Here is a 68,100-nt window from a genome sequence, read left to right as displayed (position 1 = left end):
GCTCTGGGTCCTAAGGGCCCTCCTCCTGGCCTGGGCGAAAGCAGGCCGGCTAAAGGGGGCCATCTTGGCCAGCACTTTTTTTGGCTGGTTTTTTGTGGAGGCCCAGCATTTTGAACTCTCTCCTCTGGCCATGGAATGAGCAGACACATACACGCACACACAGAGAAAACATACACACAATGCACACTTATGCAGCCGCACACACACGTATACACACACCCGTGCACGTGTGTGTACACACATGCATGTCCATCCACACCTCCCAGGAGAGACCGTGAGCTCCCTTAAGCCCCTCAGGAGAGGAGGGAAGGAAGCTGGGTGTCGTATATCATTTCTCTCCAAACAGGCAGTGGCCTCGCCGAAAGCGGGCTTGGGGGTGTTCGGCAGCCTTGAACTGGTCTCGGGAAGGAGCCCCTCTGGCCCATATTTCACAGACACCCCAGACAGAGCCCGCTGTCAGGAGTGCTGTCTGATTTCCTCCCCTGCCTGCCGGCTCAGATCCCCCCACAAAGAGGGCCATTGTGTCCGCCTCCACACCCCTGGCACCTGCTCCACAGAGATCCGACAGGGGGCACGCTCAGAGGGGGTCTGGGGGACGAAGGCGCCGCGTCCTGAGCTGCAGCCCACAGAAGGGCCACAGATTCTTGAGCAGAAAGAACCTGGACCTGGCTGAAGGGTCCCCCAGCCTCGCAGGCCTCAGCGTCCGCAGCACTCCCACCCTCCCGCCAGTCCTCCCAGGCGCCCCAGGGCTCTGGAGAAGCTTCTCCTCAGGTCTTTCAGGGACAAGATGGGTGAGGAAACCATTGAAGAGGTGGTGACTGAGGATGAAAAGGCATTTTAAGGGGACAGGAGCCCTCCCACCCTCTCCCACAAGAGAAGCCCTTAGCCCTTGGTCTCCTTTATGGAGGGGAGAAGGCTAGGCAGGCTGCTGGGAAGAGGCAGTTGTGTCTGGTTTTTCCTGCTCTAGAGTTTCCATGGGTTGGACATTCTGGGGAGGGAAAGTGGGGTCCTGGGGGCCAGTGCCAAGGAAGACAGAAGGAAGGGAGAGTGGACTGGCGAGAGAGGACTTATGGGGCCGAGAGCCATCACAAAACTTCCCAGGAGAACACCGTTCAGCAGGGGCCTGGGCATCCACTTTCTAATTCCCTCCAGGGACACCTCTGAAGAGGCTGCTCCACCCCAGGTGCCAGGTCACTGGGTCAAGGTCTGAGAGATGCCTCCCGTGGAGGGTATGTGTTGGGGGCGGTATAGGGGTAAGGAAGCTTTCATAACCGAATCGCTATCATAGGGGGTTCTCTTGGGGGCTGTGGTGTGAGGCCATAGTGTGGCAGTGGGCAGGGGTTCTGTTCTGGGCTAACGTATCAGAAGCAGATCTAGCCCCAGCATCCTGAAAACACTTGACCTTGATCACTATCCCCTACTGCCCCACAGCAGTGCTTCTTATCTGGACAGCTTGGTGCTTTGAAAACATCCTGCCCAGGGTGTCTGCGTATCTTTTATACTCAAAGCAGAGCAAGGTATAAGGTTGCTTTTTTTTTTTCACACCTGGAAATTGGCCCAGAGAGTGTAAGTGGCTTGCTTAAAGTCACACAGCAAATGAGTAGGACAGCAGATCCTAAAACCCAGCCCTCCTTCTTGCTCTGTGCTTTTGTTGTTGCTACACTGCAGCCTCCCTGTAGAAGGAGAAGAAAACTGTGTCTAGAACATGGTGTGTGTGTGTGTGTGTGTGTGTGTGTGTGTGTGTTGGGGGGGGAGGTGGAGCTGGGGGAAGGAAGGTTATAAGGAATAAGGGATTTCTCCTCTTGCAATGCAGAGCATATTAGAAGAAAACAACCCGAAGAAAGCCTGGTCCCACCATGCAGGCGGCCGACCAGCTCAGACACAGGCCTGCAGCTCCCTAGTCAGGTGTGCTGGGTGCCTTAGAAAGGATTTGTGTTCCTGGAAAACTGGTTTTAAATCCTTTTAAAAAAACACAAACAAAACTGTCCTTTACACGTGCTGGGAAAGGCTGCAGCCATTTTTCTTTGGTACCATCAAGAATTCTTTAGAGATTTAAAATTGTCCTACTGGATTTTCTCAAAGTATGGTAAATCTGCTGGATCAGAGAGAAAACCAAGCATCGGGCTCTGGCCAAGATGAGCACAGGCTGGATAGTAGACGCCCTTCACAGGGGCTCTCAGACCTGGCTAAGCCTGTGCCCTTCCCAGTAACGCCGGAGTTCAGCCCAGCCGTGGGCCCTAGCCCTGGGGACAGGGTGGAGTCCTGAGCCAGCAGCTCCAATTAGGATATTAATAAAGAAAGAGAAACTCTCGCAGCCAGGCCCATGGTGAGAGACGAGTTAGGTCATGTCTCTTTCTGTTCAGTCGCATATTAGTACTGACCCTGATGTCACCTTCAAGCTATTAAGCATCACCCTCAGAGGCTTGAATGAGGATCTCACAAAGCTTTTATCAGGTATACCTCTGAGTCTTGCTGCTGTCAGTGGTCGACCCTGGACACTAATTTTTTGTCCACTGCAGGTCAAAGGAAGTGGCTCTTTTAGACCTCAGGGCTCAGGGCTGTGAGGTGGGGAGTGACAGAGAATCTTGGTTTGGTCCTGTGGCTAGAATCAGAGACAGTTTCCCTGAGCCACAGAAACAGGGTGGGTGTCCAATGCCCTCTTTTTTGGCAAGGGCATGGCCTGCCAAACTTGGTGGGCAGTAAAGGCCTGGACTGCATCAAGCCAGCCAGTTTAACCAGCATCTTGGCCAGAGATTCCCCTATGTGGTCTGTGTGGCCAGCAATGGGCAATTGTGAGCTGAGAAGCCAGTTGACACCACTAATTTAACAATTCCCCCATCCATCCATCCATCTGGCCATCCATCTATCTCTCCATCCATCATCCAACCATCTATCCATCTGTCCATCCATCCATCTATCCATCCATCCATCATCCATCCATCTAACCATCTGTCCATCCATCCATCCATCTGTCCATCCACCCATCTATCCATCCATCCGTACATACATACATACATCTATCCATCTGTCCATCCATCCATCTATCCATCCATCCCTGCAATAACTATCTATTGAACATTTATTATATTCCAGGCATCATGCTAGTAGCTGGGCATAAAACGGTCAGAGAACCATAATTCATTTTCTTCCCTCCAGCTTGGAACACAGACCACAAATGAATAAGCAAACAACAAATAAAAGAACTATAAATTGTGGTAACAGCCATAAAGGAACACACATAAGGTGAGAAGACAAAGATCAAAGGAGAGTAGTGGCCAGGGTTGATGGTGGCATCAGAGAAGAGCATGGATATGAGATACTTTTTGAAGGTTTATTCATGGTTTGTAGCAAATGGGACTGAGAAGGCACAACCAGTGAGAGAAGGAACGTGGTGAGAGTCTAATGCTATGGTGGCTAAGAGAGGACACCACTTGCAATTGCTATGTTGGTAGTTGTACGGGATTACCTGGCACAGGCCCTTCTACTTGGCTGAAGAATATATAGCTCTCAGTGGAAAACATTTCTACTCAATGGAAGGAAAGAAAGCCATCCACCGTGGGTTTTCTTGGTTATTGGAGCTGTGGCACTTTGGGGGTCCAGACAGGAAAGAGTGGATTCCTCCTGCCTGACACTGGTTCTCCTTTTTTTTTTTTGGATCTCCTTTTTGAATAGAAGAGCTGTTAGAAATGCATCCGTCACAGGGTTTGGCCCAGGCAGGGGGGTAGACTTCTGAAGCCCTGAGTCCTTCCAGGCCCTTTCATTTGGAAATGGGTTCTCTGCATACTTCGTCTTACTTTCCTCTCTCTCCCTCTCTCCAAAGGGCAGCCGCATACTTGCTTGTCCTCAGTGCTCTCTGAAGGATGGAGAAACCCGTGACTGAAGAGTTACTGTCGGAGAATCCTTGGCTGTTTGGATTCCTACCGAGCCTCCGTCTCTGGTCACGATCACTGGTTCCCATCAGGGAGTCGCCAGTGGGTGGGCTTGCTTCCCTCGCACAGCTTTGCGCCCGAGAAAAAGCAGAAGATTTTTACCAGCTTGAGGAGCAGTTGGTCCCAGCTACTGTTCACCTAGCGCCGTTCAGTCAAATGCCAACACTGAAGAGTGGGAAGAGTCAGGGAGTCTTCAAAGGAAACCAGAGAACGTGACTGATGTGTGCGTGCACCTTTAATTTCATTATCAGACCCTCCTCCATGGATTTATTAACTATCATTGGAGAAATTAAAATTCTCATATCGAAAGAGATTTTCTTCTATTGACTTTAGAAAGTGGATAATGTTGCTGCCTGATGTCAGGCGTGGGCCTCCTGTTGAAAACTGGGCCATACTGACCCATTAAATCTTCCTCTGTGTGCCTTTCAAGTTGTCCCTTTAAGTGCCAGTGGAATGCCTAAGTCTTTGGGGGGCGGGTCCAGGTCTGGGAGATCTTTCCAAACAGAAGGGAATGAGCAAGGGAATGTAGGTAAGAAATCACATGGTGTCTGTATATGGAAGGGCCAGTGGCTTGGTATTGCTGGCTTTCGTGGCAGGGGGTGGTGTAACGAGGTTGTAGAGTTAGGCAAGGGCCAGAGCATGGGGAACCTGGAGGCATATAAAGGGTTTTGAACTTTATGTTGTAGGTGATGGGAAGCCATTGATAGGTTTTAAATCAGGTGACAAGGTTGAATTTGTGTGTGTGTGATTGCTGTAGGGGATGGACTTTGAGAGCTGTTAGAGGTTCTAATTCAACTGTGAGATGTTGACAGCCTGAGCAAGGGCAATGGTGGTTGGAAGACAAAGCATGCATGGGTGTGAGAGATACCTACGAGTTAAGTGAAATGAACAGGACCAGGTAACCGATTGGTTCTGCAAAGCAGCTAGGTAGTATCAAGGATGTGTCCCAGGTTTCTAGTATGAGTGAATGAGGTTTCTAGCATGAGTGAATGAGGTTTCTAGTATGAGTGAACGGGTAGGTTGTGGTGTCGCCAACTAAAATAGATGATTCAGAATGCAGGTGGAGGAGCTAGCCTAAGCTGGGGAATGGAGGTTTCCCCTTCAGATATTTTGAGTTTGACGTGCCTGTAGCCATTTAGGTGGCAAAGGGCAGTAGGCAGCAGAGTATGAAACTTTAAGCTCCCACATCAGGGGTAGGGGAATGTTGGTCTGGTACCAGAATGCTGGGATGCAAATCCCAGTGTCATCACTGGAGTGGTCAGTTTCCACAAAGTGGTGCAGCAGTGACAAATGACCCCCAAATCCCAGTGGCTTACAACAGTGAACTGTTATATCCTCACTGGCATAGATGAAAATTGGGAGCTAGCTTTGGCTTTTCTCCACATCTTTCTCATTCTGGAACCCAGGGTAATGGTGGAACCCCCGTCTCAGCCCAGCCTCGTGCAGAAGGAAGAGAGCAATGGCAGAGCCATGAGATGACTCTGAAACTTCTGCATAGACAGGGCACTCGGTGCATTTGCTCACATTCTATTGGCCGAAGCAGGTCACATGGACAAGTCTGAAGTCAGCCAGGTGGGGACATACACTCCTCCCACTGGAGGTGCAACATATGACAACGATCAGGGAGCAGTATTCATCTAGTGGGGAGAAAAGAAAATCGTTGGGCCCAACCATATGACTTATGACAACCACTAATGGGCTATGAAACCTTGGGGATTTACTCAACTTCTCTCTGCTTTGCTTACCTTATCTGTAAGACAGGAATAGCAGTACTGCCTCTTAGGATTGTCAAGAGAAGTTACACAGTTCGTCCACGTAAAGCGCTTAGAACAGTGTCCGACACAGAGGAAACACTTTATACATGTAGGTGGACGGAAGGAAGAGGGAAGGTGGGGATATTATCTAAGGGGGACTGCGGGTCAGTTTGGGAAGATGAAAAAGTTCTGCAGACGGAAAGTGGCAGTGGTTGCACAACAATGTGAAAGTACTTAACGCCACAGAACTGTACACCTAACAATGGTTAAAATTTTATGTTGGGTATACTTTACTACAATAAAAAAAAATGTAGGTAGATGGGATTGTCTGGGGAGGGCAAGAAGAGGAGAAGAGGGTGGTGGGCAGAAAGTGGAAAACTTGGGAACCAGCAGTGGGGGCGAAAGCATTGCGAAAGGGAGATTGTCTGCTTGGGAGACAGAGAAGGAACATTCTAGACACACAAGAAAACCAAGAGAGGTTGATGTCCTCCGAAGCCACAGGAATCGAGTTAGGAGGGAGTGTTGGAGTGCCTGAGGATGTCTGCTCTGCTTGGCTTTGAACCTGAACCTTCCCTTTGGCACCTTGATTTTGGTAGGTCTGCTTTCCTCTGCCAGCTCCTGATGATATCATTTCTGGTCACCGCCAACACCAGGCCCAGACTGCCTCAATGCCAAATCCTGGCCAGGTCTCTTCTCCGAGGTCCCTCCCTCCCCTCCCCTCTAGCCAGTCCTCTTTCGTCCATTGCTGACATCTTGGTGAGACAAATCTCTTTTCATTAAAAAGACACAGAATCGAGGACATCTTTTCTTGTGTCATTTTTTTATTACCGTTGGTGTATATGGTTGTACCCTGAAAAACAAAAATCTTCAAACTTTGAATTTAAAAATTAGGGTTGGTTAGTTTATGGTCAAGATTCCTTTATTAACAAAAGAGTTCATCTTTTGTTTACGGAACATTGTCTATTGGATAAGCCATGGGTTAGAGAAACTGAAAGCTAAAATTTTTCAATGGGAAATGCAGACTGTACAGTTGCAAGGAAGACAAGATTCTTTTTTCTTTTACATCAGTTGCATTTGCACCGCCACCTTTGGAGGAACCAAGGGATACCTTGGTCCAGAGGATTTCTTCCATTTCTTCGTTGCTTCTAGACCTTGTCTGGCCAATCATCACATGAGCATCAGAGGACTGTGCACAGAGCTGTGGTTCTTAGCTCTGCCAGGAAAAAGCTCTGCGAGGAGCCTGGCTTTTTCTTATTGATTCTATTTCTCGAAGAGTTTTCTTACTAAGTGAATTGACCTTACACAGTTAACTTGATGTAATCTAAAGAAAATAGATGAAGTATGCTTTAGAAAAAATTACACACGCTCTAACCAGCCATTTGGCAATCATTTTCCACAGCGTCTGTCCTTTCGGGGATGGGGAGGTGGGTTTTTTTTTTTTTACACGTGAATGATTACATCTACATACAAGAGCTCCAAACTCTTACTGACCTCCCTCTGCAACACCAGGTGGTGTTGGGGGACAGAGCACTGAGGCAGGCAGGGGGTCTCTCTCAAGGCGTCAGTCACCCCGGGTTGTTTGGCCAACAGTCCCAGGGCATCTGGGCAGTCCACACACATAAACGTGGCAGCTCTTCCAGTCATAACAACATTTGTGGAACACATTGGATGGCCTCAGATGCATCCCATGGACATAGGGGGACTGTTTTTGGTCCTTATTTGCGGTCAGAGTTCTTTGAAAGCACAGGACATTGCAGCTGGAGAAACTTTCTTAACAGGGTTCCACATTTCTAGGTCCTCACCCAGCAGCCTTTACCTCAATCGCTTCATGATCGCTTCATGAAGCGATCACTTCATTCGTAGAATATAGGGGACCCTCTCCAGCCCTCACCCCAATAATGTGAGCATCTGGATAGGTTTTCAATCCAGAAATTATAGATTTAAAAGGAATAGCTGCTCCGGTGTTCTGGGGGTCCTGCTCAACAGTCCTGCGTGTATCCCTGAATTGATTTGGAAGAAGCAGGTGCTGTCCTGGGTCCATTCTCCTAACCCAGTCAAGCCAGCGTGAAAGACCTGTGTGGGGACCACCGAGACCTACACCAGGCTGTTCTGCTGACTGTCTGCTTCTAGCTAGTGATCATGAACTTGCCCATTTCACCAGCAAATTTGGACCCAGGGATGGCTTCTGATTTGTAGCAGCTAAGTTTCTGACCTCAACTTCCTCACTTTGATTTCCCCTCGGGTTTTGGGACCTTTGAGGTCCCCCAAAGCCTCAGATATAGAGCCCAGAAAGGAAGGGTGGTCTAGGGGGTGTGTGCCTCCTTTCCTTTCTTTGGGGGCATCTGTGTTCATGAGTGGCAGCTGAGAATCCGAGAAACAGTGTCCCTGGAGCTCTTCCCGGGATTCACTAGGGTCCATTCTGGCTGCTGCATGACTGACTCCATGAGAAATGTGAGAAGCAAAGGCCCTGGGGAAGGGGCTGCTAAGACAGAGCAACGCTGGACAGAGCTTTCTGGGAAACTTCAAGGCTCCCGGGAGCCCTGGGCAGCTTCCTATCCAAGAGTCACTGCGCGATGTGGAGAGGCTGCCCTGGGTGGGTGGGAGAAGGTGAGGGTAGGATTGGGGTGGGGGCAGCTGGTACGGGGCTCAGTCCTCAGTCTTTTTTTTCTCCCTGGAGAATTTCACTCTGAACTTGGAGAGGCGGCAGAGTCCCCATCCTCGGGGTCCTGCCCATGTGGGGAGATGGGCTGACCCCCCTTCACGCGCTTCCACTTCATCCTTCGGTTCTGGAACCACACTTTGACCTGAGGAAGGAAGCAGAGGAGCCTGGTCACTTCACGGCAGGTGTGGCCGTCTCCTCATATGGATGCTGAAGCTACCTGGGGTGCAGCTCTGGGGACCCCCCAGCTCTGCGTGCCCCTCCCCATGCCTCCAAAGGCTCCAGGAATTGAAAGGGAAGACCCACCAATCAGCCCAGAGGCTTGTCTTATGTCTCCAGATAAAGAAAGCCTGACAGAAGAACCAGTTCTAAAAGTCACACTGGCCCCACCCCCTTTCACAAGCCCCTCCCCTCCTGTGCCAACACCCTCTCCCTGTAGCTTCTATTACCCAAGCCTCTGGGAACACAGGATCACCAGCCTCACCCTCAGGCACATTTATAAAGCACTTTTCAGCGTAGATAGCTCTGGTCTGGACATTTTCTCATCTGAGTTTCAGCATTTACCTGCAGGTAAACCTGCAGGGTGGGGTTATGACACTGCCTTACAGGTGGAGACCAAGAGAGGTTAGGAGAAGACATGTCCCAGAGGTCTCAGGGCTACGAAAGGGTAGAGGCGGGATCTGAATCTAAGTCCTCTGATTCTAAATCCAGCATTTTGGCAGACGCTTTCTCAACTGAAAGCTGCAATCAATAATAATAATAATAATATTTTATTCCACGTCAGAGCACGGGGATGGATGGAATGCTCTGAGAGAAAGCCCAAAACAGAGGGCTAGGAAGCTTTTCTCAGAGTGTGTCCAGGAACCAGCTGCAAATCCAAATCACCTGGAGAACTTACTCGAAATGCAGATTCCTGGTCCCACTCATTATTACTGGAAAATCGCTCTGTGGAGCTCCGGAAGCTGCATTTTAAACAGGGCCTGAATGATTCCACTGCACACTCAAGTCTAGGGATAACCAGATCAGAGGTTTCAACCCTGGTTGCATGTGAGAATCACCTCGGGGACCTTCGATGAATTCTGATGCCTGGACTTCACCTCAGACCAATGAAAACAATCTCTAGGGGGTGGAGCCCAGGCACTGGTGTTATTAGAATCTCCGCAGGTGATTGTCAGGTACAGCCAGAGTTGAGGACCACTGGACTGGGGCAGAGGGAGAAGACGAAGAAGGTTCTGGGAGAAGCGGGGGAAGAGAGGGGTATGACAGAGCACAGGAAAGGAGGGATGGCCAGAAGACGAGGGGCACCTGCCGCTCGGAGAGGTCCAGATTTACGGCTATCTCGTATCTCCGGAGCCGGGTCAGGTAGTTGTGATGAGCAAACTCGGCCTCGAGCTCCCGCAGCTGCTCCTTGGTGAAGGCCGTCCGCTCCTTGCGGGCCTTGCTGCTGCCCTCCGGCTTCCCTCGGTTCTCCTGGTTGTCTGGGGAGAGAGGGCCCCAAACAGGAAGAAGTGAGCCGCAAGGGCCTTGGTTCCCTTTCTTTCTGTCCTCAAGCAGCGGGGCAGCCTTTCCCTGTTGCTCTTATTTTGAAAGGATGCTGAGAAAGAACCCACGGTGTCCCTTTATCATTCATTCTAGCGTCTTCACCCCCAGAGAACTGGAAAGGGTTTTGGATATCAACCTCAGGCACACCTCCCCCACAACTGTTTTTAATTCCCAAAGCACAAGAAGCTGCCTTTGGCTGTTTAATGATCTCCACCCCACCTCTGTCCCCACCTACCCACAGCTTGACATTAGCAGTGGCTGTAAGTTTGTGGGGCAGGATGCTCTAAAACTGAGGTTCTCTGTCCTCAACGACAGAAACATCACCTAGGAACTTGTTAGAGATACAGATCCTTGGGCCTCCCCGCACACCTGCTGAATCAGAAACTACGGGAGCGGGGCCCAGCGATCTGTTTTTTGTTTTTCCCAGTGATCTGTTTTAACAAGCCTTCGATGAGTCTGACACATGGTCATGGTTACAAACCTCTGCTCTAAGACCTGGCTACTCAGAGGGTGCCTGGTGGCAGCAGTAGTGTGGCCAGGGAGCTGTCAGACTTGCAGGATCTCCACCTCACTCCATCCTCAGACCTACTGAATCAGAGTCCGCATTTCAGCCAGATTCCCAGGGGAGGTGTGTACACGTGTAAATTGAGAAGCGCTGCCTTAAGTTTCTCCCGCTCCCCCCCAATGCTCTGACACCAGGAGGGGCCAGGTCTGGAAAGTTCATTTACGAAGGAGGCTCTGAGTTCGACAGGGCAGGGGCTCAACCGTAGCTGGTAACGGGTACAGGAATCAAGCACCTTACAGGCACCAGCCACTTAATCCTCACAGTAATTCAGCCTGGCGAGCTGTAGGATGAGACCCATTTTATAGACCAGAAAACTAAGCACAGAGAAGTGAAGCAAGTTGTCCAAGTTCATCCAGTTCATCTGGCCAGTGAGTGGTGGGGACAGGAATCCAACTCAGGCAGTTTGACTCACACAGTGTTCCAATGAAATATATGTAGGAAGGCTTTACAAACTGTAAAGTACTGTGCACCCAGAAAGGACTGTATCGTGATCTGAACAGGGGAAGGGGCGGTGGTGGATGGAGAAGCACACAGGAAGGAGACCGACACACCTACACAATGAGCTACCAACGCGTGCCACGTGGCCCGGGAAGGGCTCCAGGAAGCACGTTTTACTGCAGCGCTCTTAAAAGTTAGAAGTCTTTCACTTCGTTGCCCTCGTACATACAGGGAGCCCGGCCAAGGGGCCAGATTGCCCAGCGGGACGGGGATGTGGAGCCCCCTCGTCCACCCCACGTTCCCGATGGGAACGTCAGCCCGCCGGTTCTTTCTAGCTCTTTCCACTCAGTCCCCCTTGCATTTCTGTCTGCGCGTCCTCCGCCCCCGCGCCACGCCTCCGGGAGCCGGATAGAAGGGGGAGCCGCCCGTCCCCTCCCGACGTCCCCCGGGAAGCAGAGGAGGCGGAGTAGGGGCCGCCGCCCGGGTGCCGCCACCGGGGGTCCCCGCAACCCCGATGCTCGGCTGCCCGTGCCGGATCCGGGTGGGCCGCCTGCCGGGCGCGCCCGGGGGCGGGAAGGAAGGGGGCGAGTTCTCCTGCCGGGCTGTCTGCCCAGACCCCTCCGGAAGCGGAGCCGGGGCTGGCGGGGAAGGACGCGCCGCCTGGCTGGGGTCCCCCAGGAGTCTTCAGCCTTGGCTGGCGCGAGCCCGGGAGGGAGGGGCGGTCACGGTCACGCCGGGGAGGGACGCCGATTCCGGAGCACATCCTCGCCTGCGCGCCCAGAGCGAGGCTGGGAAACCTGGATTGTTTCCCATCCGCTCCTGTCCTGGAGCTCAGTATTTCCCAGCTCTAACCTTTCGCAGCAGCGGGGGTGTTAAACCCAGAGGACTTGCCCCGACGTTTGAATCCTGGATCTTCTTGCTGGAGCCTCTGGGGAAGTCGCTTAACCTCTCTGGGCTTCTCATCCAGAAATCTACCTCCCAGAGGTTTTGGGAAGCTTGGACAAGCTGCTGTGTGTGGAAAATGCTTTTAAAACTCTAAAGCTCTGGACAAATATAAAGTATTCTTCCGATTTTTCAATTCCTTGAGACGCCATCTGAGGGGCTGGGGTAATAGCTACCGTTTCTTAAAGGCTTCCATGTGCTAAGATGCAGTCACTGCTTTAATCCTCCCCATACACCACACGTAGGAGTAGGTAGTATTATTATCCCTTTAGCTTTGTCGTGTGGATTTGTGTGATAATTTGATTAATAGCGCTCTCTCCCCAGGGATGTAACTGCTTTTTCTCACTTGCTACTGTACCTGGCACTTAGGAGGTTCTTGCTAAATGTTTGCTAAATCCTTCTCAGTAGATAGAGGCAGAAGCAGCCTCAGAGAGGCCCGGGAACTTGCCCAGTGTGCCAGGCAGCTTGTGGGCGGCAGAACCGAGATTCGAATCCAGATCCACCTGACTAGAGCCTTGGCCATCAACCCTGGTGTCAGGTTCTCCATCCTGCGTCGGCTGGCTGGCAGCTGGACCTGGACCATCGCAGCTCTGCTCGTCTCCGCCTCCAGGGCTCCTGTGGGCCCTGGGTTGATGCCCACACCCACCCTCCCCTTCTCTCAGGCCTGCTGAGGTGTGCACAGGTCCCCTATGGAACCCCCCCAAATACCTCCCCCCCACACACAGAGTTCTGCACATAATCCTTCCTAGAGGGAAGAAGGGAGATAAAGGGAGGAGACCTTTGGAACTGGTCTTGGACTGGTTATGGGGGCAGCTGACCATTGTCAACCAGGCCAAACCCCTCCCTATCCACTGTCCTCTCTCACCTCTTAGTATCCTGATTTAGGCACTGGGGCCTCAGGATGGGAAAGAAGAAATAGGACAAAGGAGCCTGGGCTGGGAACTGAGTGTCTGAGCCCCTGTGTGAACCTCGGGGCAACACCCGCTAAAGGGGGTGGCAACTGGCACTGGAAGAACCTTTGTCCCTCATCAGCTTCCCAGAGGGGTAAGAACTTTGATCACTGTTAGAAATGACAGGGCTTCCCTGGTGGCACAGTGGTTGAGAGTCCGCCTGCCGATGCAGGGGACATGGGTTCGTGCCCTGGTCCGGGAAGATCCCACATGCCGTGGAGCGGCTGGGACCGTGAGCCATGGCTACTGAGCCTGCGCGTCCGGAGCCTGTGCTCCGCAACAGGAGAGGCCACAACAGTGAGAGGCCCGCGTACCGCAAAAAAAAAAAAAAAAAAAAAAAAGAAATGACAAAGGGGTCAGAAGTATGGCAAGTTAGCTATGAAAACGAAAGTGGAAGTTATGGTTCTCTTTGTTCTGCAATAGTATAAAAATAGTATATCTTTTCATCAAGATAGGAAAAGACAAAGAAAAATGGTAAGTACTTTTATACCGTTTCTGGCCGGGGGTGTCCATTCTGCTGGATCACATGCACAGTTCCTGTGCATGCTACCCCCAAGATGGTTTGATCCCTTTGTTGGGGAGCCTCCCTCCCCTCTCTGGCCTCAGCTTCACCACGGGTAGAAGTATGGGATTGGGCTGGGCCTTCTTTCCCTGGGCGAGCTGTTGTCAGAGTTCTTTTCCAATACGCCACCCTGGCACTCTCTTCTCTCCCTACTCCCTCTTCTGTTGAGAAACCCCGGCCTGGAATCTGAGGTCCCTTCCAGTTTCCAAGATTCTTGTCTTGGCCCCAGGTTACACCCTTCAGTCAGCAGGAAGGAACAGTGTGTTGTGTGTTCTGTCCCAAGGCCCTCCGCAGCCTTCCCAAGGCCCTCAGCCCAAAGATCAGGGCTATGCTGGGGAATTTCTCTCTCCCTCTGACATGCACAGCGCCCCAAGCCTGGAGCTGCGTGGAAGGGAGCTGTGTTTGCAGAGATTTCTGAGGACCTGTTGGAGAGCCTGAGCCTTAGCTGGCTCGAAGAAAGGGCTCTCTGACCTCGGGCAAGTCCCTTAAGTTCTCTGAGCTTCAGTTTCCTCATTTGTAAAACAGAATAGCCTCACCCCCTGTGATCAGAAGGCTTCTGAGAAGGTAAAACGAGATGGGTAATGTGTGTTAACACCTAGCACAGTGCCTGGCACACAGCTGAGGCTCCTTTTGGAGAACCACCGGAAGTGGTTCTACTGGAGATGATGCTGGAGAGATGACACAGGCGGAGATAAAACACAGTGCATCTCAAGGTACCACGTCTCCAGAGCTGTGTGAAAGGGATGCCTTTTCAACGTCTGGCCTTTTAACTGTTTTCCCTTCTCCACTACTTTTGCACATTTGTACTTGAATCCGTGTCTCTATTGCTTCCAGGCGCAGTAACTAGAACGGAGCAGCGTGACCGTCCACGTCAGTCCTCCTGGTCCTGATTCTTCCTCAGGGCCAGCGGGTGCCTCTTCCAGGACCGCAGAGGGAGGAGGCCGGTGCTCAGCTGGCTGCTTCTGTGGTTAAGGAGGAGACCCCCGGCCCCGCCCCGCCCTCTGCACACCCTCAGAGGGAACGGGGCCGTGATGGAATGGTCCGGAGCACCCAGAGAAATGCAAACAGGATGTGTGTGTGATTGCGGTTTCCACCAGGAGCTTTGACACCATCCGAGGTAAATTATTTCATAAGTAGCTGTCACGTTTGGCAGACCTTCTTAAAGTTAGCAGACAGCTTTATCGGAACTACGGGGAGGTTCTGATAGACCTTGGGGAACGTGCCTTTCTGGAGTCCTGTATTCCTACTCCCCAACTCTCACAGCCAGTTAACATAAATTTCTATCCAGGACCAGATAGACAGCCACAAGCCCCATATTCGGGTAGCACTTTGCAGTTGACAATTGACAATGGATTTCTTTCCCCCAGAGATAAACTTCTTTGGGGCTTTCCTCTGTACTACAGAATCATAGAATAGTAGACCTGGAAGGGGACTTAGAGATGATCTGATGTGGCCTTTACATCTTACAGGTGAGCCTAGAGAAGGTAAGAAACTTGCCTAAAGACACACAGCAAGTTAGCAGCAGAATTGGGCTGAGAACCCAGATTTCCTTTGTAGGAAGCTATTTCCTGACTGTTAGGCTGCTTCCTACTGGGTCCTCTTAATTATCCTGTGAGGTAGGTAAGGTACACATTAGCCCATGGAACAGATGAGGAAATTAAGACCCAGAGACTAAATGGCGTGCCAGAAGTCCCCTGGGACCAGTTCAGGCTACGTCACACTGCACTGCAGGGGTGATGAGTATGGAGCTGTGCTCGCTCCAGGGATGGCGTCTGGGTCTGGGTCCAGGTCTGCCTCCCTGGGACTCCCCTTGGCAGATCCTCTGAAAATGGGGTCTACAGCTTCCTGGGCTACAGACCAGACCTTTAATGTGCTCGTTAGTTTTGATACTTTCAACTTCAGAGGGAAGAGTCAAAGCCCTGAAAATAGACAAGATCTGGATGGAGCCAGTCCCAAGACCAGATGGGCCTTTGCATCCACACCTCCCTGGCTTCCTGGGACTGGCTTGACTTTCTCTGTGGGCCCCGACCCACCTCAATGTCCAGGCCCTTTCTGTCTCCCATGGGGGCCTGAAGAGACCTGGTGAGGCTCCCAGCCTCTTTGAGGAGCCCAGCAGTGGGGCTGGGGGATTCAGGGAGGGGAATACCTGGGGCTAGAGTCGTCTTTGCTGAGAGTCCCAGGTGGCGGGGGGTGGGTGAGGGTGGGCAGTGATGAGGGATAGTGGAATGGACTGGGTGAGGAGATGGGGTGTGGGGACCATGAAAGAGGGGAGCAGAGAAGTGGAGGGGGTACGGGGGCGGTGGAAATGAGAGGCTGGAACAGCAGCAAGTTTCTGAGACGGTTGGGGCAGGCGAGAGCAGCGCTGGGCTTTGTTTGTGTTTATCAGTTCCAGATGTCACGCTCAGCTGTCACCGAAGGAAGCATGGGCTTCAAGACCCAGGGCCCACTGCTCACACTGCTTCTCCACCACCGAGTTCAAGGAAAACATGAGATAGAAGAGTCTGGAATGGGGGTGGGGACTGCGAGAGGAATCCTGGCCAGAGGCCAGGGCACCCTGATTCCGTGAGTGGAGTGGGCACTGGGGAAGCTGGCCCCAGGGGTCTGCAGGGACCTCAAGTCCTGCCCCTCAGAAAGGGGTGAGTGTGGATTTGAGATCACTCAGCCTGATACTCGGTGTCACGTTTGTGACCCAGGAGACACTCAACTGAGGTTGTCCATTTATTTTGTTATTACCTCCTTTCCTTCTTCCTCTGTCCAACAGCCTGCTTTTTTAGAGATTCATTCGTAAAACAGTCTCCACTTTTTTTCTTCTCTCTTGATGGGAGTAAGATAAGAATGCGGGGATCTGCTTGTGGCCAGAAGCAACGCTCTGTCTGAATGGACAGACACTAGTGGCCAGCGGACCCGGGACTAGAGCATTTGTCCCGCTGCTAGAACTTTGTCCCTGTACCCTCTGTTTATGGGCTGAACTGTGTCCCCCCCACCAATTAATATGTTGAAATTCTAACCCCCAGTACTTCTGAATGTGACTGTATTTTGAGATAGGGTCTTTCAAGAGGGGATTAAATTAAAATGAGGCAGTTAGGGTGAGCCCTAATCCAATCTGACTAGTGTCTTCATAAGAAGAGATTAGGACACACAGAGAGCCACCAGGGATGTGCACGCACAGAGGAAAGGCCGTGTGAAGACGTGACAAAAAGGCGGCTGTCTGCCAGCCAAAGGGAAACGCCTCGGCAGAAACCAAACCTGCCATCATCTTGATCTTTGACTCCCAGCTTCCAGAACTGTGGGAAAATAAATGTCTGTTGTTTAAGCTACCCAGTCTGTGGTATTTGTTATGGCGGTCCAAGCAAACTAAGATGCCCCCAACTCCCCATATCCGTGCTTATCACTGAGGAGAGAGAGGGAGCAAGGCCACTGGGGGGTGCTTGGCAAGGCTGACTCAAGGCCATAGGGACGGCTCTGCAATTCCTCTAGACTGGAGAGCACAGTCACTTGTCCATGTGGCAGCTGGGCCCTCTCGTTGCCCAGCCGTGAGCCCCCCAATGGCCTGGCCGTGGTGGGTCCCCTTTGTTGCTCAGCCACAGCGGCTCCAGCCATGGGAGTACTTGGGAGGCAAGCCCAGCACCCTGTAGCGGATTCCTGCAAGTCCAACCTGCACGTGGATACGTCTTTCTGACCCAGCACTCACCCTGACCCTGGGCTGGTTTTATGACTGAAGTCTGGCTCTCTGCACACTTTTTTGTGAGTGAGACTGTAAAAATCCTGATGCATTTTCCAGAAGCATATCACGCATGGTGAAAACCCTCATGCCAGGCGGTGGAGCCACTCTCAGAGAGAAAGTGAGAAAATGAATGAGTGAATGCCAGGCTGCTCTAGAGGCTATTGGCCAGACATTGAATGAGCTTCTCCTGTGTACACATGTTTTAGTAGGTGCTAGGGAGACTGCACAGGTGAATCAGATAGCATCCCAGCCCTCTAGACACTTCAATTTTAAGGAAAAAGGCAGCTATATGCATCTAGAACTCTGGATACGGGCCAACTGTGGTTTGATTCTAAGATGGAGATGTCAGCAAGGTATGCTCCATGTGTGAGGGGAGAGAGGTCATGAAAGGATTCTTGGACACTCAACAAACTAAGAGTAGAAGGAAATTATCTCAATATAATAAAGGCCATATATGAAAAGCCCATAGCTAACATCATACTCAGTGGTGAAAAAGGGAAATAGTTTCCTCTAATATCAGAAACTAGGGAAAGGAGGCCCACTCGCACCATTTCTATTCAATATAATACTGGAAGTCCTAGCCAGAGCACTCAGGCAAGAAAAAGAAATAAAAGGCACCTAAATCAGAAAGGAAGAAGTAAAGTAATCTCTCTTTATAGATGAAATAATCTTGTATGTGGAAAACCCTGAAGATTCCACAAAAGCCTCTTAGAACGAATAACTAAATTCAGCAAGGTTGCAGGTTACAGAATCAGCATGCACAAATCATTTGTGTTTCTATACTGAACAATCCAAAAGGGAAATTAAGAAAACAATCCCATTTATAACAGCATCAAAAAGGATAAGATACGTAGGAATAAACTGAACTACGGAGGCAAAAGACTCGCACAATGAAAATTACAAAACATTGCTGAAAGAAATTGAAGGCACAAATAAATGGAAAGACATCCTGTGTTCATGGATTGAAAGACTTAATATTGTTAAAATGTCCATACTACTCAAAGTGATCTTCAGATTCAATGCTGTCCCTATCAAAATCCCAATGGCATTTCTTTGCAAGAATAGAAAAAAAAATCATCCAAAAATTCACATGGGATCTCAAAGAACCCTGAATAGCCAAAACAATCTTGAGAAAGAAAAACAAAGCTGGAGGCCTCAGGCTTCCTGATTTCAAAACATATTACAAAGATACAGTAATCAAATCATTATGGTACTGGCACAAAAACAGACACTTAGATCAATGGAACAGAATAGAGAGCCCAGAAGTAAGTCCTCACATAGATGGTCAAATGATCTTCAACAATGGTGCCAAGGCTACACAGTGGGGAAGACACAGTCTTCAACAAACGGTGCTGGGAAAACTGGATCTCCACAGGCAAACGAATAAAGTTGGATCCTTACCTTACACCGTATGTAAAAATTAACTCCAAATGCATTAAAGACCTAAAAATGTAAGACCTAAAACTAGAAAACTCCTAGAAGAAAACATGGAGGGAAATCTTCATGACATTGGATTTGGTGATGATTTCTTGGATATGGCACCAAAAGCATAGTCAACAAAAGCAAAAATAGACAAAACTACGTCAAACTTAAAAATTTCTGTGTAGCAAAGGAAACAATCAACAGAATAAAAAGGCAGCCTAAGGAATGGGCAAAATATTTGTGGACCATACGTCTGATAAGGGATTAATATCCAGAATATACAAAGAACTCCTGCAAGTCAACAACAAAAATCAAACAGTCCAATTTAAACCTGGACAGAGGACTTGAATAGACATTTCTCCAAAGAAGATATACAAATGGCCAATAAGTATATGAAAAGATGCTCAACATCACCAGTCATTAGGGAAATACAAATCAAAACCACAATGAAGTATCACCTCATACCTACTAGCATGACTACTATCAAAAAAACCCCAGAAAATAACAAGTGTTGGCAAGGATGTGGAGAAAGGAGAAATTGGAACTCTGTGCACTGTTGGTGGGATTGTAAAATAGTACAGCTGCTATGGAAAACAGTATGGAGGTTCCTCAAAAAATTACGAATGGAATTACCACCTGATCCAGCAGTCCTACTTCTGGGTATATATCCAAAAGAATTCAAAGCAGGATCTCGAAGAGATATTTGCACACCCATGTTCATTGCAGAATTATTCATAATAGCCAAGAGGTGGAAGCAACCCAAGTGTCCAATGACAGATGAATGGATGAAGAAAATGTGCACACACATACAATAGAATATTATTCAGCCTTAAAAAAATAAAGAAATCCTATCATGTGCTACAACATGGATGAGCCTTGAGGACATTGTGCTGAGCTAAACCAGTCACAAAAAGACAGATACTGCTTGATTCCACTTACATGAGGTATCTACAGTAATCAAATTTTTAGAAACCGGAGGGTAGAATGCTGGTTACCAGGGCCCGTGGGGAGAGGGTAAAGGGGAGTTGTTTTTCAACGGATATAGAGTTTTCCTTTTATAAGATGAAAAAGTTCTAGAGATCTGTTGCACAACAATATGCATATAGTTAATGCTTCCGAACTGCACAGTCAAAAATGGTTACGATGGTAAATCTTACATTATGTGTTCTTGACCACAATTTTTAAAAAAGCAGATTTCAAATGCAAGATGTTCAAAGGTAAGAAATCTCAGGGGAGCTCCTTTATGAAGTTACAAGCTGTATTTATAAAATCAGCACAGGTTCTAGCGATACTATAGTTTGAAACTTCTAAACTGTAACTTTCACTGAAATGATGCTAGGTACAAGTGGAGTCATAAAGGAAAGAAGGATGGAAGGAAGGAAGGGAGGAAGGAAGGAAGGAAGGAAGGAAGGAAAGAAAGAAAGGGAGGGTCCTTGGAGTAGGTGGCTTTCAAGCTGGATGTTAAAATAAGTAGGCAGAAGAGCCCGGGAAGAGAAGGGTCTTTGAGGCAAGGCGAAGAACTGAGCAAATGCGGGGGGTGGGGGCATGGGGAGAAAAAGTGGGGTGTCTTTGCAAGACAAGTAAACTGGCATGGTTTCGTGGCAAGGTGAGTGGAGATGGAGGTGGGAGGGGTGGCCTGTAGCGGGAAATAAGCAGGGAAAGAGGTCAATCTGTGGAGGGTTTTTCAACCTCAGGGGAAATTGAGAGTGCGCGTAAGCTGGGCACGGGGAGGTGGACATCAGATCTTGCAGGGGAGAAATCGGGGAAGGAGGAGCCCTGGGAGGCACGCGTGTTGGAGCTGCAGGAGGGTGGGGCAAAGCGAGTCTGGTGAAGGCAGAGTGAGTGTCGGCGAGCGGCGCTGAGCTGATCCGGGGCACCGCGACTCTCCCAGGCGGGCGATCAGATTCACCTGTAGCTGGGCTGATCACACGCGACCTTCCCTTGAACCCCGTCAGGAAATCACCGAGAAATCCTTCATTCCCATAAATTAAAGACGACCACGGTAGCAACGACAGATTGGGGGCAAACAAGAGTGGCCTTGCAGCTGTCCTTGCCAGCAGGGGTCTTTAACACCCCCTGGCCCCAGGGTGGGAGTCGTTGGGATGAGTTAATATCACAGCTGTCTCCTAAATCAGTTTTGTGCTGTGAACCAACAGAAAGTCTCAGGATAGGAGCCGAGGACCCCTGCTTTCCTGACCATTTCCCTGAGCAAATCAGCTCCACTTCCAGTAATGGGGAGTGATGGGGGAGCAGCTGGGACTGGCAGAGGAAGAAGAGGAGAGAGCAGAGAACGTTCCTTTTGAAACAAACTTTCAGTAACTTTCTGTTACCGGACCACCCCTGGCCAGGCCAGCCAGTACGGGACACATTTACCAGGCGTGACTCACCCCCTACCCCAGCCTCTCTGGCAGATCTCTGAGCTCCAGGCTCCTAATGAATGGCAACTGGATTTCAGGACCAACAATGATTGCGAGAAATTCCCACATCTTATACCCCAGACTCAGGAATTTCTGAGACAGTGTATTTGAAATATTCAATTCCACTGTCGCCCATAACATAGGACTATTTATCAGATTCTATGTTCTGAAGACTGGTTCTGGAAATATGGGCCTAAGACCATTCATAGCTGCTAGTTATCGAGCTCATGTGCCAGACACAGTGTTAATCTCACAGATCACAGAATTTAACCTTCACAGGGACTCCACATGGAGAGTGATACTGTTATAGTCCCATTTTACAGCTGGGGAAACAGAGGCTCCAAGAATTTAAGACCTTTCCCAGAGTCAAGCAGCCAAAAGCGGCAGTGCCGACCCTGCAACCTGACTGCCTGACTGTGAAGCACGATGGAAAACACACCCCTGAGCCATGCTGCTTAACCTTCCAGAGACGGGTGAGGTGCGTGAGACACGATGAATGCAGAATGCAAGGGGTGCCCAAAACCTCAGTAATCAAGAGAGAGACTATTTTAACGCAAAGTTTTAAAAAATCAAAATGAATACAAAAATCCACAATGAACAGAATGTCAAAATTGAAAAGAGAGAATGCAACCAGTGGTTCAGGACTGGTAGGGTGGGGCGGGGGGTCTTCGTGGGTTTGTCTCTTGTGAACTGAACTCCAGGCTCCTGGAGTTGGTTGTGAGCCTTGTCCGTCGCTTTCCCTTTTCTTTAGGCTCTTACAACACTGATCTTTCCCGCCTCCTTCCCCTTCGGTTAAATTCTGAAGGAAGATGCAAGCAGCCGTGCAATAAAGGTTTCCATGCTGACCAGAGAGGGTCTGGGACCCCAGAGAACGAATGAGAGTCAGCTGGCTGTGCCCTGTCCTGTGCGACTGCTACTCCTGCTGCTGCTTCTGAGGGGACCCCGAGGGAGAGCCCAGGCTCCCTCCTGGGTGGGAAGCTCCCCCGACCAGAGGCTGACCCTATGAAGAGGGTGCTCTGGGGTGGCCAGCTGCCCGGCAAGCGAGCAGCGCCATCCATGGGTCCCTCGCCAGCAGGAAAGATGGTGCATTTGGGTCTTGCTGAAACATGGAACGAGCTTTTGCCTGAGCCCAGCCCTTGGCTTTGCCCACGCCTTCCCAGTGCTCTTGGCTCACAGTCCCCTGGAAAGTGGCTGGATGCGGCCAAGGTGGATGTGGGCAGAGATGGAGGACACAGTGGCAGGCGCCAAGGAGGGGAGAGCTCTTCAACTAGGCGCGGAGCCAAGTGGCTGACAGCTCATTGGAGAGGAGAAGCAGAAAGCGCCCCATTCTCTGCAAATCTCCATCCGGGCTTAGGAATAGTTCAGGGTTTGACTGGCTGGGGATTTAAAGGGCCCTTCTATTTAGTAGCCAGGAGGGCTGTGGTTTTTATCATCCACTGTGAGCACAATGAGGGGCTTCTTCAAGCATGGAGACCAGATATTTCAAAATGAGGATTCTGCTTGAAATCTACTGAAGGGTGTGGGATTCGGGGTCTGAAGTCTGGGGTTTGAGCTTTCTTCTAGGGTGACCAGCTGTCCCGGGGACACTGGACTTTCAATGCTAAAACCAGAAAAGTCCTGGGAACGTCGAGATGAGTGGGTCACTCTGTTTTGACCCCATGCTAGCAGAGATCCCCACAGACTTTTCAGTCTTTCCTTTTCCACGTGTAAAGAATCAAGTCACTGACAAGACCTGCTGTACGAAACTCGAAAACTTGTGGGACTCAAAAGACTTATCGTATGTTTCCTGCAGCACCTCGAACCCCCTAGATCACAGCACATCCACTGCCGGAAAGGTATCTGCTGGCTTCTCCTCCCTCTCAGTCTGAACTCTTTGCGGGTGAGACCACCTTATTCATCCCTGCAGTCCCAGGACCTCTGCCAATGCTTGGCAAAAAAAAAAGATGCTCGGGAAATCTGCTACTTTGAAAGTGCTTCGTAAAGCAAAGCAGAGAGTGTTCTCGTTGGTTAGTCGGTCCTCTCATTTGCTGCCTGCCCCTTGTTATCCCCATGAAAGGTCTTCTGTAGGTTCAGACAGACAGATGTGCCCCAAGGGTGGCCGTCAGGAGGACGTAGTGGGGCAGTGGGGGCAGGAGGCAAGGGCACTGTATTGTTCCAGGCAAGGTGGGGACAGGAAACCAGACAAAAGGTGAATGCGCAGTGAGAGAGGCTGGGGGGTGGGGGCGGGGCAGTCCCACGGGGAAATGAGGAAACAACAGGTCCTCCCAACCAGGAGGAGATGGACTTTAGCTGGGACCTGAACAAGCAGGTCAGCTCCATCATCTGGCCTCTGCTGCTCCAGCGCCGAGCAGGGCTTTACCTGCACTCTGGGGTCCAGAGCTTACCCTTTGCTGCCTGCCTCCTCGACTTTCTCCAAGTCTGGCGATCCCTCAGGAGGGCTCCTCAGAGGAGTGGCCTTTTGGGGGGGTCACCCAGACCTTAGCACGCTGAGCTGCCCCTTGGCCTGGGCACAGCCCAGCTGCAGAGGGCGATACCTCATGGGCAGTCTGCCCCAATTCTTACTGCCTGCCTCTTGCGTCCCTGCGCTATGTCTGCTTCTCTCCCTCTAGACTCCTGGAGACACAGAGTCCTGGTTCTACTTGACTGCCGGGGGTCCCAGCCTTGGTCCTAGCCCTCCGAGCCTTGGTCTCAGCTGACTCCTCTGCGGAGCAAGCCCTGGGGCTCTGGGACCTGGAGCTGGCTGGGGCATGGTGGGGAGGAGCGTGACCCAGAGGCAGCCTGGTTCAGGAAAGCCCCTCTCCAGCCCTTGCCAGCCTGTACCCAGAGGCTCCGTCCCACATGTCCTTCAAATCTTTGCGGATCCTGTTTCGTTCTCTTGCCGGCGCATCCTTCCCAAGGCCCAGGAGAGCTGAGGACACAGACATAGCCCCCGTCACCAGAGAATCTTAGAACTCTGAGTAGAAGCAACCCCAAAGGTAACTGTTCTAAGTCTCCTGCCTTTGGGTAGATTAGATCATATTGTTCTGCATTCATGGTCAGGATACCTAGGCTCAGAGAGGGCAAGCAACCTCCTCAAGGTCACACAGCAAAGGAACGGTCAGCTGTTCCTCAGGCACTTACCTGAACTCTCCTTTTTCCGCCTGGTTGACTTCTTCTCCGTCCCATTGGCAGTGCTCCCAAGGACCTCGTAGTCCTCGCCTGGGCCTCCCGTGGTGTCCACCAGGCCTGGGCTGCTGGCCCCCATCTCCTTGGAGCCCCCTGCTGGGCCCGGGTTGAGCCTATGCCGGGCCTCTGAGACAGGAAAGTGCCAGTCGGGAGGTTGTGGGAAGGCGGGGTGCTGCTCAGTGAAGCCGCGCTCCTCCCGGGGCAGGCTGTGTGGGGTGGCTGCTAGGCAGGAGGCTGAGAAGTCAGGGTACGCTGCCGTTGCCGTCCCTGGGAAGTCTGGTTTCTGGTGGAAGGAGAACGGGGTTGGCGGGTAGTGGGGGAGGCCTGAGGCCCCACTGCCTTCTGAGTGAGGGTTTCGAAGGCAGCCCCAGATCGGGGCCGGGGGATGGGGGCCCCTCATGCAGCTGCTGGCCACTGGATCCATCTGCTGTCTGGTGCACGCCTCAGTCCTTTCAAAGGCTGGAGTCTTACACTTTTTATATTCAAAGTGTTAAAAATGCAAAAAAAAAAAATTTTTTTTAACAGGAGGGAAAAATGTTCAACAGAAAATTCACCCCAGGAACCAAAACAAAAACCAAAGCTAAGTTGTTCCTTACAGCTACGCACACATGTGTCTGGCCACACATACGTGTGCCCGCACCTATGTTGGACTTCGTTCCTGGCTTCCTGGTCCCCCCCTCCGACACACCAACCTGCCTAGTGGGGTCCCCTGTACGTGTATTTGTCGCCGATGACACTAAACATTTTCACTGTCCCAGCCCAGACGCACCAGCTGATGAGTGCTCGTCTTGGAGCCCGCAGCAAATGCCTGCAAAGAGCTGGTCCAGGGCTGCTGAGACACACTTTTAAATCCTTCGGTAGGGGAGAGAGTGACAGATTTCTGAAGTGAAATGTGAGAGAGGAGAGGGAGGGGTTAACCAGCACACACACGATCCCCTCCAACCAAAACCCGAGCAGGCAACTATTAATCATCAGAAACCTTATATGCACATCTAATGGGATTTGCAGATGGAGTCTTTTAAAGAAACATTGTCTGTATTTTTTTTTTTTTAAGGAAAGAGAGCAGCACACACACAATTTCTTTAATGTTTCTCCTGTAACACTATGAAGTTATTTTATTGCACTGTTAACAAAATTCCCCAAGTCTTGGATTTGGAAAAAGACTTAAGTCATATCCAGAATCCATCAAGTGCCAAGTTCCAGGGAGTGAAGCGGGGAATGAGCGCAAGAGACAAGTTTGCTGATTGCATTTGATTTAAAGGCCCTTCTACTGCTGCTTGCAAAAAGGAAGGTGGATTAAAAGAAATCTTTTTTTGCAAGTCTCAGCGGCCCTCTATGGTCTGTAGTAGAAAGACACACCCCAGAAAAAAATGATTTCTCTCGGCCCAAAGTGACATTCTCACTTTCTCAGTAACTTAAAAAAACAATCAGATTCTTCCTTCCGCTCTTTAACCCCCAACTTACATGCCAATTAGCCACACTCTTCTCCAGAGGCGTTTCAAGTCATTTCTCTCCATGGGAAAGGAAAGACACTTAGATAAGTTCCTTGAAGTTTCTCCAGGCCTCCCCCACCTGCTCTCTGATCCCCTAAACTTCACCCACCTGCTTCCCCTTCCCCACCCCCAGAGGCCAAGGTTTCCATGGAATCTGGGCACGGAAATAGGAATTAGGGGATTCTCATTCCCAAAGGAGTGCTCTTCGGCAAACGGTTGCATGGTCTTCCGGGCTGGTGCCCATCACAGGAGGACCCATTGCCATTTCAACTGGGCAATCAGTCTACTCAATCCCCATGACCTTGCTGGCCTCTCTGGAGGGTTAATATAATTTCTTGGAGGAAAACTTTCTAAGCACATGGGGCCAGAGCTCCTCTCCCACTGAATATTTCCATGGCCCAGTGCAGCAGGATTGGGATTGAAATGGGAATGGACCAGAAAAACAATGTCCCCGCTGGCTTGTTGCAAAGATGCCCAGGGTTCCCCCAGAAGGGGCCACAGGTCTCAGTTCTGCAGACTGGAGGCTGCACACATGTTCTTCATGAAATAGGCATCCTGTCTTCCAGAACAGGTGGCCAGGGTGTTGCCAGCTGGTAGAGGAGATGGGGTCATAGCCACAAACCACACTCACCTCTCCGCTTTGTCCAGGACTTACCTGTTGCACACACATCTCTCCTCTGAACCTCACAACTCTCCTATTGTGGGTAAAGTAAGAATTATGCTCCACATTTTACTGAGGCTCAGAAAGATGATGCGAGCTGCTCAGAATCACACAGTTAAGAAATCGCAGGGCTTCTCTGATGGCAGAGTGGTTGAGAGTCCGCCTGCCGATGCAGGGGACGCGGGTTCATGCCCCAGTCTGGGAAGATCCCACATGCCGCGGAGTGGCTGGGTCCGTGAGCCATGGCTGCTGAGCCTGCGCGTCCGGAGCCTGTGCTCCGCAATGGGAGAGGCCACAACAGTGAGAGGCCCGCATACCACAAAAAGAAAAAAAAAAAGAAAGAAATGGCAGAAGCAGGAATTGCCCTTAGGTGTCTGGCTGTCCAGTCTGGAGCAGTTTGATGCAGAGGAAGAAGGAGCGCGGACTTTGGGGTTAGACAGGTCTGAGTTCAAATCTGAAGTTTGCCACTTCGCAACTGTGTGCCCTGGGGCAAGTCACCTCACCTCTCTGAGCTTCCATTTCCTCACCTGGGATGGTAGTTAAAGCTGCCATTCATCCCCTGATCTTAGCACCTCACACACATTCCCCAGTGGACACTCACAGAAGCCCTCGGAGGCAAGAGCTTTTCTCACCTTCTCCATCTTTCAGAAGAGGATTCTGAAGCACAGAGAGACTATGTAACCTGCACAAGGTCACACAGCTGGGAAGTGGAGGATCCAGGATTCAAACACAGGCAGCCTGACCCCACGGCATCAGAATGCCCACCCCACAGACGCTGGAGAATTTGAAATGAAATCGTTTATGTGAAGTGCGAAGTAGGTAATAGATACATGTGGCTCCCTTCCTAGTACATCTAGTTCTCAACCTCAGTGATTCCAAAGGGAGAGTGTGGGACTGCGGGAGGCACTGAGGAAATTCTACAGAAACAGCCTCGGGAGGTCCCTCGAGGGGCTGCAGGCTGTGAGGGCTCTGGAAGGAATCCACAGGGGGCTGGGAGGGAGGAAAGCCTTCCCGGGGGCCTGGCCCGCATGCTGTAATCGGATTCCTGTTCTGGCCTCCGCATCTGGCCAGGGACCCCATCCCAGGGAGGCCCAGAGTCTGGCCCTTTGCCCCTGGAAGGGTGGGCCCTGGGTCGTGGCGGGGGTGGGGGGGCGCTGAGAGGTCAGGAGGGGCACAGGGGGCCCTCTGTGCTGAGAAGGCAGGGCCCTGGCACCCCGGCGCCCGCACAGCTGCTGGCGTCTGTCAGCCACCCTGCGGGGCGCAGCGGGGGGCCTGCCGGCCTCTACATCTTCCTGACAGGCCCCTCTTCTGAGGCCAGGAAAGAACAACAATGGTCCTCCCCTCACGGCGACCCGTTTGTTAGATGAAGGCCGAGCACCGGCACCTTTAACCTCCTCCAAGTCAGCGTGTCCCCGCCGAGGCCCCGAGGCCTGCGAGACAGAGGTGGACGGACGTGGCAGAAAGGACCCCTGCGCAGCCGAGGGGAGCAGGGCTTGCAGGAAGGGAGGGGACCCCATTTCGGCTTGTTGCTGGGGGAGGCGGGGGAGGAAGAGGAAAAGGCTGCATCAGGAGGAGGGTCCCCGAGGAGGACGCTGGGCCTGGCCAGACCCGACCCAACCCAGGGAGCTTTCGGAATGTCCCCCATTGTGCTTGGCAGGCAGGCGTGCCCTTGGCGCCTGCAGACCTGCTTCCGCACTTGCCCCCCTCCCACCTGTGCCTGGACTTGAAGGGGTGTCAGGGGAGAACCCGGGCCAGATTCAAGGTGTGGCCTTGCCCTTCTGCTGCTGTGTGGCCTCAGGCAAGTCACACCCCTTTTCTGAGCCTCAGTTTTCTCGCTGGCCAAGTAGAGATGACAGGACCGGCCTCCTGTGGCTGTTATGAGGATAAATGACCCGATGTCTGTGAAAAGAGCTGGCTGACTGTACAGGGCGATGTACCTGGGGAATTATTATGTCTTCCCCTTCCTTACTCAGCTGGACTACGGGGCAGGGCACGGCTCCATGGAGGGTGAAGACAGCCCATCCTAGTGGCCTCCTCACCCCATACTTTCTTCTATGGTAACATAACAGAGGGTCAAGATCATAGCCTTGGGAATCAGGAGAGCATGGGTTCAAATCCTACCTCTGCCACTAATAAACTGAATGGTTTTGGGCAACTCTATCACTTGAACCTCAGTTTCCTTTTTTCTTTTTTTTTTTTTTGGCCGTGCCGAGTGGCTTGTGTGATCTTTGTTCCCTGACCAGGGACTGAACCCGGGCCCCGGCAGTGAAAGGACCGAGTCCTAACCACTGGACCGCCAGGGAATTCCTGAGCCTCAGTTTCTTCATCTGTACAGTGGGAATAAATTTTTTCTTCTTTCCCCGTTGGGTTGCTGAGAAGAGAGTGAGGTGATGTAGGAAATCTTGTGCCATAGCCTGGTGTACAGTGTTTAGTGGTAACGTCTGGAGGATGATGATGAAAATACCTGAGGTTTTTGCCTTGAGGACAACTCCAGAAGGCCACCTGAGAGCGACAAGGTGAGGTCATTAGCATTCACTCATGTAGCAGAACATGTGAATCAGATAAGACACCTGATCCCTAGGAAGACCACGAGGGATGGGAGGGGAGACAGACAAGCTTTAAATATGATGGAAATCATTTTGGACCAGAATGTTTATTGCTGGTCCTGGGAATTATTTGGAATGTATATATCCTTTTTGTCTCAGAAAACTTTGAGGCAGAAGGGTTACTACTCACCTATAGGACTTCTGTGAGGCTCAGCCAATGAGATGGACAGGTCGGAGTTGAGGAAACCACGGAATACAGTCCTCACAACGGTCACAGATGCTCCCAGGAAGCTTCCGAGACATTTCAGGGGAATGTCCCAGGGGGACCTGATGACAGGGTCTTCCCCTAAATCCCAGAAAATACTGCGTTAATAATAGAGACAGTTCCCTCAGATGAAACTTCTCTCTTGTGTACATATTTTTTAAACCTTTGGTGCAACCGTCACTTGTCTGCTACCAAGATTGTGGGCAGATGACTGGAAGGCACAGTAACGCACACAGTGGCCTGCATCTGGACCCCAGCTCCCGGAGGTCACATGATCTCTGTTTCCTCAACTGAAAAGTGGAAGGTGGCTGTATAGACGATGTGCAGTAGGTGCTCAGTAAATGCACCCCTTCCAGAGCTTCTGTGCCTGAAGGAGTTAAAGGCACGTTGATCTCAAGGGAAGGCTCTAAGTTAGGGCAGCCAGAAAAAATACAGGGAGCCCAGTTAAATACGTTCTATGCAATACTGGGGACACACTTAAGCTGAAAAAGTATTTGTTGTTTATATGAAATTCAAATTTAACTGGGTGTCTTTTTCTCCCCCCTAGGTCTGGAAACCCTAATCTAAGGCAAAACTAATCTTCAAGATGGAGAAGGCTCTGACCTTACTTTCTGAGTCGGGATATTTGCACTTTGACAGAAGGCTCTGGAAGGAAACTCTCAAGGGGGCATTCCAGGGGGAGGGGTGGTGGTCCGGTAGGTTTAACTTTGGCTGTGGGCTTTCTGGTTGCAAGAGGGGCCCAGGGTCCCCCAGGAAGGTCTCCCATGGAGGCCTTTGGAGTGAGACAAAGCAGACAGGAGGAGGGGGAGGAGGAAGGGCATGCAGGTGAAGGGAGTGAGGACAAAGGTGAGTGCCCTGGGCAGGAAGTGCTGAAAGAGAGAAGGAGGGAGGCCTGGGCCGGGCGCCAGCCTGGGAGACTCCCAGGCCCACTTCCCCGGGCGCACTTTTCCAGCCCTTGATGCAAGGCAGCAGTGCTATTATTTGGGGGAAAACCAGCTAACCAGATAGGACAGCAAACCGGGGATTTATGTGGTGTGGGAACAGCTCGGGTTTCCCTCACTGTTTATCCAGCAGTATTTTTTAAAACAGAAATCAGCGCGCGGGTAACCACAGCTGTGAGTTACTGGCTCTGGCTGCGAGGTCTGTGAGGGCTGGGGGGGGTGGGGGGTGGGGGTTTCCTCAAAGGTGCTTTGCTCTGCATCGGCTTGGAAGGTGCAAAAGGAATGTGCCCTTCCAGAGCTCGGGGCCAGGTGAGAAGAGTGGCCCTGGGCAGCTCCTGTGTCACTCTTTCTCCTTAGGACAAAGGGCAGCATCCCTGAGGGAACTGTGACTGTCAAGGCCTAAAGGCTTTGAGACCTCTAGGTCTAGGGGTCGTGAACCCACAGGGGCCGGGGAGGGGTGGGTGGGCAAGTAAACACAAGCTAGGAGAGCCAGCTGGGAGCCAAAGGGGTAGAGTGAGAGATAGGGGGGCCCAACAGCTGCTTGACACTGGCCAGTTTTGCCTTGCAAGATCTTGGCTTGCTTTAACCAGACCTTTTCTTTTCTTTCTTTCTTTTTTTTTTCTTTTTTCAAAACCATGATTCTAGATTTTTAATGCAATCTCTCAATTTTTATTCATTTATTTATATTTATTTATTTTAAAGGGGAAATCTAGTTGATCTACAATATTATGTTAGTTTCAGGTGTACTACATAGTGATTTGACATTTGCATACATTCTGAGATGATCACCACGATAAGTCTAGTAACCATCTGTCTCCATACAAAGTTATTACAATATCATTGAATATATTCCTTATGCTTATTTATTTTATAACTGGAGATTTGTACCTCTTAATCTCCTGTACCTATTTCTGGCAACCACCCATTTGTTCTCTGTATCTATGAGTCTCTCTCTCTCTCTTTTTTTTTTTGATACATTTATTTATTTATTTATGGCTGCGTTGGGTCTTCGTTGCTGTGCATGGACTTTCACTAGTTGCAGTGAGCAGGGACTACTTTTCATTGCGGTGCGTGGGTTTCTCATTGCAGTGGCTTCTCTTGTTGTGGAGCACAGGCTCTAGGCATGTGGGCTTCAGTACTCGTGGCACACGGGCTCAGTAGTTGTGGCTCGTGAGCTCGAGTGCAGGTTCAGTAGTTGTGGCACATGGGCTTAGTTGCTCCACAGCACGTGGGATCTTCCCGGACCAGGGCTTGAACCTGTGTCCCCTGCATTGGCAGGTGGATTCTTAACCACTGCGCCACCGGGGAAGTCCTATGAGTCTCTTTTCATTTTGTTTTGTTTGTTTTGATTTTTAGATTCTACATATAAGTGAGATTGTACAGATTTTGTTTTGTCTTTGTCTGACTTAATTTCACTTGGCATAATACCCTTTAGATCCATCTATGTCGTCACAAACAGCAAGATTTCATTTTTTTATGACATATATATATATATTTCACATCTTTATCCATTCATCTGTCAATCGACACTTTGGTTGCTTCCATAGCTTGGCTATTGTAAATAATTCTGTAATGAACATTGGGTGCATATATCTTTTTGAATTTGTGTTTTCATTTTCTTTGTGTGAATACCCAGAAGTAAAGTTCCTGGATTGTATGGCAATTCTGTTTTTAATTTTTTGAGGACCCTCCATACTGTTTTCCATAGTGGCTGCTCCCATTTACAATCCCACCAACAGTGCACGAGTGTTCCCTTTTCTCCATATCCTCCCCAGCACTTGTTATTTTTTGTCTTTTTGTTGATAGTCATTCTGACAGGTGTGAGGTGGTATCTCATTGTGGTTTTGATTTGCATTTCCCTGATGATTAATGATGTTGAGTATCTTTTCATGTGTCTGTTGGCCATCTGTATGTCTTCTTTGGGAAAATGTCTATTCAGATCTTCTGCTGATTATTATTATTATTTTTTTTTGGCGGTACGCAGGCCTCTCACTGCTGTGGCCTCTCCCATTGCGGAGCACAGGCTCCGGACGTGCAGGCTCAACGGCCATGGCTCATGGGCCCAGCTGCTCCGCGGCATGTGGGATCCTCCCGGACCGGGGCACAAACCCGTGTCCCCTGCATCAGCAGGCGGACTCTCAACCACTGCGCCACCAGGGAAGCCCCTCTGCCGATTTTTTAATCAGGTTTTTTCCTTGTGTTTGTGTTTGTTTTTTCTGATGTGGTAATTGTATGATCTCTCAGTTTTTAAATATTGGTAATGAATTTAAAACACTGCTAGTCCGAGAATTCCCTGGAGGTTCAGTGGTTAGGACTCAGGGTTTTCACTGCTGAGGGCCTGGGTTCAATCCCTGGTCAGGGAACTAAGATCCCGTAAGCTGTGCAGTGCGGCAGAAAAAAAAAAAATGCCCGTGGGCACAATTTGGTTCTTTTTTTTTTTTTAACATCTTTATTGGAGTATAATTGCTTTACAATGGTGTGTTAGTTTCTGCTTTATAACAAAGTGAATCAGATATACATATACATATATCCCCATATCTCTTCCCTCCGGCGTCTCCCTCCCTTCCACCCTCTCTATCCCACCCGTTTAGGTGGTCACAGAGCACTGAGCTGATCTCCCTGTGCTATGCGGCTGCTTCCCACTAGCTATCGATTTTACATTTGGCAGTGTATATATGTCCATGCCACTCTCTCACTTTGTCCCTCAGAATTTGGTTCTTGAACTGCCACTTTGCAATTTCTGGTCTCCTCCAAGTCTGCCTGCTCCCATTTTACAGATGACGAAACTGAGGCCCAGGGAGGCCTAGTGACTTGCCCAGAGCTGCACAGGTTGCTGTTGGGAAAACCATGGGTCCAGGAAGCCTGTGCAGTGTTCCTTGCCCAAGCTAGCAGTTTTGTTGGCTGAGCCCGAGGTCTTATCAAGCAATTCTCAAGTGCTTCCCATGTATCTCTCATTTGCACAGACGTGACATTCACACACACACCCGTAACCTACTCGATTCTAGCAATGACCCTGAGGGAGCCGGGCTGGCATTAATCCATTTTTGTACAGGTGGGGAAACCGAGGCTGGGAGAGGCTAGGTGACTTGCAGGGTCAACAGTCTTAGAAAGGGCTGGAGCTAGGGCCTCCAATGACCGATCCATGATTTTTCCAGCCCCCAAATACTGTCATCTTTGGGGGATTCAGCCTGAGATGCACAGTAAACCCCTCCTAAAAGGGAACAGAAAATGGATGGGATACTTGGGTAAACTGAATGTTCTTCGTAACTTAAAGTTAATTGAAAATCCATAGGTTATCAATTTTCCAAGCAAGAGAATAAAATAGAAGATATTTCAAAAAGCAATTATACTAGGCATGGTTTAATCTTTCTTTGATGATTCCGAAGGCATTTCAGGGGAATGTAATGCCTTGGGGTATCATTACGAACACTAATAATTACTGTGTAGGGCTGTGAGACAAGTTCTCATCAATTTCCTCCTGGCTATTTGGGGGTGTTCTAAAAGATCGCAGCCCACAGTGGTGAGCGTGTGTCTGTGTTCCTGATGCTCTTTCCATCTTTGCCTGTTTCAGGGTGGCCTTGTGGAAAGACCAGTGTCCCAGGAGAGATCTTGCTGCATTTCATCTGTAAAATGGGGATAGTGCTGACTCCTTCTATACTCACTGTATGAGGTTCTACTTAAAGGATCTCAGATCTCACAGCATCAGAGCAGGAAGGAGTTTCCAATCATAGGGTACATCAGCTTCATTTTACCAGGGAGGAGTCTGAGGCCCAGAGAAGTTAGGGGCCTTGTCCAAGGTCACACAGCCAGGGAAGGGGTGTTGGAATCTGGTTTTTCTGCTTTCTAGACTTTCCTGAATACCACTTTGAGGCAGAAAAGACCTGTAGGAGCTGAAAGATTAACACACAATTACACGTGCAATCAGAGACACACGGGGTCTCTCTGGCCACAGAGAGGAAAAGCTCAGATCTCCCCAGCCAATTCTGGGGAGGCTGTGAACCCCTTAGTTCAGGGCAGGGAGGAACCCAGGTTAGGGGGTAGGGTAGCTGAGACACCCCTGTGAGATTTATGGTTTCATGAAGGTCAGAGCATTTTAAAATGTGGTAATTTTGAGTGTGCAGCCTCCCAGGGCCCTTCTTCTTTTAACTGAAGAAATAAACAATCTCCCCTAAGGTATCCTTGGCCAAGGGGAAAGGCAGGGGCAATGTTGACTGAGGAGGGGGCAGCCTGGGAGGACACTGGGTCATGGAGAAGTACAATAGCCAAAGAGCTAGCTGGCCTGGCCTGAGCCCCAGGGGAGGCAGGTCACAAGGGGTATGCCACACATATCAACATGCGGACACACCTGCACACCTCCTGCCTGGGCCCTGAGAGTCCCTACGTAGAGCACACACATACGCACAATCAAATACAGAGCGGCTCAGCGCACCAGAAGCTGTATGTGTGTCTGTGGCGGATGCTCTCAGAGCAGCTACTGGGTGACCTACTCACGCTTAGGGCAGAGCGCTCGTCATCTGGGCAGAAATACCGGAGCAGAGGCAGACACACACGGCACAACCACAAATGCTTGATTTAGGTACTCCCACCTGCACACACACACCACTAGACACACTAGAAGGCACGTCAGGACGGAAGTGTCCCCACATGCCTCTCCCTATACACATACGAATGTTCACCCTCCCCAACCATCTAAGGAACGGTTTTATCAGTCCAAGTTCTCAGACAGCTGAACACAAGAGATGAGCTCTGAAACCCCGATGTACATGGGCGCTCTGGTCTCACACACACGTGCACGCACACTCGCATGCGCACACTGACGCGTGTCCTCAGCCTTTGGGTTAGTTTTGCTGGTTCCATTTTCAAACAGTAACAGCATTCATCTCTGTCAGCTTAACCCACAACCCAACTCCCACGTTCGGCACACAAACAGTTAATGTCCCAGTTCTTGGATCTTCAAAGCATCTCACACCCTGGTCAAAGGGTCCTGCTTTATAATCTCTGGAGGAGCTTCCACCTATTATACAAGGAAAGGAAGAGTAAGAAAAACGGGTTCAGGGTTTAAGGTTGAAACATTTTGGAGCTAGGGACTGGCCCTGGGCCCTGCGGCGCCATCTGGTGGTGTGAATAAGAACTGCAGCACATTCTACAATGAACCCAGGTCTAAGCTTCGACCTCTTCCAGAGTGTGAGGACCTGCTTTTGACCCTAGAATGGTGGACGAAGGATGGGGTATCAAGCCCCTGTGGCGTCTGTGGCCCCACAGCTGCATGCAGACACAGAGGGTGGGAAGAGAGCTACCTGCTGTTTACTGAACCCCTCCCCTCCAAAGCACCCCAGGCTTATGTCGGCCCCAGCTTCTGTTTTCTGGATTTTAAATGGAAGATAAAGTCAGGGGGGGTGGACAGCTGTCCCCACTACAGGCCTGAAGTGTCCCCTTCCAGTGAGACCCAGTGGCAGAACTGGAAGGCAGATGCTATCAGGGCCTGCATCTGCCTTGTTCACCTGCCCGGGCCCAAAAAATCACCTGGCACAGTACCTGCCACAGACAGAATCTCTAATATGGAGAAAAGAATTCCTGTCTTACTAAGTTCAGGCATGGCCTCTCCGAAAAGGTGACATTTGAGCAGAGACCTGATGGAAATGAGGGATGGAGGGAGCATGCTGATATCCAGAAAACAGTCTGGACCAAGAGAGCAGCACGTGCAAATGCCCTGAGGCACGGGGGCACTTGGAGACCCCAAGGAATGGCAAGGAGGCTGGAAAAGAGTGAGCGAGATGGAGAGTGGTCAGAAATGTAGTCAGAGACATAGCTGGGGGGGAGGAGGGGCGCACTACTACGCATTGCTACCCATCTTGTTCCAAAATGGAAATGAAGGCAGCTCTGGGCATTCTCCGTGAAGAAACTGCCAGGGACTCAGTACCACCCTGAACACCTGGTGATACAAAATGATAAGTCCCTTCCTCCACCTGTCATACAGTCCGATTTCAGAGATGAGACATATTCATATGAATAATAACAAAGGATATAAGAGACCCAAGCATATAAGAAACACAGCAAACAGTGTGGCATCCGTAGGCGCTGGAGGCCTGGAAGGTCATTTGGGCTCCGAGTAGTCCCAGAAGTCATCATGGAGGACACGAAGGTGTGAGCCTGGCATGGCAGCATGTAGGAGAGGGGAGAGGGCAGTCAGGAGGGGGCACGGTTTGGGCAAAAGATGGCAGGGGATGGGGAGTGTCACTTTGAGAATAAAATCTGCCACGTTTCAGGAACAATAGAAAGTGTCTCGATCATTTATTGAACATGTATTTACTGAGCCAGGCACTGTTCCCCAGTTGAGCCCCTTCCCGGCGGGGTGACCCATGCTGAGTCCACAAACCTCTCTGAACCTTAAGGCAGCATGGTAACTACACCACGAGCAAAGGCGGTGCACCCACGGGGCCTACAGTGACAGGCCGGGTGCTGTGGTGGCGATAGGAGGCTTGCCCAGGAGCTCGCAGTCCAGAGAAGGGAAGATGGCAGATCCATTAACCCCAGAGACAGACTGGGACTTGAGGCTGAGAATGGGTGAGCAGAGTGGGGTTTGTGGAAGGACAAATGGCCCAGCAGGACAGGGCTGGGGTCCACACTCAGGATGAAGCGGCCTGACCTGCCTCCCCCGCAATGCACTTTCCAAGCAGGCTTGTCCCTCCAAAACGCAGGAGTGGAAATTTCAGAGAACCCATCGCATTCTCCCTGCGCTGCTCGGAGAAGACGACTGTAAATGTAAGAACACTTGTCAACCCACAGACAGGCACTGAGCACCTCCCTAGGAGATCAGAGAAGAGGCCCTGGCCTGGGAGCTCCTGCAGGTGGTCCTTGGGGGCCCCACGGGGCATCCTAACGTCAGGGCAGTGGGGAACAGGAACAAGCCAGAAGGAGCGGTTCTGGTGGAAAGCAAGGAGAGAGGACGTTGGAAGGGTCGCTGAGAGGCAGAATGCAGAATGGAGAACGTGGGGTGATGAGTCAGAGGGCACTGGAAGGTGCTGAAGTCGTTTGTGTGTGGGGGGGGGGTGGGGGGGGGAGATGAGTGTTTGCACAGGGCATGGAGCTGCCCCAAGGGTGGGCTAGGGGCAGGACCTGGAGGGGGAAGGAGGCTGTAGGAGGGGGAGGGGAAGACAGCAGGGAGGCCAGGGCCACCGAGGACTCTGCAGGAGGCATCTGTGCCCATTAATGGTCCCTGGGGAAGCAGCTCTGGATTCAACAGGTCTCTGGAATGCTCCTCGGGCTGCAGACGGCTCCTTGAATTACTGCCACAAGCCCCCGGGGTCTGGGGGTCGCATAAATTCAGGGGCGGGGCACACCTGTATTTGTCGGGAGCAGTCCAGCCCACCTTGCCTGTTGTCGCTGAACAGGTCACTGAACTTGCAGAGCAATCAGATCCCAGGCGGGAGGGGCCCGAGGGCAGAGCCGGCCCTCCCCCCACTGCCACCCCGAGGATGGGCACGGCCTGGTGCTCCTCTGGCTGCGACCACGTCTGCTTTTCTTTCTTCACTTGGGAATCAGAAAAGAAGGTTCGAGGCCTGGCTTTGCCCCTCACCGGCTCTGGGACCAGGGTCATGCCTGATGACTTCTTGGAGCCTCCTAACTCCTGTAAGCCCGCGAATCCCGGAGGCGGCTGCTAACACTGTCTTCAGTGCTCCAACTTCTCTGGTTTAAAAGCCCTTTCTCCTCTGACATGGACACCCCCCCACCTTGTGACCCTGCACTCACTCCCACCTCAGAGGGGTCAGGCTGTGGTGAAAGGTCAAGGTGAAAGGTCATGAGTCCTGCTGCTGCTGCCGCTGCCCTGGGGTGAGCAAGATTCCCAGGCAGCTCCACTTCCAGAGACTCTGAGGCCCCAGGCAGGCCACGCAGACACCGCCCCAGGGTCGGGTGGAGGACGTTTGTGCCTCTTTCCTTGCCAAAGCAAGGCATGGCGGTGGTTGCTCCCAGACCCCAGGCCACAACAAAGTCCTGCCGGCTCCCACCGCTGTGCACTCGGTTGGCTTCTTCCAGGCCTGGGTCACCTGTCCCTGCCCTGGAGAAGAGTTTGCACCGTGAATCCCTCCTCGACCAGAGGAGGCTGGGCAAAGTCACCGCCACGGGGGCCCTCGCCACCGTGTCCCAAGCACTCCGACTTTTTTTTTCCAGAGGAAACAGAGCCTGTGGGGACTCAGCTTCCAGCCCCACTTTATTCCTCTTAGAATAAAGCCCTGTTTCCAGTAATGAGGTTTGATGACTTTGGCAAGGGGGAGTGGGGAGGACACAGAACATCCAGGCTAAGGAGATCTGTGACAATTTCTCCATAGGGAGAGAGGAGAAATCATGAAAGACTGGCAGGGTTGGGAGAGCTGGAAGGGAAGGCTGGCCACCAACACCAACCCGCAATTCCTATGGGCTCTGTGAGTTCGTATTCTTATTTACCAAAGAAGCTGCATGTACTTGCATTTATTTTCATCTCTCATATCGATCATCAGGGACATTTCCTAGTTCAGGATGACAGAAAGCACCAGTGCCTGCAGGGCGGTCAGCCCTTGGCACCTGGGTTTGTCTGGGCAACTCTGGGCAGCTGTCTAGAAGGTAGATATGCGCCCTCCATTGGGTTTCTGAAATAGCTGGACAAGCGCCCTCCCCTCCACACACACTGCCTTCGGGGTTTCAGGGATCTTTGGTGCGCTAACCCTGAGATTTCACAGATGGGGCAAGAGAGGCACCGAGAAATCCTCAGCCTTTCCATCACGGACTGGAACCAGAACCCAGGAGGCAACACTGGGAAGGCATGTCCCGTTTTCCGCAGCTGGCCGGAACGCGGCGGCACTGTCCAGGGACTCCCAGTTTCCCGATGCAAGAGAAACGCCCTGGCAGTGTTTGGCCCCTACCTGCCCACAGATTTTGGCTCCAGGGAGCCTTGGAGAGAGGAGCCACGGGTGCCATTTGTCCCTGCTCTGGGCGCTGAAAGCGGACTCCTGGTCCCACGGCAGCCCAGCCGGCCGCCCACAGCCTCCCATCTCCCCCTGCTGGCCGATCCCAGAACTACACCCCCGCCTTGCCTGGTGCAACCCCCCAGAAATCAGCAGGGATGTGCCCACCGGTCCCAGGAGAGTCATCCTGTGTCTCATTATGGACACGGGTCTGTTTTCATTTTCTTCCTTTTATTTACTGCTTATTCTGGGGGTTGAGGGTGTAGGAAGGGCATGACTCCAACAGGGTAAGATACAAATGAATCTCACCTCCCAGGGAGGGTTTGAAGACCAGCCCTGCCTGCTTTTAGAGAAGGGCAACTGTCTGTCGCTAATGATTTGGCTTTGGCTTTTAATGGGCCATCAAGATATATCGTGAAAGAAAAGCGAAGGAGCTTTTTTTCCATGGAGGTCCAAGAGGGTGTGGAGTGGGACCCCAGGGGAGGATGAGGGGAGGGGGAGTAAGCAAGGGGGTGGACTTAGGGACAGATCTGGGGAAGTGGCTCACTAGGACCCTCCTGAGTCAGGAAGTGCTTGTGAGTGGACAGTGAAAAGGATCAGCAAGGACACTGTTTACTAGAGTCATCACCAGCCAATGCCCACGGCCGAGATGGCCCCACTGTCTGTGCCCAGGGACCTGCCGTTGGATCCCCAAGTCTGCACCCAGGATGGGAAGTTCTCTCTCTCTCTATCCATTACCTGGACCTCTAGAGCCCTAAGCAAGTCCCTGGACTCCTAGGCAGGTGGGGAGAGGAGCTGTACCTGGGAGGGGGGCTCAGGGGAACACAGGGAACCCCCTTACACATAGGGTCTTCTGGAGGGTCTTATTCAAGGACTGAGTCCTCTGGGAGGAAGGGGTCATGTCTTCATTTGAACTGCTCAGCAAGTGGTCCCACCCCAGGGAGGTCCTGGAGGGCGGGAGCGGGGTTGGCGGGGCAGCTTGGTGAGGCTGGGGGAGGGGGGAGAGGGAAGAAGAGAGGGAGGGAAGCGGCGGAGGGGATTTATATTAATCCTCAGAGAGAGAGATTGGGGGAGGCCAAGCCAATTTGCTGCTCCTCAAAGGTTTGCCTGGGTCTGTATGTGTGTTGGGGGCAGATGGCCCAAGGATGAGTCACACCAGAGTGGCCTTCCTGCCCCTCCTCTGTGTTCCTCAGCATTGCTGGTCCAGAGAGACTTTCCTTCAGAGAAGAATATGGCTGGTGGAAGGCGAAAGATACTGCAGAGGGAAGGAAGCACAGGCCTGCTGCCTTGAGCATTAATATGATTTAGGAGAGACACAGGTCACCCTCTCATGACTGAAAGCCATCCCGGAATGCAGGTTTGCAGCTATTTCTAGGCAAAACTGTGTGATGAGATGAAATAGCTCAACTCCTGACCATTAAGTCATGAAGGCCACGACCATCATAAATCTCAATGTGTGCAGCCTTCTCTGTCCTGCATGGAAGCCGAGCCCAGCCAGTGCCAGCTGCCTTGGTGGGATCCTCATCGTCCTGGCAGTGCCTCTGAGGACCGGGCAGGCTTCAGAACCAAGGACTATGAAGGTGCTTGAAAGCCACCCTGAATGTTAATTATTTTTCCTGGGTGATCTAGAGTTCTTCCTGATCTGTACCAGCTCAAATCCTCCACAACTCACATCAGACAATCTGGTCCTGCCACTTAGATATCTGATTACTTTGTGCAGGTAAGTTTATCTCTCTGAATCTTAATTTCCTCTATTAAAGGGTGAGCAAGGTTGTTTGTGAGGGTGAAATGAAATAATAACCATAGCATGCACCTTGGTACAAAACATGCCTTATATCCTTTTGTTACAAAGCCTGGCTCAGTTCTGTCCTCTCTTCCAGGAGTGTCCTTCCCCTGTTGTCTTCCTGGTTAATTCTTACCCATCCTTAAGGGCCTCATGCCCAGGGGGTCTTCCTGACTCACCCAAGCGCAGCTGATACACTGTTCCCTTCTGTGACTGCACTGACTACCCTTTGGCATGGTGGTTTTAAGATTTAGAGACAAGGTGACTCTGAAGAGTGGAAACAGCTGGATTTTCTTTCTATTTGAGGAACTAGGAAAGGGGAATGGGGTTAGAGAAGGTAGTGGTTGGGGACAATTTCAGACTGAGGGATTTGGGATTAAGGGAGATGGGGTTATTGAGTTGGGAATATAGATCCTCTCCCTGGCTAGCAGACGGATGACAAACCTGCCCTGTCTTGCCCAGACACTAGGCCTGCAATTCCACTGGTGGCCACCAGGTGTCAGTGGTGTCCCTAGGGCAGCTGTGTTGAGAGAGGCCCTCTCAGCACTCCTCCAATCCTGCATTAATGAGGTTAGAGCTGCAGTTCTTGCTTCTCCTGCCCTGCCACACCTTGTGATGATATTGGCTGGTGCCCTACTCCCCTGAGAATCTACCTCAAGGACCATGCAGGGCAAGTTCAGTTCTTCTCAGACTTTGGTACTTTAAAACTAGGAATATGACACCTATGACATACTTCAAGATGGTGTGTGGTAACATTGTAGTTGAGAAGCACTGAGCTAGAAATGCTGAGAAGGTGGCCCTCCGAAGACAAGCAAAAACTCCAGCCAGGGGGCTGTCACCTTCGGGCTTTTCCTGGCTATCTTTTCAGAGAGGCAGCAGAGGGGAGTGATTAAAAGCAAGACTCTGGAGCCAGACTGTCAGCCTGTCTCTACCACTTATCAGCTCTGAGACCTGTGGCAAGACTTATCCTCTCTGTGCCTCAGTTTCCTTATCTGTGAAATGGGAGTCATAATAGTCCAATCTCATCTGTTGTTGGGAGGATTAAATGAGTTAATACAATGTCAAGTGCTGAAACAGTGCCTGGCACACGGCAAGGCCTGCATAAGTATTAGCTCTTATTATTATTAGAAGAGGCCCCAACCTACCCACTTTCATCAGATGCTAGGTTCAGAGTACTGATCTTTTAAGATCAGACATAGAGAGATGCGTGGGAAGGAGTTGGTCAAAACAGACTTTCATCCAAGCAGACAGGGCTTCATTGGTGTGCCCTGCCTTAAACGGGCCTCACGCTTATAGCTTCATGCTCTGCTATTGCCGTCTCGATATTCTTAGTCATGTATGAAGAAGGGACCCTGCATTTTCATTTTGCATTGGGCCTGCAAATAATGCAGCAGTTCCTGCAAGCAGATTCCTCTGGACGCAGAAGGCCCTTGCCCTCCTCTTCCTCTGCTCAAACCAGTTCCCTTCTCCCATCACAGGCAGGCCCTCCACCTGGGGGAGATTTGCCCCAGACTGGGCCCTTTTTCCTCTGCAACATTTTAATGCAAAAGTGTCAAGCATCTAGCAATGTTGAAAGAATTTTAGAACACCTGCCACCAAGAACATTTCCTATATTTGCTTCATCATCTCTTGCTAACCTCTCTAAAGCCTCCAGCCCTGCTGTCTGGACCAAGAAAGGCCTCCTGTGTTCTGGGTCACACAGTGGCCTGCAGGAAAGGGCATTGTGGAAGAGGGGGAAGGCAGTTGGGGGTTCTGGAGAACATGCTGGGGAAAGGCCCTGTGGAATGGAAGTGAAGAACCAATTAGGATGAGTTCTAGAAAAGCAAGGAAGGTGTCATTCTGGAGTTTGTGGACTGAGATTTCTACCCTTGGCCATAGTTCTGGTTAGTTCCGTGTATAGTTTCTTCCATCTTCCATGCTCTTCCAAGCGTTTCTCACAATGTGGTCTGGCAGGCAGACCCCAGCAGCCCTGGGAGGGGGCAGGGAGGAGAGTCTTCTCCCCACTTCGAAGCTGGGGAAACTGAGCCTTCCTTTCCTTCAATGACCTGCCCAAGGCTCAAAGAGGCAGCCCTGGGAAACACGCCCAGCTCCACAGACCCCAAGAACAGGCCTTCTTCTTTTGATCCCACAGGGGGAGGGCAGCAGTGTCACATTCCCCTGGGTAATTTGAGAAAAAAAATCCCCAAACTTTCTCTCTTGGAAAAAGAGGGTGTCTGGCCTGTGATTTACCTCTGAGAGTATAGTTGGGCCGGGAGTGATCACATTTCAAAGGGTTTCTCTGGACACTGTGGGCTTCTCCCTGCCCCTCCCAGCATCCCTGCTCCCTCTCAAGTGCCACAGGCAGGTGACACCTGTATTATTGCTAAGGGTTAAAAAGCCCCCGAATCAATAAAACCCATTAATGAGTGTTGGTACCTCGAAAGCTACAGATAAACCCCTTCTACTCGGTGAGTTCAATCCCATAAAACAGCTCTCGCCTTTCGATCCTGGCATTCATTTGATAGAAAATGTGGAGAAATTTTTAAAAGGTGACTTACTAATTGCCTGTAAAAGAAAAGGCAGATGGAAGCTTTATTGCAGTTGAAGGAAGTCAGGAATATTAAGGTAAAATGTCAAATAACAATTGATTTTCCTCAGACATAAAGGGGCGATTTATGGCTTCCTAGTTACTACAAATGAGAAATTATTTGAAGTTCTAAAAAGTATGAGGCGAAATAAAGATTAAATAGAAGATGAAATCATAGGGATTTCTCGGGGAGGTGACTTCAATGCCCCTAGGGACTAGAATTCATGTGGCTGGGGGTCCAGGCAGCTGGGGCTTCACACGGCGCTTTCAAGATTTAGAGGCAAGGTGTCTCTGAAGAGTGTTTGCTTTGTTGGAGGAACTGGGAAAAGAGATGGGGTAAGAGACGGTGGTGGTTAGGGGTGAATCCAGTTGGAGGGGTTTGGGATCAGGGGAGATGGGCTTGTGGGAGTTGGGAATAGAGCTCAGCTCTCTGGCTAGCAGAAACTGGGGATCTAAGAAAGGAAAGGGTAAGTGACTTCCCTGGGACCACAATGGCTTTCTTCCATTTGGCCCATCCTTGCGGATTCCTGGACAGCAGTGATTGCACACCCCTCTCCAGGCCACAGCACTACCTAAGACCCTGCAGTGACTTCCCCTGATCTGGACTAACCTGATCTCCACACTGAGAGCCAAACAGAATTCACTTCCTGGCTTCCAGACACTGTGCTAGGGCTCATCTCAGCCTGGAGTTCCCCAGACACCAACCTGAGACAAGGAATCAAGGGCAAGTTGTTTATCCGAGAGGTGCTCACAGCCAGCTCCAGCAGGAGCATGGGGAGGTGAGGCAGGGGAGGGAAGGCAGCTTACAAGGGGTGTGTTACCAGGCAGGTTACCCCTGTGAGTGATTGGGGCTTAATCTTGCTGGGGGACTTAGGGAGCCAGTGTGGGAGCCATACCTCAGAGTGATCTGCCCGAGGGAAGAGGGAGCTGGGGTATTTATACGCCAAGTCCATTCTGTCCTGTGTGAGTGGGCCGGGGCCGGGGGCTGAGTGGGCCGGGGGCATTCATTCTGTGGTACTTCCAGGCCCGCAGACAGTCAGAAGTTAGGTCCCTTGGGCTCAAAGATGATGGGGCCCTGGGGGATATAGGCAGGGTAACCACAGCCTCTGCCTCTGTGCTTTACGTATTTATGTTAATCCTCATAATTCTGGTCATGTGCAAATCAGAACCCCCACTTTATGGAAGAGACACTGGGACTTGGAGAGCTTGCCCAACTTTCCCACACTGGGAGGGCTCAGCCCGGAGTGGCTGACTTCACACCCTTTCCATAATTAATAAAAAAGAGTGGTGTCCAGGAATATGCACTCTAATAGGCAGGCCACCGGCCAGACTTCGAGAACGACTGCCACAGCCACTGCCAACCTCTTTTTCACAAATTTCCACTTTCCCTCTTCCCCTCCATTTGGGTCTGTTCCCCAGGTGCTTCCCCTGGGGGCCCTGAGCCATAACTCTGTCCCTGAGGACCCAGGGTTGGAGAGAGCAATCGCCAGACTGGAGCAGGTCCCCAAAGAGGCATCGAGAAGGGGCCTCCTGGCTCTGTGGCTCCCGAGGCCGTGAGGGGTGGCAGGGCTGGTAGCTGAGAACAGGAGAGGCTGCAGGGGTTGGGGGGAAGGAGGCCCTGGACAATCTTGCTGTTTCCTTAGCTTCTCAGAGGTAAGAAAAGGAGGGGAGTGTAGTGATAACCCTTGGAGGGGAGTGACTTCCTCTCCCAAGATTGGGGTGGGTCATGCTGCAGAAAAGTTGCAGACAAGGGACCAAGCAAATGGGAAAAGAGCCCATTGCAACCCAGTGCGGAAGGGTGAGAATGTCACAGAGAGCAGGTGGGAGGCAGTGGCCCGTGGCCTCTGGACAGGAGGAGCCACCTGCTGCCGGGGATCACGTGGGGTGACCCTCAGGGATGGGGTTCCCTGTCTAGCACTGTCTGCAGACACTGCCCAGTGCAGTTTCCTGGGACAGAGTTTCTCTTTAACACCATGTTAATTTCTTCTTGCTGCTGTAACAGATGATCACAAGTTTAGCGGCTTAAAACAATACAGGTTTAATATCTTACAGTTCTGGAGGTCAGCAGTCCTAAAACCAAGGTGTCAGCTGGGCTGCATTCCTTCTGGCGGCTCTAAGAAAGATTCTACTTCCTTGCCCTTTCCGGCTTCTAGAAGCCACCACATTATTCTGGCCTCTATTCTGTTCTCACTTCTTCTCTGACTCTCCTGCTTCCCTCTTTCCTTTACAAGGACCCTTTTGATTATATTAGACCCATCGAGGATAATCTCCCCATCCTTGGTTTAATCACACCTGGAAAGTCTATCTTCCCTTGTAGTAACATATTCACACTAGGGCAATGGAGAGGATTCAGATGTGGACATCTTTTCAACTTTTTTTTTTTTGGCCATGCCACATGGCTTGTGGGATCTCAGTTCCCCGACCAGGGATGGAGCCCACGTCCTTGGCAGTGAAAGCTCAGAGTCCTAACCACTGGAACGCCAGGAATTCCCTAGGATGTGGACATCTTTTGGGGGTGGGAATAAGGAACAGGGTTTCTCATCTCACATCAGCCGTAGCCAAGTTGGTGACCATGACCATGAGTAAGGCATGTCCCCTGTCTGGGCCTTGGTTTCCCCACCTCTGCAGTGAGGATGGGCCCTTCCAGCTCCTTCAACCTGATTTTTTTGCTGGGGGAGCCTCTTGGGGCCAGGCGTATAGTCGTTCTATTTCCAGGCCTGCCAAAATCTTACAGTGCTGTGTGTCGTGCCGTGTGTGTATATTTAATTTTCTACATTTGGATGTGGTCTTCATCCAATAAATGCTTAGGAGATTTCTATAGAATAGATTAATTTTTACTAGAAAAAAAATACAATTGGTGGATGTTAAGGCTACTGCCCTGACAAATCTGCCTTGGCTATATATCTGAGAAAGTAAATAGACCTGATACCCTTGCACATAAATATGCCATCCTCCCTGCAGGCCCTGGCAAAGTCCTCTGGGGAGGTTTCCCTCGGTGATTTATTCTTCATTAATAAGCTCTATGCTATATTAGGATAGATTTACAGCTCTGCCTTTCCAATATTTCTGACATTTCATCTACAAAGAATTACAAATGAAATCTTGAAACTTTGTCGCTCCTCCCAGGTGGTGCCCAGAAAGGAGGGGCCTGAGGAGCAGGGCACAGAGGCCAGTTTCTAGGGGAAGGGACAGTCAGCTTGACTTTGGGCGGCGTTAGGGTTGCGCACAGCTCGGGAGGTGAGCAGTTCAGGCTGGAAGGTTGTGGCCACGACCATGGCAGCAGCAGTGATGCCAGTGACATTTATTAGAGGCCGGCTGTGGTGCCAGGCACAGTGATTCATTCATTCATTCATTCAACAAATATTTATTGAGCCCTTACCATGTGCTGAGTGCTGTGTGAGCTGCTTGGTGATTGGAATCCAGCAAAAGATAAAATGAAGTGAAGACGAAGATCCCGGCCCTGACGTGGACCGTGTCCTAGCAGAGGTAGAGGCGTGTCCATCTTGAATGTGTGAACATGATGACTCCGGAAAATATAAAGTACAGTATGATTGCATGTGATAAGGGCTTTGGCAAGAGGAGCGGGGTAAAGGGAGCCAAGCGTGCAGGTCGTGATGTTAACTAAGGAAGCACTTCAACTCGTCAGCTCAGGGGACTGCAATTATCCCCATTTCACAGGCCAGGGAAGAGGCTCAGGTGGACGAGGGGCCACGCAGTGACCCGAAGGGACAGTTTGCAAAGTGCTGTCTCAGCCCTTAGTGTCCATCCTCCCCTTGGCTGCACACGGAATCCCCTGGGAACCTGAAAAATATTGTCACCTGGGTCCCACCCACAGAGGGTCTGGGTGCAGACCGGGACTTGGGGTGTTTAAAGGGCGTCCGATGATTCTATCGCACCGCAAGGGCTGAGAAGCTCTGGCCTCAGGGCCAAGCTCAGGCGTTAAAGGCAGAAAGGGCTGCCCGTGAATTTCAGTGCTGCCTCACCGGCCTCTGTTTTCTCACCTGTACTGGGTAAAAATATTTGCCTCTGTGCCCCCAAGGATGGCATGAGAGTGGCACGTGGCAAGTACTCCACGCCCCTCGGCCCCCTCCCCCATGCCAGCCCCCCACTCCCAGTTGGCCCTCCTGACCCCAGACTGGCTCTGATTATTTCACAACCAGAGTCAGAGAGCAGACCGCTGGGTCACTCTGTAGTGCTGACCAGTGCCCTAGAGGGCACAGTAGCCAGCAGTGATTTCTGCCGATGCCCGCATGCGGGGTGGCAGGAGGGAGCCTGTCAGTCACCCCCATTGTGTTCATGAACCCACCCACAGCGGGTTCCAGCATGGACGGTGGCACTCTCGTATCCACCCGCCCCCTCAGGTGACAGAGGGGACGAAGAGAAGTAACTCAAAAAAATTAAGGTGCTGGGCAGAAAGGGCAAATGGCAGGTGTATGTGTGACATACGTGTGGGGGAGAGCAGATAGGAGGCCATGAGCAGCTGTGATGCCCTGCTGGGCAGTGGTTATTCAACCAAGGCCAGGAAGGCTTCCTGGAGGAGGAGGGACTGGTAGGGGCTGGAGAAGTGATGCATGGGGATTTGGAGAGTGTTGTGAAGGGGACCCACTGCCAGCATCCCCCACCCCCACCCCGCAGAGCACTCCCTCTATTCCTCTCCGTGTCATCTTTTCCCTCCAAGGGGTGCTCTGCAAGGAAACAGCTTGAATACCAGCAGTGGGTGGGAGGGGGGAGGGGAGGGGGAGGGGAGGGGGAGGGGAGGGGAGGGGGAGGGGAGGGGAGGGGAGGGGAGGGGGAGGGGAGGGGGAGGGGGAGGGGAGGGGGAGGGGAGGGGGAGGGGAGGGGGAGGGGGAGGAGCCCAGCTGGGAAAAGTCAGGAAATACAGGTGGAGAGAAGGTCGTTCCAGGCTGTGTGGGCCTCGAAACCAGGCCTATGCACTAGGACTTGATTGCTGGGGAGCCAGAGCAGCTTCCTGAGCAGGGGAAGGGCGGGATGACAATCCAACTAGGGGCTGAGGGAGGAACTGAGAGGCAGCAGGTCACATGAGAAAACAGATGCTCCTGTTAACTTACTCTGTGGCTTGAGGTGGTCATAACTGCCCAAGCCTCAGACTCAGGCTTATTCGTTTAACGGGAAGTCATGACGATTGGGAAGAATCAATTAGGTAAAGTACATGAAAGTGCTTTGAAAAGTATAAATCACAGGGCTTCCCTGGTGGCGCAGTGGTCGAGAGTCCGCCTGCCGATGCAGGGGACACGGGTTCGTGCCCCGGTCCGGGAAGATCCCACATGCCGCGGAGCGGCTGGGCCCGTGAGCCATGGCCACTGAGCCTGTGCGTCGGGAGCCTGTGCTCCGCAACGGGAGAGGCCACAACAGTGAGAGGCCCGTGTACCGCAAAAAAAAAAAAAAAAAAAAAAAGTATAAACCACAATGTGAGTTCTGTTGTTGCTAGTGTTTGAAGGACTCATCGAGCCACCCTTTGCCAGTTGAGAACCACTACATTAAAAAAGAAAGAAAGAAAGAAAGACTTCTGTATCTGCTGCCTATGGACTAAATTCATTGAAATTGATCTAAAATGACCGATTCCATTTCCATATGAACATTTTCTTTATTAGCTGCCATTTTATTTCCTAGTAAAGCACAAGTCACATTTAAGGTGCAGCTAGACTTCCTTTTGTAAATAATACCTAATGGATTTAGTTTTGTCAGCAGCCTAGAAAATTCCAGTGGCTCAGAAAGGAGTGAAATACTGGTTGGACCACTGCAACTGAGAAGGTCTTCTGACCAGCACTCTGGTACCCCCTTAACTGCTCTGTACTTGGGGTTCTCAGCTAGGCTGCAGCAGAATCACCTGAGCCGAAAAACCAGACTCCCCCCTCCCTTATCTTGAGGTTCTGGTTCTCTAGGTCTGGGGTGGGGCCCTGAAGCCTGTGTTTTAAAAACTCTGCAAAGAATTTAGATGACCATCCTAGTCTATAATATTGATAATATACTATTTCCCCCCCTTCTTCATTGTCCTCTAGACCCGCCCTGGAAATTAAGAAGGGAGTTCTGCTGGGGTGCAGTTCTAAAACTGGCCACGAGATGTAGCTTTTCAGCCACAATTCCCCACTATGCGACCCTGCAGAGACATGGCCTTTGCTGAAGGTCCAAGGCCTCGGTAATCCTGGTTCCTTCGCTATGTATAGCCTCTCCAAGATGTGAACTGTCCCAGCTCCTGGCCTGCCCCTGCCCAAAGCCTCTCACAGACAAGAGCTGGGAGCTACCAGCTGAGCTATTACTAGTTCCCATTTTGTTTAGAGCCACCAAAAGCAGAACTATGAGGGTCGAAAGGGACCTCAGAACATCTAGTGCAGTGGGTTTCAAACTTTGAAATCAATGGTGTGGTCTTGGACAAGTTATATACTCTCTCGGCCTCAATCTCTTCATCTGTAAAATGGGATAAGAATATATCTTGTGTGTATGGTTGTTATGAGGAGAAAGAGAATGAATGCATGTAAAGCGCATGGTTATGGCCTCCATCAACGGAAGCTTTCGTTGTCATTATAATTTTACATATGGTTTCACTGAGGCTCTGTGAAACGAAGTGACTTGCGCAAGGGGATACAGTGAGACAGTGCTGGATCTGGGGCTCCAGCTCAGAGTTCCTGCTTCTTGTTCTACCACTATTTTCAATGCTCTGATTCTTCCTTCAGGGGAAAATCAAAACCCCAGAAGATAGCACAAAGAACAATAAAAGATGGCTTTTGAGTCAGTGAGTTCTATGCAGAGTTGGGAAAAACCCTGATCCTGGCTTGAGGACAGATGGGTGAGTTCCCCTTTGACCTTTCTCTGGCTTGTGGATGAGGATGAATCTCCACCCCTGGGACCATGAGAAGAACAGGGGCTGTGCCTTCCAGGAGTGCAGTGAGGGTCCGACCGGAACATCAGAAAGACTCGTCAATGTTCAGTGTGATCAGAGAGCCACGGACCCTTCCCCTGCACCCCTCCCCCTTCCCTAAGAGAGGTGGCCCCTCACAGGAGGCCATGGGTCCGAGACTTTGCACCAAACCAGAATCCCAGAGACCTCGGCCTAAATCTGGTTCTGCTCCAATTTGCTGTTTGGCTTTTGTCCAATCATTTCTTCATTTGCGAACTGGGGGAGCTGGATAAAATTATTTGGGGGGTTTCCTTCTGGCTCCCATAATCCTTACGTGCTCACCACATCCCCTTTGATTTAGCACGCACAGTCCAAGAAAGGGTTAAGCCATGGCAACCCCCTTCCAGTGATGGCAGCCCCTCTGCCTCTTCAGACAGGAAGGTCAGGGGTGAGGCCAATACAGGAGGTGGCCGCTGTCGGTGGAAACGATAATACTTGCTTCCTAGACTCACATTCGTCCCCCGTCCCTGAAGCCTTGCCTTCGGTGTCCTCACAAAGACGTCGGCGAGGGGCAGGAGAGGAGCTCAGCGCTTCTCTGAAATGGATACGCTGGCTGCACCCCCTCAAGGCTGGTCTCATTTGCCTTCTTCATTTTTAGACACATTCCAAACTTTTCAGCAAATTACAGTGTTTGCCAACTGGCCGTCTGGGGCCCAGGAGAGATGCTATTTATAGCAGTGCTGGGACGCTGCCATCCCAGAGCAGCCTGTAAGAAATTGGGCCAGGGTGGCCGGGGGTGGTGTCCTGCGCCCTAGGGAGAGGCTGGAGCTCCTGGAGCAGGGTGACAAAGCTGGGCAGCCCACGGCAAGGCCCACTGACGCAAGTCCACACCCGGGAGAGACAGCGGTAGCGCTATGGTCACTGAGCAAAGGCAAGGTTAAGACTCACCATGGATCCACTCTTGTTCGTGCTCCATTCACTCCCTCCCTCCCCCATTCCTCAGGGCCTGAGTGCCAGCTCCGTCCCTACCTGGGAGTGTGGAGTCACCTCTGTGAGCCTTGATTTCCCCTTCTGTGCAGAGGGTGGATTTGAGCCCCAAGGTTCCTTCTACCCATCCATGTGAGACCCCTGCAGGGTGTCTAGTACACGGCAGGTGCATAATAAACGTTTGTGTTCCCATCCTCCCCGGTGCTGGGCATGAAGGCACACAGAGGAGAAATATGAATAAATGTGGTTTTTGTCCTTGAAATATGGGACACAGACCAGCTGGACATGCACAGGACAGCAGCACACCCTCCCATTTGTGCTGGACATTACAGTTTACAAAGGGATTTTGTGGCACGTGCCGTTCCCTATGAAGTGTGGTGATGCCCATTCTCAAGGGAAACACTGCATCTCAGAGAGGCTGAGGGTCAGTTAAGTGGGGCAGGAGCCAGGTCCTCCCGGTGTTTTTCGGGGCTCTGTTCTCCATTTTAACATGCTCTCTCTCTCTTTTTTTTTTTTTTTGCGGTACGCGGGCCTCTCACTGCTGTGGCCTCTCCCGTTGCGGAGCACAGGCTCCGGACGCGCAGGCTCAGCGTTCATGGCTCACGGGCGCAGCCGCTCCGCGGCATGTGGGATCCTCCCGGACCGGGGCACGAACCCGCGTCCCCTGCATCGGCAGGCGGACTCTCAACCACTGCGCCCCCAGGGAAGCCCCTACCATGCTCTCTTGGACTTCCCGGACTCTGGGTCTCGCCTCTGTGGAGCCCCCCAACTTTCCAATAAGAACTCAATTTTCTTAACGTTCTTTCTTTTCTCTTTCCACCCCCGCGAAACTCTTCCCGTTCCCAGAGAAGGATTTGATTTGGTCGCTTGCACCGTACCGTAGCTCACGCCCAAATTACCGTGGGGTCCCCAGTGCCGGCCCCATCTCCTGCTGGGGAAGTCCACGCTGCCCTTCTCCGCTAGGAAGGGGTGCGGAAGACCAGCAGCTGAAGACACCTTTTTATAAGGGAAGACTTAACTGTTCTTAGATTATGCGATTTTTTTCTTCTATCTTTTCTGTATCTTCCATATTTCCACAATAAATATACATTACTTCTACAATTTTTTAACATTTTTATTGGAGTATAATTGCTTTACAATGGCATGTTAGTTTCTGCTTATAACAAAGTGAATCAACTATACATATATCCCCATATCCCCTCCCTCTTGCGTCTCCCTCCCACCCTCCCTATCCCACCCCTCTAGGGGGTCACAAAGCACAGAGCTGATCGCCCTGTGCTATGCGGCTGCTTCCCACTAGCTATTTCACATTCGGTAGTGTATATATGTCCATGCCACTCTCTCACTTCGTCCCAGCTTACCCTTCCCCCTCCCCGTGTCCTCAAGTCCATTCTCTAGTAGGTCTGCATCTTTATTCCCGTCTTGCCCCTAGGTTCTTCATGACCATTTTTTTTTTTTTTTAGATTCCATATATATGTGTTAGCATACGGTATTTGTTTTTCTCTTTCTGACTTACTTCACTCTGTATGACAGACTCTAGGTCCATCCACCTCACTACAAATAACTCAATTTCGTTTCTTTTCATGGCTGAGTAATATTCCATTGTATATATGTGCCACATCTTCTTTATCCATTCATCTGTCGATGGACACTTAGGTTGCTTCCATGTCCTGGCTATACAATTTTTTTTTTTTAAGGAAATCTTCATCTAAAACAACAATCAGACCCAAGGCAAGATATGCTTAAGTGCCAAGAGGCCAAGTGGCAGGAGGGGCATTGGTCACTGAGGCCCTGAGTGGTCCCGCATGGAGGGAGGGGCGGGAAGGAGGGCAGGGAGGGCGGTGGGGGCACCCTGGGGGGCTCTAGGAGCTGTAGGCTCTGCGGGGACCCCTCTGCCCCTCAGTACTCTGGACAGTGCCTTGTGCACAGTAGGCCCTCAGTAAATACCTGAGGCAAGGTGTAGACCGAGGTGCAAAGTGTGCTGGAGGCCGGGGCAGGGGGCGGAGTGCGGGGGGTTCCTGCTAGGCTGGAGGGGAGGGTCAACTCTGGGAGCAAAGGCCAGCTGAGACCCAACCGGAGAAGCCTTTCAGTGCCGGCCCTGAAGGGCTCCCCCATCGCAGGGGGAGAGCAGCCGCCCAACACAGCGGCTGAGGAGCGACGCTTCGGGATCAGCGTTTGAAGAAAATGGAGCCAGTGGCCCAGGGGTGCTGAGCTGTGAACTTGAATGGACTCTGGGGGTGGGGAGGGGGTTTTCCGAAGCTCCTGGGTTTCAGATAGTCCACGGAGAGCCCCTCCCCGGTGATGGGCTCACTGTAAGCCAAGTCCAGTGTGAGAGGCCACCCCGGGGGCCACAGCTAAGCAGGGAGCTCTTGACAGAATGCCCAGGGTCCCAGAGACAGGGTGGGGCTGGAGAGCTGGGAGTCGCCCCCACCTCGAGAGCCAAGACGGGGCTGACTGAGAGGACCAGGAAGTTGAGGGCTGAGCGTGGGGCAGGCCCAGTGAGGGGCTCGGGGAGCAGAGAAGGCACTGCGGCTGCTGGAGAGGTGGGAGGGGAGCGAGTGTAGGGAGGGGCCACCGAGGCAAGGCGTGGGGAAAGCCTCGCCAGCAGGAGGATGAAGCTGGAAAAAGGCCCCGGGACACTGGCCCGACTGTGGCTTCCGCTGGCCCTCTCCTTACAGATCCCAGAGCAGGGGGCTCAGCCAGTGGCCTCCCCACCCCCCCTCTGCCTTTTCACACGTTCTCAGCCTCTTTCATCAGACAGCTGGAAACAAGTTGTACTAGATGATGTGAATAAAAGTCCACATCCTTCTCACAGGGTCTGGCCCCAGCCCCCTCCCTGAGCCGTCTCGCGTCATGCCCACCCTGCCCCTCCGCTGGGTCCTGCTCCTCCAGACACCTCATTCCTGCCTCAGGACCTTTGCACTTGCTGTTTCCGCTGCCTGAAATTCCCTCCCCTAGATAACCACATGACTCATTCCCCATTTCCTTCAGCTCTCAGCTCCCTTATCAGACAGCCTTCCCTGGCTGCCCTATCTCAGCGGCACCCACCGCTCTCTTCCTCTTCTCCAACTTCCTTTGCCTTTCTGTTTCTCTCACCACCTGACGTCATGCATTTGCTAGTTGGTTTGTTTATGTTCTGTCTCTGCCCTTCTTAGTCAGCTATTACTGAAATAATGCTGTGTAACAAACCACCCCAGGACTCAGGGGCTTAACAGCATTTCTTTTTCTTATGTATGAGTTTGTGGGTGAGCCAAGGCAGTGCAGCTCCAGGCAGTGGCTTCAGTGCAGGTCTGTTCCAAGTATTTCTTCATTTTCCTTGGACTAGTGGGACTTATTCTTTCCATGGAGAATGGCAGGAACTTAAAAGCCAAGCCGAACCTCGCAGCACATTTAAGGATGCTCATGACACACCACTAACATTCTACCGGCTACAGAAGTGCCACGTGTCTCTTTTTGAATGATGGTTTTCTCAGGGTATGTGCCCAGTAGTGGGACTGCTGCGTCATATGGTAGTTCTACTTTTAGTTTTTTGAGGAACCTCCATACTGTTTTCCAGGGGTGGGATAGGGAGGATGGGAGGGAGGTTCAAGAGGGAGGAGATATGGAGACATATGTATGCATATGGCTGATTCACTTTGGTGTACAACAGAAACTAACACAGTATTGTGAAGCAATTATATTCGAATAAAGACCCATTAAAAAAAAAACAACAAGAAGCGTCACGGCCAAGTCTAATAGAAGCAGAGTGGGGAAATAGACACCTCTTACAACAGGTGTGTGAATGTGGATGTGGGGGTGGGCGGGGGCGGGTGGGCGAGTGACTATTTCCATACCACAATCCAAACTATCACATCCCCCCGTCGAACATAAACACTACAGGGCTGGGGCTGGGGCCCTATCCAGCCTTATCCCCAGCACCTAGAATAGTTCTCAGTACATTGCAAGGGTGTAATAAACGTTTGTTGAATGAATATACAAACTAGCCACTTAGCATTCAGATGACAAAGCTGTCCCTCTCCTCCCAGCTCCTGTGCCTGAAAGGTTGGTGGTCTCCCCATCTCCCTGACACAGCTCTCCTGCCCCCACCTACCTGGGCCTAGGAATTGGCTGCTGTAACAGGAGGCATGGGAGCCTCCTGTCTCACTTGGGCTCCAAGTACCTTTGAGAACCAGTGTGCCCCTTCCCCTGCTCACTTGGACTCCATCCCGTGGGACCCTCTGGAGGAAGCTTCCAGGACTCCCCAAGCTTAGCCAGATCTTATGTCTGGCTCCACTTGCCATCCCAGACTTGGCCTCGTGTTCTGACCTGATCACAGCTTCATTCCTCCTATCTGACTGCAGAGTCCTGGCCAGCCATGGGGCGAGGGGCAAAGGGGGTCTGTTTCCTGGGACCTTGACTGTTGAAGACTTTGTCGGGCTGGACTGAAACAGGAAGTTGCTATAAGGAAGGGTATTAGACAGTCAGTGGAATTAGAAAATGGATTGGAAATTAGATCATAGTGTTGTGTTGCCATTCCATTTCCTGAGATTGATCATTTTCCTGTAGGTAGGTAGGAAAATGTCCTTGAAATATTTAGCGGGGAAGGTCGTGATCTCTGCGACTTACTCTTAAATGGTTTAGCAAGATAAAAGGCTAAGAAGAATAGTGTGTATTTTGTTATATTAGATATACATACATACAGCGAGAAAGAACTAAAGCAAATACGGCAAAATGCTAAGACTGGGTGAATTTAGGTGACAGGCGTTTGGAAGTTTATACTATCCTTGCACCTTTTCTGTAGGACTGAACAATTTCAGAATACGTTTAATAATAAAAACAAAAGGTGGAGCCTTTCCAGTGCTCTTGGAGGGAACTGCCCCCCCCTTTTCTGTTCCCTCATTTTCTCTCAAGCATCCCCATCCCCACCCAAGGGCCCAGAATTTTGTTTACTAAACACCTCAGCAATAAGCCCCACCACCACCCCGACTTCATCAATTATAAATGTGCTTGCAACTCACCACAGGGCAATTTGCGATGGGCTGTGGCTTGTGGCAAGAGTAGCACCATCCAAGTTCACCGCAGCGTCGGGTAGAGGCGGAGGGTTGGGGCCAGACACAGGGCTGTGAGGGGTGGTGGGGCACCCAGGCAGCCCCGCCACCTTCCTGTTTGTCAGCCAAGAGAGGCTGCGGAGGGCAGTGAGCCAGTGCTGCCGGGCCAGCCTGGGCGGGTCTGTGCCGCCAGAGCCAGAGGTCCCCCCCCAGAACCTGAGGTGTCCCGGCTCCTGGGTACTTCAGCAAACACTCCTCTGCTTCATGTATAAATCCATTTAATCGGCACAACAGACCTAGAGAGCTATTGTTATTATACCCCTTTTGCCAATGAGGAAACTGAGGCATAGAGAACTTAACTTCCTCCAGGTCATTGGTAAGTGACAAAACCAGGTTTTAATCCCTTCCCCAGGATGCCATGTTGTTAAGTAATTTACATTAATAGATACTATGTTTTTAAAATTGACACCTAATGGTTAAAAGTCATGAGTAGCAACAGTTTCACTGCTGTCTGACTCACCTCCCTGAACCCCAAGTTGATACGGTCTTTTCCCTGTGTAATACCATCCATTAGCTCTTACTGCCAATTTATAAAGTAGAAATCCTTAATCTGTCACACAAAGCCCTCTTTCCTGTCTAATTTCCCATTTCCTCTTTCCCTCTTCTGGTAATAGCCCTTTCCCTACTTGCCTTACCGGTAGTTCAGCGGGAGCTGACCCCACCTGGCCACGGCTCAGACAAATCATGTGACCAGGCCTGGCCAATCAGGTCACCAAATCCTCCAGCCATAGCGGTCAGTGTAGGGAGGGACACATAACTCACCAGAGCCAATGAGGATCTATTCTGGGACCTCTCTCTGAACTCTTCGGAAAAGAAAACCTCTCCTAACGATGGGGTGCCTGGGAGAATGAATGTGAGCCAGGAGCTTCCCACAGCCACTGTTCCCCTCAACTTCTGGAGAGTTTCCACTCCTTTGAACAATTCCAAATCTTAATTTTTCCCTGCTTTCTTCCTTTCACCAGTAATATTACAGCACTCAAGGGCTTACGTGGTTTCTCAAATTTATGGAGTTAAAAGCTGACTTTGGGGCTTCCCTGGTGACGCAGTGGCTGGGAGTCCGCCTGCCAATGCAGGGGACATGGGTTCATGCCCCAGTCCTGGAAGATCCCACATGCCGCGGAGCGGCTGGGCCCGTGAGCCATGGCCGCTGAGCCTGCGCATCCGGAGCCTGTGCTCCGCAACGGGAGAGGCCACAACAGTGAGAGGCCCGCGTACCGCAAAAAAAAAAAAAAAAAAAAAAAAAAAAAAAAAGCTGACTTTGACCTTCTAGCTTCCCTGGCCACAGTGACGATCTGAACCCTGCTTGCTTTCTGCTGATGGTGGGGAAGGATTTAGCCTGCCTGCCCTTCCTCCCTGGTTAGTTCTCAGACAGCAGATGCCCTGCCTCGCTCTTCTACCACACAGGTAACAAATGAGAGAGTCAGTTCATGGCCCTAAATGCTCCAGAGGTGGTGGTGAAGCACAGAGAGGTCCAAAGTTGGGACTAGAAGACTTTGGTTAGAGTCTAAACTTTGCCATTTACTAACTGAGCGTTATCATACACATTAGTTAATCTCTCTGAGGCTCAGTTTCCCCATCAGTAGAATGGGTACTGCTGAAGGTTAAAGGAGATGTGGTCTTTCAAAGTATTCTCTAGACTGTAGGGCACCATGGTTCCTGATTGTTGCCTCAGCAGGATAGAAATGGGTTCTCCCTCACTCGGCGTGTCATTGAACTTCTGGTCATTGTGAGATGCATGACCGAGAGCAGGTCTTTGAACACCCGGACAAGGCTGTCTTCTGTGTTTCTGGAGCATTCCCAGCCAGCGTCAACCACATATGGACCTTGGATCAGAGTTTGCAGAATGAGTGAATAAATGAGAATTGTGTCAGAAGACAAATGTAGACATTGTCTTATTTTAGTTATTGTTACTCCCGGGGACCATTCTTGCTACAGTAATATTGCACAGTACCCAGAAACTCCAGTGTCTGAACTGAGACCATGTTAGTGACTTAAAGTGACCTCAGAACTCTCTTTTACGTAAGAAGGGACAGAAAAGTCATGGGCCTGTGGGGGTTTTCATTCAGAAACAGGGGAGGTTCTCTCACAGAAGAAAATTTAAAAGAAGGTGGGGGACAAAAATAAAGTTGTGCTTGTTCAGTGTACCATTTACACCTGCCATCAGAGAAGTTATGAGAAAACCTGGGAGTCTAAAATTATATCCAGGGTACTTCCCTGGCGGTCCAGTGGTTAAGACTTTGCCTTCCAATGCAGGGGGTGCGGGTTTGATCCCTGGTCGGGGAGCTAAGATCCCACGTGACTTGTGGCCAAAAAAACCAAAACATAAAACAGAAGCAATATTGTGACAAATTCAATAAAGACTTTAAAAATGGTCAACGTCAAAAAAATCTGAAGAAAATTTTAAAAATAAAAATAAAATAAAGTGATATCCAGAAGCCTCTGAACGCATGGGAGCGGGAGGAGGGGGGTGTCTCTCGGCTAAAAGTATGCATTAAACCCCCAGAGCCTTCTCAGCCTGTCGGCCCCTGTTTCTAAGAACCCCGTCCTTGAATCTCGCTGCTTCTCCCATGGGCTGCTAGAAATCCAAATCGGTCCCCCAACCCCCCTCCCCCAGGCCCCAATCATGGGAAGGGGAGCCCCTAAGCAACAAGCCAACCCCCGGGTCAGCCTGGACCCAGATTCCCATCCATGGGGTGGTCTGGGCAGTGGCCAGCCCAAGAGTGGTAATTACTGCTGAAGCACGGGGAGCTAAGGTGGGTCCCCCAGGCCCCCACCTCCATGTGGGCAGTGAATGGCCCTGGCCATGGATAAGATGGTGTCAGCAGGCGCCTGTCCACCCCTTGCTGGGTTCCCAGGCCCCTGGAACCCTCTCGTAAGAGGAGCCATTTGCCCCATAACCAGTGGGTGACCAGATTTTTAATCTTGGAGGCCCCTTGGATCTCAGCTGGGAAGTGGATTTGTCAAATGCAGAGGGGAGGCCCTGTCTGGGAATGCCAGAGGGCTTCTCAGCAGAAGGGGGTCATCCTGGAGCGATATGCCTCCAATCCAGACCAGTCCCCCCACATCCCTCCAACCTCCCCCAACCCCAGAAGACGGCTCTGCTCCTCCACGGTGTCTCCAACACGCCCAGCAGTTGAAAGTCAACAAATGCCTGACTTCGAAATCGGGATGGCTTATTTTCTACTAACTCAGGTGTGCGTCAGATTGGGGTGCCTCTTGGCCAGATCCTCGTCCTCCCTTTTTTGAAACTGTCTCTCTGGCCTGCTGCCCGTCAGCAGCTGCCCTGTGAAGACCCTCTCCCTGGCCACTGATAGCTGCCTCCTGGCTGTCTGGAAGGGTGAGAAGAACACCAGGCCAAAACCTGCCTACTCTCTGCCACAACTTGCTGTGTGACCTTTGGCAAGTCACTTCCCCTCTCTGGGCCTGAGTTTTTTTCTTTTTTTTGCGGTACGCGGGCCCTCTCACTGTTGTGGCCTCTCCTGTTGCGGAGCACAGGCTCCGGACGCGCAGGCTCAGCGGCCACGGCTCACGGGCCCAGCCGCTCCGCGGCATGTGGGATCTTCCCGGACCGGGGCACGAACCCACGTCCCCTGCATCGGCAGGCGGACTCTCGACCACTGCACCACCAGGGAAGCCCTGGGCCTGAGTTTTTAAAAGTAGGGGGACAGACTTGGAACTTCTTGAGTGCCCAGTATGTATCATGTTCTTGACATGCCTGAGCCCAAAGAAACCCTTGCCAGTGACCCTGTGACACAGTCTTGCCCTCAGTTTACAGGGGAGGGGATATCGCCTGGGAGAGGTGAAGCAGTTGTCTCGGGCTGCACAGCCAGTTGGTCCAGGGCCAGGATATGAAGCCAGGCCTCTCGAACTCCACTGCCTGAGCACTTTCTCCTCTGTGGTGACTTCCAGGTGACCCTGAGGATGGTTTCCAGCCGAGATTTCAGCACCTCGGGTTCTCGCGGCTTCTCCACCTTCCCTGTAGCCTTCGCTGCCTGACCACCTAGCTCCTCTCCACTGAGGGTGCTCCTCCCATCTCATCTTTCCCAAACTTGGGGGGGATGTGCAAGCCACCCAAGGTTTCACCTTTGAGCCTCAGTTTCCTGATCTGTAAACTCAGCTTCCTAGGGAGGGTTGATAAACTCAGATGCCACCTCCTTAGCGAGGTCTTCCCTGACCACACTGCGTGAGCCAAAGCCCATCATTCTTGCAGGAATCAGATCATTTTACATCTTCATTTGCTCACCACCAGCTGTCTCCCTACTAGAATAGAAGGTACACAAAGGTGGGTGCTTGACCTGGTACTTTCACTGTTATAGCCCCAGCACCTAAACCATGCCTGACACCTACAGGGCTCAGTATGTATTTGTCGAGTGGACAAATGAATGAATTGATAATAACAATACAGCTACCATGTTTGGAATGTTTACTATGTGCCAGGCACCATGTCAATCTTCACAACAACCCCACGAGGAAGGTTAAGTATTATACCCATTTTACAGCTCAAGAGACTGAGTCATACATAGACTGAGTCATACAGAGGGTGAATAACTTGCCCCACATCCTGTGGTCTGGCCTTAAACCTCTGCATATGTGACTCTATTGCTCATCAGAATGCTTCGTCAACTCAAAAGTGCCCTAAAACTCAGTGGCTTATATCAACAGAGCTTCTCTCAGCCTTGCTTAGACCTGGACCTTTGATATCAGTGGAGCCCTGTGTGCAGCTGGCCCTCTCCTAGGCCTCTTGCTCTTGCCAAAGAGAGAAGCACTGAGGCCCCACAGAAGCCCTGAGTACAGAGACCTGGATCCTTTCCCTCTCGTGGGCAATGGTCCAAAATTGAAAACAAATACTTTAAAATAAAAGCCATATTAAAAACAACCCCCAAATTTCTGCCTTAAAATATTGTGAGCCAGGGGCGCAATTAGCAATTATGCTGTATTTTATTATGAGAAGATGGAATTCTAATTGGACTGATTTGAATTCCACACACCTCCACAGATTGTTTTGGGAATTAAGGCATCAGCTGTATCAGTAATTATGGTTTACCATTAAATTACCCCTCCACAGAAAACTGTTAAATTGTCTGTGACAGTGCTTAAATTTAGCCCAGACCCATGTCCTATGAAGACTGCGCAAGTCAGTACAAGCCACCCGGAAACCACTGGGTGCCCTGTGCCAGGCGGTAATTAGGCGTTGAGGTTTCCAGAGTTTTACCTGAGATAGCAGGGACAAGCCCGGGGCTGCAGGCCGCTCACGTGAAGGGCTTGGCCACCCCTCACGCCCCCCCAACGCAGAGCGATGTTCTAGGATCCTGCCCTGCTTTGAGGGGCCAATACCTGAGCTGCAGTAGGCATTCTGAAAGGCAATGTGGTTTCAGCTGATGGGTGACACTTTGGTGAGGTGTACCAGGACAGAAGGAACCCCGGGGCAGTGGGGGACAGCATATGGCCTAAGCCCTTGAATCATACAACAGTAAAAACAGCTAATATTTCTCAAACACTTGGCCAACCCTTATAGAACACCCTGCACGTTTATTATCTCCTTGAATCTTCACAATTGCCGTAGAAGGCAAGCACTCTTTTTATTTTGAGGATTCAATGCCTTATGGACATTGCAATCAGACGCTCCGGGATTGAGTCCCTGCTCTGCTCTGCCATTTAGGGAGGAAACTCGGGAGGACCACTTCGTCTCTTTGAGGCTCTGTTTCTTCATCTGTCAAATGGATATACCACCTGCCTCATGCATGGGTTATTGTGGGGATTAACTGAGAATATCATGGTGACAACAACCCTCCCTGCTCCTCTTGTGATGCGCCAGCCATGTGCATTCAGCTTTCATCTCTATGACAAACCTATGAGTTGGATAGAAGTGCTGTACTGGAAGGATCTTTGATTGCAAGCAATACACCTCAATTCCAGCAGACTTAAGCAAACTGGGAACTTATTGGAAGGGCAAGGGGGAGCTCAGAGAATGGAGAGGAAAGCTGGAAAAAGAGGCTCCGAGCAGACAGGACCCAGTGAGTGCTGCAGGCCTCAGGAGCTGGAACTGCTCATCACTTCTCCTGGGTGCCCCAGTGGAACCAGAAAGCTCCAGTCACCTCTTGCATCCCAGGCTCCCACTCAAGACCCGGGCTGAGCTGTAGAGGCCCCTTGGCCCTACAAGGGGAGGCAGCAAGAAGAAGTTCCCAAAGGGCAGGCACCTGGGTTTCCTATTCCTCAAGAAAATACAAAGAGTAGTGAGGGCACATTAGGGTGCTGGGGAATTCTTACCATCCCCGATTTATAGATCAGGCAACCAAGGGTCAGATCTGCTAAGCCACTTGCCTAAGTTCCCACGAACGGTGAGTAACAGAGTTGGGACTTAGATCCACGGCTCTCCTAGAAAATAGCTTCCTTCCTTCAGCCCCCAATATGGACTTTTCCAGGTCAGGACCAGACATCAGCATCCTTGTACTGCACTCTGAGGTCTCATGCAGATGACTGGCTCTGGGGTGCCCAGCCAGGGTGAAAAAGCCTCAGGATGGGGGGGCAGCTACGCTCATCCAACTCACAGGACCAGCCTGCCAACGTGGGGAACTTCTCTCTGATCTTTCCGTGCTCGAAACACGTGGCTGTCAGGAAGCATCGAGAAGGAAGAGATTTCAAGGTTGTCAGGTGTTCAGGGGTAGTTTTGATGAGTAAAAGGGCTCTGCTGTTTCCTCCACCGGCAATGATGTCTCCGCATCAAGGTTTTACAATCTTACACGTTCTTGAAATCTGGACCCAAATTCCACTTTATCAAAGAAGCTTTCCTGATTCCTCAACCAGGGCAGAGCTGTCCTTCCTCTGGCCCTTACAGGGTTTGCTCTCATGGCTCTGGCCATGCTCTGCACAAAGTTGGATCCAGGTGACAATCACTGGATGTGTGTTAAATGGTACAAAACTGCTTTTCTCCCCTAAATGAACTGCATTTTTTTTTAGTATTTACTACTAAAAATGCCAGATACTTTATAAACCATCTTCTCTAATCCTCCCAGCTCCTGTGAGGGGTTATTCTCTGTTTTATAAACGAGGAAACTGGGACACAGAGGTTAAGTCCACTTGCCCACGGTCACACTACTATTAAATGAGGTGGCTGGGATTCAAACCGAAGCACGAAACCACCATGATAGATGCCCTCTGCATCTGTCCGTCTGTCTGGAAATGCCTTGAAAGGACCCAACCACAGCAGAAGGCTGTGTTTTCTCATTTCAAGAATCCCCCCTCCCCACAAAAGATTCTGTGGGCAGTTCCTCTCCCCTGAATATAGAACCGAGAAATGGTAATAGGAAACTGGCTTTTTAATACCATGGTGCAAAGGAGCGAGTTCTGCTGAGGCCTCCTTGATGTGACCTGATAGAGCAAAGGGTAAGACAAGCCACACCCCATGAACTATGGAGGTCATTCTCCATGGCGGGAAGACGGAGGAGATAGGAAATCCTGCAAGAAGAAGCAATCCTTGGGGAAGATAAGGATCACAGGCAGGGCATGGCATGCTCGCTCTGGCACCATCGGTGGTTGACACATGAGCTTTGGTTCAAGTCCTGGCTCTACCAATTTACTAGCTGTGTGACCTTGAGCAAGTCACTTAACTTCTCTGATCCTCAGTTTCTTCATCCTCAAAATAAAAAGAGTGCTTGCCTTATACGGCAATTGTGAAGATTCAAAGAGATAATAAATGTGCAGGGTGCCCTGTAAGGGTTGACATTTACTAAGTGTTTGAGAAATGTTAGCTGTTTTTACTGTTGTATGATTCAAGGCTTCCTCTTCTCTGACACAGACCTCTGCAATAGCTTCCAGCCCAGCTGTGTGCCCTATATTCCCACCATACCAGGCGGCCATGACAGACTGAGCACCCTCTGACTTCGTTGTGCCTCCCTGCTTTTACACATGCTGTTCCTTCCTCCTGGAATGCCTTTCCCTTTTTTCTACCCCCTTGAGTCCATCTACTGTCTTGCAGACCCAGCTAGACGGTAGCTTCTCTGGGATGCTGTCCTAACAACTTGGCCGGCCTGCTGCTCCCTTGACCCATAGCGCCTTCAGTTCAGCTCTGAACACGGTGAGATTAAGTGGGATGATGTCTGAGAAAGCCTGTGGACAGTGCCAGGCATGGACTGGGTGCCCATGAATGACAAACAGGGCTGGGATCGCTGTCCCACCAGCCTCCCTGCCTGGCTGGCGCCTGCCTTCCTCACGTCCATATTCTAGCACCAGGGTAACACCTGGCAGATTCTCAGTAACTGTTAGACGTTTGTCATTTGGGGGGCTGCTCAGCGTCCCACAGTGGGGTGTGGAATCTCCCATGGAGTAGGCCTGGTGGGGGAAGTCAGGGATCCCGCCACAGAAGCTGGGGAGGCCACATCCTTCCACTTCTGCCTGGGGTTGGACATGTGACCCAGGCTTGGCCAATCCAATACCCCACCCCCACCCCCCACCATCTTACCCAGAATTCACACTTGGCCGTGATTTCCATAGTGGTGACAGGAGTGGCCAGTAGGGGTGGTACCTGGGCGGTATCTTTCTAACCCAAGTTCCAGAGGTGTGATGCTGGCTTGTTTCCTGACACCTGGCCTCCCTTGCCCCGTCCATCGTGGTGCTCAGCCTTCCTGTAGACTCCTGTGCTCACTAATATCCTTGCAATCAATTCCTTTACTGCTTCTTAGCCTAGCGTCAGTTTCTATCACTTGCAACCAGGAGGCTGGTCAGATGCAGGAGGAGTTGGATGCGCAACTGAAATTGATTGACGTGCGTTTCTGTGCATGCTCTGAGTGGCAGGCCCTGGGCTGGGGACCACCATGTTCAAGTGATGCGTAAGACATGGGCAGTGCCCCCAAGGGTCCTGACGTCCTGGGGAGACATTGAACAAGACAATGTGTGAGACCATGAACAAGACAATGAAGTGAAGTTGGGTTTCATTGGGCCTTGCCGACACTTGGAGGCGATGACGTTGAGTCCTCATTGGGTGATGCCATCCCAAAGTACAAAACGAACTAGAGTGTGAGAACTGGAGGCACTGGGACAATATTCCACACGAGAGGCTTGAGCTGAAGGGGCTGAAAACAGCTGAGTCGGGTGGAGGGGAAGGGATGCTTGCTAGCAGGCAGTGCTTGTAGGAAAACACAGCTCAGAGCAGGAAAGGACCAACCTAAGAGTGAGCACTCAGATCCTGCAGTTTACACCCATTTTTGCCCAGCAGGGGTTAAGGGTACGCCCATTACCAGTCTGTGGAGTTCCCCTGTCTGTGGGCTTCTGCTTTGCTGAGGACTGTCAGAGAAGGAGCTGTGGTGGGATCTCACGAGGTGCCGACACCGTGACCTCCAGACAGCTGGAGTAACAATGGCTTCCCTCTGTCCTCTCAGGCAGGGCGGCCAATGACCATAAACTTCACCTGAGGAGGTGGAGAGTCAGAGGCACAGCTGGATCCTGTGACCCTAGGTGAGAGCTGGGGTGGAGGAGTGATTCTGAGTGTGACACCCTCCAGGACAGCATGGTGGCTTTCCAGAGGTCCCTCCGGAAGCAGGCTCTGAAGACAGGAGCTGTGGACCTGAGGGGTCAGAGCAAAGCACAGTGTTACCTGGGTCTGGGCTCTCCTTGGCGGGTAACAGTGTATCTCAGGAGTTTTCTGACTCTCTGTCCTGCCCTCTCCCTCCCCTGTCAGATGTTCAGATCTGTGTCACTCCCAAGCCTCCGCCTCACTGTGTACCCCTCAGAGTCCCTCCTGCCAGGGCCACCTTCTGTCCACTTCTCCATGGTGAACAGCCATGGGAGGAAGACGTGGGGGCATGAACAATACTTTGCCGAGGGCTTTTGGGTCTTAGGGACAGCAATGACGCGGCCGACCCATCCAGAACTTGGTCTTGTCAGCAAAGTTGGGACCCACATTCTCTGAGTGGCTTATCCCAAGAACACATGGGTTACTACAGAGGAGAAGAAATCAAGTCTGATTTCCCTTTGCCCGATTGTCCCCTACAAGTGCTTTCTTCTTACAGTGTTGCCGGGAAAGTAACAAAACAGACCAGGATGTCAGCTGGGGTGATACCAAAAACGACTGTGGGAGAAATGACTTCAGCAAATCAGAAAGTTGGGGTGCGGACAGCAGATGCTTTGTCTTCATTCCCCAGTCTTGCTCTTTATAAATAAGATTCCGCCATCACCGAACCTGGCAAGGACCTGGATGGGCTGTGAGGTAGATGACTTCTCCTACCGGCAAACTCCAGCACTCCTCCCTTGCCTGTCATTGAGGGGTTAGCTCTGCAGCACAGAAAACGAAAGATGACAAGAAGCCAAAGGTGTGAATAGCTCCTGTATCATAATAAAACTGGCTCAGCCAATCGTGCTACTTCAGGGCCTAGGCTGGGCCAGTTTCCAGGTGGCCCTGGCAGGAGGAACCCTGAGCGTGGACACTGAGGCGGGGGCTTGGGAGTGACAGGTCTGAACATCTGACAGAGGGAACAGAAAGGCAGGAGAGGAGGTCCAAAATCCAGGAAGCCTGGCCTTCCAGAAATTACCAACACTGGGGTGAGGACTCTCCCAGCACCCACCCATCTGGGTCCCTTTTCACCTGTACCTCTACCCCACCCCCACCTGGAGCTGCCCCCAGGGACCTGCTCACTGACCCCCAACATCATGCCCTTTGTGCGTGGATAGGAAAGCACAGGGTACACATTTGGTGAGCTCCTCCTTTTGAGACCGTAAGTCATCAGACACAACCCTTTTGGAAATCAATTTGGCAATAATACCAAGTGACATAAAAGGGTTCATAGCCTTTAGCCCAATAATCTTCTTCCTGGGAATTAAGCCTAAGGAAATAATTCATCCGGAAGAGAGAACAATTCTGTATCTATAGAGACATTTACTGCAATGTTACTTATGACAGGGAAAATTGGAGCCAACATAGGGGGATGGTCCTGTACATGATGGCGTATCCATCCAATGAACTACTCTGCTACTAGTAAGGATGGTAAATTGGAAGATTGTGTAACGTCAAGAAACTGTATTTAGAAACTAAAAGCATGTGGAAAAAGGAACACAAACTTATATACATCCCATGATTATTACAACGCTGACAAGTGTACGTGTAGGGGTGAAGATTTACCCCAAGCTAGAGAAATTAAAATAGTTGTTGTGTTGCATACAGTGGATGGGGAAGGTAGACGTAACGTACTTCCGTTGTCCTCTTCCGTGGATGTACAGTCCTACTGAGAAATCATTTTTGTAAAATCGTAATTTGTCACCGGGCTTTCTTCATTGCCTCGTGGGAGGCGGCCGAAGAAGCCCATCTCAGACCGAGTCTTGGTTCCCCGCTCTTCTTTCTTCACCCCCATCCCTACCCCTGCCCCCAAAGGAAAGTCCCCATCGTAGAGTCTCCCACTTTACTGTGAGCCTTCCATGGCAGACAGAGTCTCGGGCCACTTGTTCATGATCATAATTCAAATTACCTGTTTAAGTCGGTCAAATGAAAAAATAGCCGCTCCGCCTGCACGGGGGCCGGCGGGGGCGCGGGAGCGCCGGGGCGGCTGCAGCGCGCTCTCCGCGGCGGCCCGGCCCTGAGCTCATTTCCTGGGGCGCGCGCGCCGGGCTATTTCAGCCTGGCGCTGTGCAAACAGGACAATTTACTGCGGCCAAAAGGGGCCCAAATTACAATCGTATCACAGACAAATATCCGCCACGCCAGGCCTCCAGAGGGAGGGGCTTCTCTCCCAGCGCGGGGGCTGGGATTGGGGGCGGCGCGGGGTCAGGCGGGTCCGCGGGGCTCAGCCCGGCCGGGACCTCTGTCCCTGCCGTGCCCCTGTAGCGTTTGCCAGCGAGGCTGTTCCCAATCTCTGGCAGCAGGAAAGGACACCCCGGGAGATGGTTCTTGTCTGGGCCCCAGTGCAGAAAACCTTGCCTCTT

General features: G+C 51.2%; 1 protein-coding gene across 1 annotated transcript; it reads right to left on the bottom strand.

Annotated features, from left to right (window-relative positions):
* Positions 1-8,364: 8,364 nt before the first annotated feature.
* On the bottom strand, positions 8,365-24,549 carry MEOX1 (mesenchyme homeobox 1; the record flags this gene model as incomplete). Its single annotated transcript, XM_082860226.1, has 3 exons — positions 24,025-24,549; positions 9,648-9,820; positions 8,365-8,487 (listed from the first exon to the last, which is right to left on the bottom strand). The coding sequence occupies exons 1-3, from the start codon at positions 24,491-24,493 to the stop codon at positions 8,365-8,367; spliced, it is 765 nt and encodes a 254-aa protein (XP_082716352.1). The 5' UTR covers positions 24,494-24,549.
* Positions 24,550-68,100: the final 43,551 nt, after the last annotated feature.

This window comes from Leucopleurus acutus, assembly GCF_964270905.1.
Source record: "Leucopleurus acutus genome assembly, chromosome: 19".
NCBI lineage: Eukaryota > Metazoa > Chordata > Mammalia > Artiodactyla > Delphinidae > Leucopleurus > Leucopleurus acutus.
Note: the sequence above shows the minus strand (reverse complement) of the source record. Positions and strands in the feature narration are given on the sequence as shown.